At 40.4% G+C, this 63,363-nt stretch overlaps 1 protein-coding gene across 3 annotated transcripts; it reads left to right on the top strand.

The window, feature by feature from the left end:
- The first annotated feature begins 11,864 nt into the window (after positions 1-11,864).
- Positions 11,865-56,233, top strand: ASPG (asparaginase). 3 transcript variants are annotated; one of them, XM_021528914.2, is made up of 16 exons: positions 11,865-12,041; positions 16,785-16,914; positions 19,454-19,565; positions 22,623-22,748; positions 24,204-24,287; positions 25,348-25,474; positions 31,626-31,738; positions 33,225-33,410; positions 36,349-36,462; positions 39,452-39,571; positions 40,609-40,704; positions 41,557-41,720; positions 47,967-48,053; positions 53,755-53,854; positions 54,155-54,213; positions 55,812-56,233. In XM_021528914.2, exons 1-15 carry the CDS (start codon positions 11,879-11,881, stop codon positions 54,206-54,208), a joined length of 1,776 nt encoding a protein of 591 aa, XP_021384589.1. In that variant the 5' UTR covers positions 11,865-11,878; the 3' UTR covers positions 54,209-54,213; positions 55,812-56,233. The 3 variants fall into 3 exon arrangements, 2 of the variants coding, with proteins under 2 accessions (XP_021384589.1, XP_021384590.2); XR_002465317.2 differs by lacking the exons at positions 54,155-54,213; positions 55,812-56,233 and adding an exon at positions 42,076-42,169; XM_021528915.2 differs by lacking the exons at positions 53,755-53,854; positions 54,155-54,213; positions 55,812-56,233 and adding an exon at positions 42,076-42,169 and having other exon boundaries at positions 47,967-48,416.
- Positions 56,234-63,363: the final 7,130 nt, after the last annotated feature.

Raw genomic sequence — 63,363 nt, 5'->3', positions numbered from 1 at the left:
ATATGTCACACTAGAGAAAGAAGTATTGTAAAGTAGCAGGGTCTTTGTGGCTGTGAACCTGATCCCATCAGCTTTGTGGCTTTTGGGGGCTACTTCCATAAGAAAAAAGGCCATGACTATGTCAAGATTTGCTTTATCTCCAGATGCTTGCCAACATTGAGCAGAATGAGACTTCAGTTACCATAATTTACTGTATTTCTTCATTGAGCTTAAAGTGGAAATACTTAAATCTATAAATGATCAGATTAATGCTCTTAAATTTCTCCAATAAAGTGGCAAGCTGTAAGTACAGGTGCTTCTAGAATCTGAAACAATGTAAATGGACATTGACTATTATTCATAATTCCCCTGCAGCTGCAATGATACCTGATAGCAGTTTTTAATCAAAAGGAGATTTTTTTTTTTTTTTTGCCATTCCATGTAATTAATTTTGGAATTCACTGCTGTGGGCTCTGGTGGAAATAAAATATTTAAACAAATAGAAAAATTAACTGGAACTCCAGGGACGGCAGATCCTTTAATAACTGTTGAAATTGAGGAACTTGAACTCCCTATCTTACTGAATTCCAGAACATCAGAAAATAAACTGAAAGAATGTCTGTTTTTATCCTTGCCAAAGTATTCCCTTATGAGAGGTATATAGGTGGAAAATATTGTCAATGAATCCTTTAACAGAGAAGTCACCTGTTATTCCTTAACTGATTTCTGGTAGTGCTGCAGAGCACTTGCTCCGTTCTTCCAGGAGAATCTCAGTGTCAGGATGAGCAGCAAAAGGGAAGAGGATATAACACAGTTGGGAATGTCACAATTCCTTCCCCAAAAAGTGTGTGTGTAGGGATTAGGGTGCTTTGAATGAGCCCAGCTGAGTCCTGCTGAGCCTTGGCCACTTGCACCGTGGCAGCTGTGCTCTCTGCAGGGAGTGCAAGTGGGGAAATCAGGGTGAGAGTGCATGTCAGTGTGAAGTGATCCATTTCCAGAGAAAACAGGACTGTCCTTTGGCTGGGTGGAATTTACAGTGATATAAGTGAGTGCATATGGATCCTGTAGAAAATTTGACCTTTCCTAGCAGTGTTGAGCTGTTGTTGAACTACATTGAAAACTTGCACCGTGGATTTTACAGTGCAAAGAGGAAACTGAATTACCAGGAAAAAAAAGGCCAGAGATGGAATTTGAGTAATGAAGGCATGGTGACTTGATAGCCCACAATGATTGAAGTCCCAACAGGTTAAATTCAATGCCAAATTCAACACTTCTACATGGAAGTGTTAGAAAAACAGCCACATGAATTAGGAAAAATTATGGCATAGACTTTGCAGGAGTTACACTGGCCTTGCCAAGTTGTTAGCATGCTTTTCAAGGACCAGCGTTACACAGAGCAAGGGTTTGTCTACTTCATAGAAAGGGATAGAACTGAACGGAAAAATAAAAACCCACCATCAGTGTATAGTTTGATTTGGAGTTTGTTTCTATAGAAGAACCTTGAGAAAAGCAGATGAAACTCCAAAGAGGTAAGTAAATTAAACCTGAGGCAAAGATGCTATGTCTGAGATACACATTCATCTGCCAAAGGAGTGTTGAGGGAAGAGGCAAGCTCTGAGTTGATCTGGTGAATCTGTAGGAAGATAAGTTGCTCTTTTCTTAGTCACTGAGCTACGTGGGTAGGTCTATTTGTCATCCCTGTCTGATGCTCCTATATTTAGCTTTCACTCAAGCTCCAGGAGAGTCTCTAATCTCCCAGATCTATGACTTAAATCCCTTGGGGAAACAGAGGTGGCTGTTCCCTCTGCTGAGAGAGCTGCAGGACAAGGACAGGACCTTCGTAGAGATCCCCCCTTTAAGGGAGGGGAGTCACCCCCTTAACATGGCTGTGAGTGATGGGGAAATCCTGGCAGATGTTTCTTGGCACTGGATGAGTTTGTGGATGTTCCTTGATCCCAGGGCAAGGGGCCAGAGGGCTGAGCTTGGGTGGTCAGTGAGGAGTACTGATGTCACTGCTGGTTTTGCCATCAGACTGGTGAGAGGGTAGTGGGTTGAGGTGAGCTGGCCAGGAACGAGCTGCACGCACCAGGAGCTGTCCTGAGGGGTCATGGCCTTCACTCCTTCACCCCAGCAATTCCCTCCCTCACAGGGAGGCACCTGGGGAAAGAGAGAAGTAGGGTTGCTACTTGGTTCAGAGGAAGGAGGGAGGTGAAGCGTGTGGTTGAAATGCTGGCATTCATTTCCTCCTGTGCTCCAAAAAGTGCAAGGGCTGCTTTTTGCTCTGAAAAACTGCAGTCAAATCATCTTCACTCATGGTGAGATGAGTTCATGACTTTTTCATGTCATGCTTATGAAACTTGTCTTCTCTCTGGGGCCAGTCAGAGGGATGAGCCCCAGGTGCTCCACAAACACACCAGTGTGATGGTTTTCTTTGCCCCTCCTGTGTTTGTTCTTTGTGCCACGTGGAGAACCACGGAGTTTAAAGTATTTCACTTCTCTCTTATTGTTTTCTTCCTAAACACAGATACAACACCCAGGGATACCTTTCTCTGTGTGCTTGAAGAAGGAAAGGTAGAGCACTGTTGGCAGTATTTCAACATTTACAAAGCTCACTCTTCTCTTTTTGGTCTCTTAAAAGCAAAAATCTAGAGTGAATAATCAGGACCAGCACAGAGGATACATATGTATCTGGGGTTTTCTTTGTCTAAAGGACAGGAAAGCCACATTTAGAAGACAGGAAAGTAGGTAAGATTTTATTAAAATTCTTGATTGAACAGTATATTCCACAGCACATATTTCAAGAGATCACAGCACATAGCTGCAGGGAGTTCCTCTCTAGCTGAAGATGCTAGCTCTGTATTGAACTGCTTTCACTTGGTCTTGACAGCAGTTGTGCAAACACCCTCCTCCTACCCTCCTCCTACCCAACTGCCAGGTAAGATGGGATTTGAACAGGCATACTTTACATTTGAGTATTTTACATGTTCTCTGAGGAATAGATATTGCTTGAATTTTATTTATAAAGGAGAAGGAGGTAGGAAATCCACTGGAAAAAACATAAAGTGATTGCTGCTGCTGGCAGTTCCTAAAATGAGAATAGTTTCTGAAGCTAATACATTTGTAGTGATGCTCCATAGGATGTCAGTGCTGCAGGATGAGGAAGGGAAGCACAGTCCCTGGTATCTTTGGAGCTTCCAAAGGGTATGCGAGTGCTTCTGGAAGGAACATTTCACATTTCAAATGGATGCTTTGAGCTGAAGGGCAGGAACAACAGCAGAACAACCCATCTAGATGGAGATGGGTGTACGGTAACAGTGTTGTAAAGCATCAAGAAGAAGAGGACTTTTTTCTTGTATATTTTCTCTGTGCCTATGTGTGAGAAAAGATTCCCTGATGTTATTATCTTTATTTTCATATTAAAATGCAAATTTTTGTCTTAATTTTACTGCAGCCAGTTTTAATTTACTCTTTTTCAATTTATTTGAACTGAGACAGTTCCTCAGGTTCTCTGCAATAACAATATAGTCTCATGTGATTGCTTGACAGCTATAAATCCAGTTACATTTAATTTAGCTTTTGGGCAGGTTCATACAGCTCCTGTATTTATCTCATGCAAGTATTGACCTACAGTCAACTTGAAAACTTGGCTCCATTTTGATAAAAGCTTTCCCACATCAGAATAATTCCAATAACTAGTTTTAATATAATCTGAACTAGTTTTTGTCTGAAGTAAATGAAAAAGTTACCACAATTTTTTTTTTTGAAACATAGGGAGATAATGATTTAGGACCACTCCAAAAACCAGGTAAATATACATAGTTTACAATAAAATATTTTTATTATAGAAATTTTTCTTTACAGTCTCTGTAAACACAAGAAGGATTACCTGTGCAGTCCCATCATATGCATTACTATTTGATGCATGTGATGAGATGTGATAGAAGACTTAGCCAGAATAGCCAAGTATATGAGGTATTGGACATGGTATTCAGTTCTTTTGTTCTTTTTTATTTAGTACTAGAGGTTAAAAAGGTATGTTATATATTTTAACTTTTTCTGGATTAGTAATTTTTGGGATTGGAATAAAAAGGAACCTTTGGGCTGGAGAGGCTTTTGGCACTAGCAGGCATTTACAGAAAAATGACCTTTGACTTGTTTGGTTTTCTCACAGATATTCAAAGAATGTTAGAGGCTGAGGGAAAGTTGTCTAGGAATACACTACAGAGGTGGGTGCCATGTGGTTTTCTGTCATTTAGTGTCAGGAAAAATTGATGCCAGGTAGGAGAGAACTTGAAATTAGCAATTCTTTTATTGTACTTCATAGAAAGGCTCTTAGTCCCTTGGATATAGCAAAGAAGCCACATTTGACAATGCACCCCTTTTGTTTCAGAGAATTTCTGACATACAAACCTTGAAAAATTACTTGCTAAACAAGCGAGGAGATCTTAGGGCAGCAAAGCAACTTTCTGGCTCCCTGCCTACTCCCAGTTCTCAGCAGCTTGATGTGATGACTGTCATATTGTTCTAATAATTCTTATTCTAACTTAAGCTCAGCCAGCACATTGAGCGGTTTAGATTGGTATTTTGACTGAGTTTGAACAGAATTCTGAATTGATGAGCTAAGAAATTCATGAACCAGCATAATGAACACCACATAGGGAAAAATAAAAGGTGTGATTAAGACAGCTATGAATAGAAGAAAAGGAACACTGCCTCCCAGCCTGTTCCTTGAGTGTGATTTCCTCAGAGCAGGGAGGAAGAACATCAGCAAGGTGAGATCACTGTGCCCAAGGGCACAGCAGCCAGGTGTTGATGAGTGAAGCATGAGCTAAGCAGGCTGCAGAACCAAGGAAACAGGCCAGAGGCTACAGCTTTTTTTTTTTTTTTTTTTTTTTTTTTTTTTTTTTTTTTTTTTTTGGAGTGGTGTTGAATAAAAGAAAATCCCAAAAATCATCCAGGTGGGGTCAGCAGAATTGGACCAGTGATGTAGGCCTCAGTGGATGGAAACTCACTCCTGGGGAGAGCAGTGTCTTCTCCAAACCACTTCAATGCAGGTTTGCTAGTGCAGCTTGGCCATCAGACTGCTAGGGAAACTCGTTGAGAAAGATATTTCTGACCTGCTGTTCAAAATCTGTTACAAATTTCACACATCCAGACTTTCCTCTTGGGCCAGAAGTACTGCAGGTGGGCTGTTTTGACCTCATCAGTCTGCAGATTTCTGTCCTCCACCCTCACTTCCTGCTGATAAGCTGGTGTGTGTGTGGGTCACAGCAATCTCGTGTCCTCCATGAGGCTGATCACAGCACGTGCTTTATTAACTCAAACTCCTGGCACTTGTTGCTGTTTTCTACTTGTATGTCAGGATGGGGTTTTTTTAAGTTTTATTTCATTTCCCAAAGCCTTAAAAACCATTCCAAGTTTGTCTTGCCTTCAGTCTCTGTGTGGCCTGAGGCTCATGCTGCACTTCAGTGCTCATGTATACTGCCTGCTTCCAGTGGTACATTCCCTCTTGATGCCAGATCACTTCTCTTTCTTTGCCTAAGGCCGTTCTCAGCCTGCCCTTGCCAGTGCCTATAGCCTGGTGCCAGACTGTGCTCCCGTGCAGGACCAGGATCTGTTGCCAGCTCACACCCCAGAGGTGATGGAGAGGTAACTGCAGAAATTTCTCCTTGCTGAGTCACTTCACTGCTGCTCTTGGCTTGCCCTGCCTGGAGTGGCATGATTTGTGTCATCTCAGTGGCACGTGTTGTGTCATCTCAGTGGCATGTTTTGTGTCATGGGTGGTTTTTCTAGAGCTATGATTCCAAGGCTGAGATGGGATAATTTTTTGTTCAAATGGTCACAAGGCCTTCCCAGTGCCTCCCCAGCAAACACAGCCAGCTTTGAGATTTCCCTGTTCCCAGAATGGTCATCAGGGCTGCACAGAGCCCAACCCTCAGTTTTCTGGCAGGACTAAAAAATGGCAAGGATTAACAATCTGAAGCCTGAAGAAAAGCAGGGGTGGCTGGCCTCTCTTGCACAGTGGTCCATCTCCTAATTCTGCTACCACTTAATGTCTTGTTAGGATTTGTCTCAGCATTTGCACTGGTGTTTTAGCAACTGAGTGTTTCTATGAGACCTGACACCTGTGTCAGAAATATGATTTCAGTGGATTCACCACCTTTTAACACAGAAATACCTCCATGCCATTGCCATCTCAGTGGGCCCTTGGCTGTACGGAAAAGTTTTGGTCCCATCCACTCCTCAAAGAAAGAGGAGTTAAACTTGTGCAGCCCAGTGTAAAAGTTTAACAGCATCTGCTTCCCATCTTTGTGTCTCTTGTCACTGTAATCCATGACTTAGGGGGCTGCAGGCTGAGAACTTATGGCACAGCATGAACTCTGACCTGGGTATTCTCTGTCAGCAGATCAAACCAGAAGAACTAAAAAAACTCCTAAAATGAAACAAAAACCTAAGTACTTTTTTTAGCTCATGGTGAACAATTGTGAATGCTGGATGTGCACCTTGCCTCTCAGGAAACTCTGGTTGTTACTATATTATTATTAACCACTAATTACTAAACTAATTTCTTTGTGACTAGATGTCTGTCTTCTAGATAACTGAATTCTGTAAAAAGATTAATCTTTCCTCTGAGGTATATTAATTGATATGTAACTACCAAAAAAAGAAGAAATTACAAATGAAGTAATTTAGTTGAGTATATAAAGTAGAATGTTGCTTGGGTATTTTTCCAGTCCAAAGACCTAATATCTTGATTAACACTATTAACACTGCTCTTTTCTCACCACTGAGCCAGTTGTGTAGTCAGAGAAGGCTGTCAGGTTGATCAAGTGTGATAAATCTGTGGTGACTACTGACTGCCTGTTTGACCTTCATATGTGTGCAAATAGCTTCCAGATGTATTTGCTCCACCACTTCCTGAGGTGGGACTGAGGTGAGGCTGACCAGCCTCTCGTTTTCCATCTCCTCTTCTTCCCATTCTTGAAATTGGAAGTGACGTTTGCTTTCTTCCTCTCCTCAAGAGCCTTCCTCTTCATTGCCATGACCTTTCAAAGGTTATCAAGTGTCCTTGAATTCCATCAACCAGTTCCCTCAGCTCTTGAGAGTGCAACCCATCAGGTTCCAGGGACTTATCAGGATCTGGTTTATTTAAATATTCCCTAACCTGATCCTTCTCCAGTGACAGGAAGTCTTCCTTGCCCTGCATCTTATGATGGCCTCAAGTGCCTGGGATTCCTAAAGGCAAATACAACCAGTGAAGTCTAAGACAAAGGTGGCATTGTCAGCTTTCCCATGTCTTTTGTCACCAAGTGTCCTACCTTGGGCCCACCTTTTCCCTAGTCACCCTTTGGCTGCTTAGTTACCTTAGAAACCTTTCTTGTTGAACCTTCATATCCCTCTGTAAATTCAATTTCAGGTGGGCCTTGCCTTTCGTAACAGCATACCTGCATATTCTGACAGTATCTCTAAACTCCTCATGGGGTACCTGTCCCTTCTTCCACTTCTTGAACAAATTTCATGCTTAATTCTTACCTGGAGTTACTTGTTCATCCATGCAGGCCTGCTTCTACCTCTGCTTGATCTCTTCCTTGTTGGAAGGGACAGTTCTTGAGATGAGAGATGGTGATCCTCAAAAATATATGGAGGATTCTTAAGACCTTCATTATTTTTGATGGATGATCTAGCTAGGCAGTCAGCTCAGCTGTTATGAAACAACATAAATAAAGGTTCATCAGAGCTTCCAGAATGATTGCAAGGAAAACTAGGTGTTGGACTTGATTTTGAGACAGCAGTTAGCTGTGAGAGATCACAAAACTGGTCACACACAACAGTTTTCCTTTCTCAAGATCAAACCAACTCCACAAATCTTGGTTTTAGAGAAGAGGGTCTCACTTCTGGTTATCAAGCTGCAGCTTTGCTGTAGTTTCTCCAAGACAATTCTGTGGACTTAGGCCATCATTTGTGTGACTCTTTAACAGCCCCTTATCTCACACAGTTCTTACTCTGGGCATGGCAGTGTTCAGCAGCAGGAGGTGGTCACTGTAAATAAGCCTGGGACACCTGACCACAGGTCAAGCAAGGCAGAGGCTGTTGGGACTGCACTCACTGTGACCCATCAAATCACCATCCCTTCATTACTCAAATTCCATCTCTGGCCTTTCTTTTCCTGGTAATTCAGTTCTCTCTTTGCACTGTAAACAAAAGCTCTTGTAAAATCTGCAGGCAAGCTTTTGGAATAGATGCCAACAGGAACACAACACTGCTAGGAAAGGTCAAAGCAGGATCCATATGCACTCACCTGTACCTCTGTAAATTCCACCCAGCCAAAGGACAGTCCTGTTTGCTCTGGAAATGGATCACTTCACACTGACATGCACTCTCACCCTGATTTCCCCACTTGCACTCCCTGCAGAGAGCACGGCTGCCACGGTGCAAGTGGCCACAGGCTCAGCAGGACTCAGCTGGGCTCATTCAAAGCACCCTAATCCCTACACACACACTTTTTGGGGAAGGAATTGTGACATTCCCAACTGTGTTATATCCTTTTCCCTTTTGCTGCTCATCCTGACACTGAGATTCTCCTGGAAGAACAGAACGAGTGCTCTGCAGCACTACCAAAAATCAGTTAGGGAACCAGGGGTGACATTCCCCTCATCTTTTGTAACCTCTGTGCACTCTGGGGGTATCAGCTGGCGCATTTCACAGACGCAGGGTGTAGGTCACTGGCACTTTGAAAAGAAGACAGAGGCTGAAGCTTGGAAGGAGTCTGGACACTCAGGCACTGCCTGCCTTGGAATAGCCTCCCTCTCCTGAGACCCTCAGCAGTTTCATTTCTGTTCCCCAGCTCCTCTTTCAGCCTCATCCAGAATGCTTTATGGGTGGCCCTTAACGATGAAGGCCCTAAGCAGAGCCTTGAAGCTTTGCTACATGGTCAGTCTCTGCCCAATCCTGACCTTCCTCTGCCCTTCACCTTTCAAGCACCAGCTCAGGAACCAAGTGATACTTTCTTTGTTTTTAATAATTTTCTCTGTCTTCAACATTCCTCTGTATTCAAACATTATATTCTGCCACCATCTACTCATGGCACAACCAAAACCATTCCAGCTCCCAAATCCCCTCCAGATAGATGATACTCCCTCCCATCTTGATTGATGTATGTGCCTGATTTATCTTGCTTAAAGCAGAATTATTCTACCTGCAGCAGGCAGAGGATAAAAGGGAATGTGTTTTTTTCTGGCTTGCTCCTTTCCTTTCTTGCTGCTGTTTTCACTGGTCTAGAAAATGACACTGAATTTCTTAAAGGAGGCCTGAGCTCATTCAGCAGATATGGAGAGTCCATTGCCTTCATGAACACCAGTTAAATACATCAGAAAGGTCATGTTGACAGATTGTAGGGCTGGTATCCAGCTGTTGGAAACCTGAACAAACTGGCTGTGAGGGCAGAAACTCTTTCCAACAAATGCCATCAATGTTCCTTCTCATGGGATGCTGTGAGTTGCAGAACATTAAATACCACCACCTTCCTCTGCTAAATGCCACTTTGCTATTCTGGTTCCAAACTCCCTGCTTTAAAATTGCAGCAAGTCCAGAACTCATGTCCATTAAGTCATCCAAGACCATCATTCTTGAATGGAAACCAAGTATGGATGCGAGGAAATAACTTATTTGGATGTTGCTTTATCAGTTACATCTTCAGAGGTACTTTTGTTGCTTTCAAGCTTACGTTCTGAGATGCACAGCCTGGGTCTGTTGTTGAGCTATTAGAAATGCTGCAATCAGTTCCTCCCTGGAAATAAATTCTAAGCTTGAGTTCTCTGCCCTCAGGTAATCTGCTGCCTGTTGCATCATTCCAGGGAAATGCACGTGTTGCAGCTCTCTGTCTCCATCGTGTTTCTTTTTCTATTGTGAATATCTCTTATTCAGGTGTTATTCCTATGAATTCTGTTACTGGTTTCTCTGGCAGTGGTACCACTTGGTCTTTTGTCCTTCACCCTTCTGTATGTGCAATGAATAATTTCTGGACATCATTGTGTAATATACTTGGGATCGCTTCTCTAATCCAAGGATGCCATTCAGAATTCTGTATTCCAACATACAAAGTAATTAAAAGGTGTATGAAGTTAATAGCTTACAGTTTTGATTTTTTAAAATGAAAAATATTTTTAGTGAAAAAAAAACAAAAGAAATCATCAGTGTGTTATGTTAAAGAAAAAGGAAAATAACTTTTTCTTTTCTCTAGAAATGTTTTCAAAAGCTGATTATTCTATGAATGAAGGTCTTGAATTTCTGACCAAATCTAGTAATCCTATTCAAATGGAACTTCAGTTTTGTTCTTTCTGGAAGGAGTCCTTCAGAACCTAAAATGACCTTCTGTAGAGTTTAAAACTCTTCATCACATTATTTTCATGTGATCTTGATTACTTTTTACTCTGAATAGTGAGGGGAAAAGAGTACAATGAAGAAGATGCTTTGAGATCTGTGCTAGAAATGAATTAAGTAGAATGTGTTTCTTTGATACATAACAGGAATTAGATGCAACTTTTTCATTCTTTCGAAAGAAGTGTTTTCCTGCAACAAATCCACAATGTTCGTTTGTTTAGTGAGAAAATTTTGTTGTGGATGTGTCAATACACACAGTGTAGTCCAGCAGCTGGAGTTGCTACACGGTTTGTTTCTGCCTTCAGACACTGCTGAGTTTTGTTCAATAGCCTACAGTATAGATTAAAAAAATGCACAGCAGCAGCTGTACAGAAGGGGTTTGGGGGTCTTCTGGACAAGTCATATATGAGGCAGCAAAGGGTCCTTGCAGCAATGAAAGTGGAGACTGGGCTGCACTAGCAGAACAATTACAGCCAGCAGACAACAGGAGAATGGTTACTGCCCTCTGCTCGGCACTTGTGGGACCATATCTGGAATTCTGTGCCACGTTTTTGGCCACTCAGACTAAGAGAGATTGACAATTTGGGGAGAGAACATAAAATTTATTTCTGTTGGAGTCACAGAAACTCGAAGTAAAAGAAATTGCTTGGACTATCCCACAATCCCAATTTTTTACCTTGAAAATGAGTTACATTTCATTTAGAAGGTGCAGTGCAGGGTACAAATTACGTTCACATGACCAGGAGCCAAAACAACTCCACCACTACAGGAAGTATGTTCTTCCTTTGACGTACCGAGTAACTCAGGCACTTCAGTGACATGTTTAGCCTCAAGGTATTTGTGCAGCAGCTGCTTCTCAGCAGTTACTGTCCCCACTAACTGGCTCATTGGGTTTTAGCTAGTTGCTTTGCTGATTTTTCTTTACAGTTAGCCAATAATAACAAATCTTACGACAACAGACCTAAAGATTCACCAGATTTCCTTGAAAACAACTTCATCCTCCTCACAGCTGATCTCCTACCCGACCCTCAAAAGAATCCATCGGGATGGGAGCTGAGGGTGCAGATGAGAAGGCTGGAATGGAGGGGCGGGGGTGCCACGCTGTGTTGGGAGACGCGGATGGGCAGGAGCCGCCTCTGAAGCCGGGTAAGAGGGGCAGCTCCCGCTTCTTCCCCACGACGGAACAGGGGGATGAGGCAGGTGCTCTCGCCGGGCTGACCCTGCGCCCTGTGTGCCCTCTCTCCTCCCCGAGGGAGGGAGGCCGGAACGCGCCGCTCTCGGCTTCTCCTTCAAGCATGAAGGGCTCTGCGGTCCGCCCGCCGCGCAAAGTGCAGGGGGCGGTGCCGGGCTCCCCTCACGGCCGCCGCCCCCCGCGGCCGCTGCCCGCGCTCGGGCGGGAGGGCACGGCGGCTCTCCCCGCCCCCGGGGCAGCGGGAAGGGGCGGCCCCGCCGCCGCCCTCCCGCCCCTTCAGCTCCCGCCGTGCGGGCGGCCGGGAGGTAGCGGATCGGGCGGCGCGGGATGGAGGTGGCGGCGGGACAGCCGCGCTCCCTGCTCAGAGCCCTGGCCGGGCCCCGGCCCCAGGAGCGCCCCGGCTGCCCCCCGGCCCCCTCCGCCAAGGCCGAGGCGCGGGTGCTGGTCATCAACACGGGCGGCACCATCGGCATGGTGCAGGACGCCAAGGGTGAGGGCCGGCGGCGGGGGTGGCTGCGGGGAGCGGGGCTGCGGCCGCGGGGACCCGGCGCGGTTTGCGGTGCGGCATCGCTGCCGTGAGCGGCTCCCCTCTGATCCCCGGCTGGTTCACGCGGTGGCTCAGCTTTGGGCATCCTTGCGAGCGTCACCGCGAGCAGCGGCGGCTTTTGGCAGAGCGCGGCGTGTTTCCCGCAGCGTGAGCCCTCGCTGCCCTGCCTCGCGCACTGAAAATGAAACCGACTCCATCGCACCAGTCGTGCCGGCTGTTTTTAGCCATAAATGAGCCGCTGTCACCGGCCACCCTGAGAGCGTGTGCCTGGCATTCCTGCAGGGAAGAGCGTGGGCCGCGGGAGCTGGCGGCCGTGGCCAGGATTTTCCAGTGGTGACCTGGCAGGCGCAGCGGATGCGAGTGCGGCGGCTGCCAGGTGTCGGGGTGAGCGAGATCCGCTTCAGTGTCAGTCCTGGGACAGGTTTCTGCTGCTCTCCCACCAGCTCTTGGCTTCTTCCGTGAAATCACTGAAGAGTTCTGCCTTGCCGTACCTTACCGAGGGAGGGGGAGACTTGATAGATGTGCCAAACTAGATACTAACTAGTTATGCCAGACTGTCTCTGGAAAATGTTTACATCCAAAACTGAACACTGAGATGTGTCACTATAATGCCTGCATTTTATCTGAAGGCTTCTTAGGTACCTTCAGGTATATGCTGTGTGATTTTAGGTGCCCCTGAGTCTCAGCAGATAGGTGCCCAGACTCGCCTGACACCTCCACAGTCCAGCAGCTGGTTGGAGTGGCACCTAAGCACCCCTTGGTCATAACTCAGTAGACACAGATCCCAAGGATCCAAGAAACATCAACCTATTAGTGTGTCTGGGGAAAAAATGGATTTCAGTCATGTGTGACTTGCTGTAGGGCTGTGTGCTTGCCAGCGTTGGATTCAAGGAAAACAAGGTAACATAAGTGGGAGTGAGAGGGAAACAGTCCAGTTTTAATGAATGCCTGCGTCATTTCTTTCCGTATTTACTTGGAAGTCAGTGGAGTACCCAAGGCGTCCACAGCTTGTGTCTGTCTAGATTCAAAAGCATGGGTACTTGTGATGCCTACTACAGAGTTTTGTGCCCCTGCCTGAAATACTGTCTCAGGATTAAAACACTTGGGGCTTCACCTTAGAGATTCCTAGACGTGATTTTTTTTTTTTTTTCAAATACATGTCCTTTCTTCTCAGGAGATGGTGATTGGCTAATCCTTATTGTAGTAAGGATGCTATAAGGTGCTCTTTCTTTTTTATGGCTGTCATCTCTGTTTTTAATCTGTCAAAGTTGTAAAAAAAAAAAGTCCATATTTCAGAGCCGTGTGCTGACTTGCCTTTCTCAGTTTGCATTGTTTATACTAAAACAGTTTCCTACTTTTATTGCCTCAGCTTTCTAAATGCCTCTTTTAAGCAAATAAATTATAATCACGTGTCTTGTTCTTCATAACCTCTTTTCATCTTGTATGTTATTTTTTTCCTTTTGCTTAACAAGTGTCAATCATTACAGCATGTGCAAACAATCTAACAGTTATGGTCCAATGATGCTGACTTGCTGCATCCTGTTGGGGGGGTTTTGACCTGCTTTTCATACCCACATCTAGCTGCAGAGCAGCCAGAGTACCTCTTTCAGAATATTTGGCAGTCTTTAGTGTTCAGACAGAAGCTAGTGAAAGGGCATGGGAAAGGCAGCATGCTTCAAGGGAAGATTCAATAGATGCTCATTTCTTTTATTTATCAGTGGATGCAAAGTGCCTGTTTACAACCCTTCCTAGAACTATAAGTGTTTTACTTCAAGCATGGTGAAGAGAAGTGGCTCATGTGGCAACTCCAGCACATCTTGGAAATTCTTTTTGGAATTTCTGCACACCTACGTTACCTGTGCAGGAGTCATTTTTAGAGGATTAATAGTCTGTTTCAGTTTATGTGAGTTGGATGACAACCAGACTCAGGTGCAGACTCTCTCAGTATTCATGTTTTTGCTGTCAAGCCACTTCAGTGCATTTTTAAAGTTTCTTACTCCTACTTATTTCCTCCTACATTAGTTTATTTTGGCTTATCAGTAGCTCATTTCAGAAAGAGAACCTTACTGCACTCCAGAGTGAGGTTGCTGTGATAGTGATCTTTCCATCAAGTTTGTGCTAGTGCCTTCAGGAAGATATTTTCCTTGGGCACATGAGCTAGGTCTCTTTCCTAACTTTTACCTGTAATAGGGAAAAAAAACCCAACAAATCCACGTAGAACTAAGCTAAATACCCTTAGAAAAATTACCTATCTTGCAATAGTCTACTTAGGTAGCTTAGTTATTTAAGTGTATTCTTTAGACATACTAGATTGCCAAAGGACTGGCTGCTGTAATCCAAACCTTTTTCTGTTTGAAATCTGTGTACCTCACTTCTGAAAGTTCCAAGTAACATAGCTGCTGCAATTAATATTTTTGCTCCCTGTTCTCTGCAGCAGCACAGGTTGTAGGATATCTTGTTTGGCAGGTAGCTATAACTGTGTTACCTATAGCACCAGAGAGAAAAGCAGAGTCCTGGACTGTAGGTGAGACAAAACCATGATTGTACTCCTTGACCACAGGTGCCTGTTTGCCATGCTGCCTTTGTCCACCTGCTCTGTGATGCCAGGGCTGGCCAGCTGACAAGGGACAGGACAGAGGCTGATGAGAGCTATTTGGACAAGTCACACAGCCTGCCTGTTCTCTGCAGGGGTGAAGTTGCTTCAAATACTTTGTCAACAAGCTTTGCTCATAAAAGCTATTTTCCATGTGTAGTAAAGTAAAAAGGTTCCCATTGCACTTGAGTTCCCCCTGTTTGCTTCTTGAAGCTGTAAGGCAGAAATCACTGCTAGACGTGGATGCATTTGTGGGGCTTTCTAGGTTGTAAGTGGGTCATCTTGAGTACATCTGCAGAAGGCCTTAAAAAAGGTGTGCATTCAGTGGAAGCAATTATGGAAAAATCCTGACAGATTTGTGATTAAGAGATGAGGTACTGCTGTTTGTAGAGAAGGGATTAAAGAACATTAACGTACATCAGCTCTCCAGTTCCAGTGGCAAAGACAAAAAATAAACAGTCTAATCCATTGTCAATATTCAGAACAAGATGAACACTGTACAAACAGAAGAATAATCAGAGAACACCCAGGAAACACTTGAAATTGGGCTGCATTTCCGTGCCAAAATGATTCAATGCCCAAGCACAGCAGAAGTGGCCATTTGTGACTAAACTAGGAACATCCTTAATAGGAAAAGCAGGGATTATAGCTGAATGAATGAAACATCCAAGGCTTGAAAGAGTTTTAAGTATATTTTGTAAAACAAAGTATTCTGGCAGTAATCCAAAGAAATCCACTCAAATGCTGTTGCTGTCCTGTGAGGAAGTTGGCTATGAAGAGGCCTCCTTCTTAATTTAAGGCAAGCCAGGAGGAAGATCGGGGAGTTCTTAAGGATTTTTCCATCAGCTTGGAAAATAAATGGAAAAAGCTAGAAATACTATTGAAAATATTCTCTGGGTTTTGAGTATTTGAAATAAACCTTGCTGTTTGAAGGGGAATCAAAAACAATTAGAGCTGCTAACTTGGATGAGATTCATGTTTAAATAAACAGAACTATGAAAAAGGAGAGAATTTCCTGGATTCAAATTAGAAATAATGGGAACTAACAGAAGTAGATTAATGAGGTTTAATGGTTTGGTTGCCATATAAACAGGTGATATGAAACACTGAGATTAAACTGAACTTGACAGTAAGATCTTGAAGTCCAGAAGGAAGTAGTTCTGTTGGAAGTTCCTTGTAAGAAAACTGTCTCAAGAAGTCAGACTTCAGAAAACCAGGTTGGCTTCTGATTCTGGATGCCAGGACTGTCGCTGTCATTCCTGAAACAGGGTATTGGGAAATGAGTTGCAGATTAGGTTCACAGTTCTGTGATGCTGAAGACTGTAACATCAGAACATTAGGTGCCTTTCTGGCTAACAGAGAACAACATGCAGATTCCCCTTTGAAATACCTGGTTGCAACCAGGACACCTGCAGGTCCACCAAACTCTAAACATGTTCTTAGGGTAGTTTAGACAGCAGCTGCTTTAGGGTCCCTGCCACAGACAGACCCCATCATGGGCAGGGAGAGGGAGAGTAGAGTTTGAGATGCATCCATGCTTTCAGCTTTTTCTATTCAGAGGTTTAGGCACCTTTTTACCTTTTGTCAGTTCAGATGTTCAGTCCTAAACCTGCTAGTGGAAAGTACTCAGTATATCACAACTTGATAGTACAGAACAATGCTGGGTGCTTTTTAATTATTTACTTATTACTACTATTAATAAGTAGTAATAGTAGTAATAGCTATGGCAAATGTAAAAGAGAATGGTAGCTTTCTGCTACAGTTGCAAATTTGGCTTCCTGTCCCTGCTTCTGATAAGTACTTGCAGATAAAGCAACAATGCAAAATAGGTAAAAGCACAAATGTTTGATGTGGAGGAGATTTGAACCATTATTTCTCTTAAATAAAGGATTTATCTATTTCAAGTCAAGAAAATAATAACTACATGAGTATTTATTATGTTAATTTTGCATGGTTTTAAACTGGCAATAGACTGTTTAGTTTGGAAGGATGGGCAAAGTGCTGTGTAGCTTGTCTTCTTCCCTCCTTACCCTGCTACTTGCTTCCTTCCATCCCTGCTCCTTTATTTACTTCCTTTATTCATTGTTTTTAAGGGCTTGCTCCTGAGGCAAATAAATTAGTAAACAGTTTGAAAACGATGCCAATGCTGCACGATGAGGCGTATGCACGGGAAACAAAATTGACCAACTCCCATGAATTCCCAGAGAACACATTGGTGCTCCCGTAAGTACAGAAGAGTTAGGAAGTATCTTGTTCTTTTTCAGGTAATTACATCTCTAGACATTTGACATGAAGAATCTATAATGAGATTAGCAAAAATGCTTATATTGGTTTAAAAGAAAAAAGTCCACCATGTTTGATGTGATAGAAAATATGTGTTTGGATATATTTGCAATGAAGTTCCTTAGAACTGCCTGAGAAATAACTTTTAAATTAGGGAACAAGTAACCATTCTGGGCAGTCTATTCCTGGATTTTTTTTTGTATATTAATTTGCTGCTGTGCAAACATACAAGTATTCTACATAAACTACTAAAACTATATAGAGCTCCATATGAATTATCTTCAGCATATGTCTGAAGAAGTAGCATGTAATTAATGCATCTGTGAATAGGCTTCATGTTTTAATTCTGCAGGCATTCGGCTTTTAAAAGCCTGAAAAGCTGATTGTTTTTCCTAAATTTATGCAACATTATGATAATAAGCAATGGGCTTATAATTAATCTGCATTGCTTCTTAACTGGGCAATGATTAATAAGCTTATAGGTTTTATTTAGAAGGCAGTATAATAATTTGAAATATTCCCTAGCTGTGATGAATGACTACCCCTGTAAATATGCTAACTTTGCACAAAGGATGATTTTACACAGTTGTTCAAAAATAAGTGGGACCATAGCTGGTTTTCTATAAGATTACAAATGGATATTCAGTAATCTTTAAGGAGAAAACCAGGATATTCAAAGAAAGTAAAAGGTTTATGAATTTTTTTCTACTTTGTATTGAGGTCTATAAAACTTTTAAAAGTAACCACTTAAAAGGCAGATAGCAGGAAAAAGAGTAAAGGGAAAAACTAATGGGCCACCTGGTGCAGTAGTATTTATATGAATATACAGTTTGTGTTAAATATGACATACTAAGAAAAATGGAGCTCTATTATGACACAGTGCTTGAATAACTTTTAATTACTTAAGGGATTAGAAACATAACAAAACTACACTAATACATCCTTATGTGTCCTAAATATACTTTTCCTGGCACATTTTTCCCTGAAAACCAGAAAAGCTTGAAACAATTAAAAACCTGAGGTTTAAAAACTAATCTTGTTTTTCTGGCACTGCTGGGTGCTGTTTCTGGAGGTTAATTGTGGCAATTTGCCATCTTGTCTTTTGTGCTAGCCAAGTGATATTTTAACTAGGTGGTTGAGAAATCCTGTGAGTTCCTGAAGGGAGAAAAATTTGTGAACTTTGTATATTGGTGTGTAACGTCAATATAAGAGGAATGACATGATCTCTTTTTAGAGAGAGGCATCAGAAGTTGAAGACAAGGCTGGTTTCTGGTGTCAGGATGTCATGTTTTATTTAAACAGCACATTCTCAGGAGAGCTTTCTTGTCACAGATTTTCAAAGTGACTTCCAGAGTTACTCTTAGCGTGTGTAAATGTGATATCCAGCAAGGCAGTTTTTCATGTGAAGTCTGACTTCTTAGTACAGGATGTCAGTTTAAACAAGTTGTTTAAATGCTCTCTCTGCTGTATGCAGCAGTCTTTGAGGCTTCATAGGGGGAATGAGTCTGCAGATTTTATTGGAAGTCTCAGGTGACTCGAAAAAGGGAAATACTGCACCCAACTTCAAAAAGGATAGGAAAGAAGATCATGGGACCCACTGACCTATCAGCCTTCCCTCTGTGCCTGGGAAAGTCACTAAACAGATCTTTCTAGAAGCTCTGCTAAGACACTTGGAGGACAGGAAGGTAATTTCAGCTAGCACAGCTTTACTGGGACTTCTGTGAAGCTTTGGACGTGATCCCCTACATCATCCTTCTCTCTAAATTGGAGAGAGGAGATGGATTTGATGGGTGAACCGTTCCGTGCATGAGGAATTGATTGGATGGTTACAGCCAGAAGGTGGTGGTCAGTGGCTCAGAGTCATGATGTACATCAGTGACAAGTGATATTTCTCAGGGGTCTATACTGGGACCAGTGTTATTTAATATCTCCATTAATGACATGGATGGAGGGACCGAGGGCAGCCTCAGCAAATGTGTAGATGGCACCAAGATGCCTGGTGCTGTTGACACACCTGAAGGGTGGGATGCCATCCAGAGGAACCTGGGCAAGCTCAAGAGCTGGGCCCATGTGAATCTCATGAGGTTTAACATTACCACGTGCTGGTGCTGCACCTGGGTCAGGGCAACCCTGGCATCCATCCAGGCTGGGGATGAACAGATGGCAAGCAGCCCTGCCCAGAAGGACTTGGGGGTGCTGGTGGATGAGAGGCTGGACATGACCCAGCAATGTGTACTCACAGCCCAGAAAACACCCATGTCTGCCTCTTAAGTTGTATTTATTATTAAATTAAATTTAGGTATTTATGCTTTAAACCACATCAAGCCATGAACTTCTAAACTTGGAATATAATTTCCAGATTTAAGACATTTTTCACCTATATTTGGGAGTGTGAAAACTACTGATTTAAAGAAAAAATCAGAAGTGATGAGTTAATATTAACACTAAGATGTTTTTTTCCAATTCTTTTTCTTCATAGTCTCTCCAAGCAAAACAAGAGAATATTTTACACAATCCTTGAGCTCTCACCACTGCTTGATTCTTCCAACATGACACCAGATGACTGGGCCAAAATTGCAAAGAAACTTGAGGTACAGTGATGTGGGATAAGAATTTATTTTTCACTTAAACAAAATCAGCAATATATGTAGTATACTTAGGAAGATAAAATGATTCAGTAGCATTATACGTATCTGTTTGTTTCTTTAAATGTAAAGTATCTTAATTAATGACTCACAAAATAAGAAGTACTGTGCTTGCAAAGTTTGCAGAATTTTTATTTCGTTTGAAAATGTTGTAAACTACTTCAAGTTACATTGTTCTTCCAAGCATGAGCCATGCCATAATACCCTACAATAAAATAAACAGAAAAATTGCAGCTGTGATTGAATAAGGTCTGTAATATGTAGGTTGATATGTCCTAAAACTGACTTGAATTCACTGTCCAAAAATGTTGAATAAAATCCTTAGGTGTGGGTAACTTAGCTGAAGGTTGCTTGGTTACATATCATTTGAACTTAATAGCTGGCTATTGACATAGAAAATAATTTAATGTTTTTATGCATTTCTTACTCTTGACATACATGGACTGGACTAGCTTTGGCTTTGCAACCAGTAGAAGAAATTGCTACCATGGTTAGGTTTCCCACAGTGGAAAATGTTTAAAACCCTAGATATTTCTGCATATATAAATAAACTTATTACATCCTTCTCTAGAATAAAAATATCAGCATTTCTATGCTCCTGTCCCTTGTCTGAACTCAGCTGTGTGTTTTTAAAAAAATGCAAAACTGCAAAACACTTCAAATGCTTCACATCAGGAATTCATACATACCTGACAGAAATAAATGTGGGGCTAGGAAGATACTGCTCTTCCACTCTGATAGTGGGCTTTATAGTGTAAATTCCCTTCTTCCACCATGCTGTAGCAATGCGTGCAAACAGTTCAATAATGCAGGGAATGATGCTGAAGGTTCAGCATCCTGAAACCATTAAACTTGGGAGGTTGCTTGTCCCATCAAATGTGTCTTGCCCAGGCAAAGAAGACATAGAGCTGGTGTGTACGTGAAACGTCTGTAGGGTGAAGCAGGCGTGTAGCTGGGAAAAGCCCAAGAGGGCCAAGAGAAGGCAGCAATCCCATGCTGAACAGGAGAGAATTTACCTTTTTTCTGTTATTGGCATATTAGCTTTTATTACAAAAAAAAGTGGGTTTTTTTTCTTGTACATAGATTCTCTGTATGCCCAGTTTGTGTAATTCTAATGAAGATTGCTGAGAAGGCAAGAAAAAAAGGAACCCTTTTCAACTCTTCAGGTTGTGTACAGACACTGCCACTTTGTGTTCATCTTGGACACTTGCCTGCCACAGCTCTAACATGATGATTTTCCAGACTAAAACATTCCAAGATATTTCTATGGGATATCTCCTTAATTGGCAACCTGATCTTTTCCCTTATGAATCTTAAACCAAACGATGTTCTTTTGCATCTAATAATGTTCATAAGACTGAAAGTACTTGTGAGTGTGCTGGTTCAGAGAGGACATTTCCACTGGTTTAGAGTGGCTTTTTCCTGGTCATTCTTGAAACCTTACCTTGTTGTTGCCTTGGTGAATGGCTGCAGCATGGTTTTTGCATCACATTGTAGTTTGGCCTGCAGAAAGACTGATATTTCTCCCCCTCTCAGCCCCTAAATTATCAGGCTAGCCCAGAGAGCTGAGGCTTTGAGGGGAGGAATATCAGGAGAATGGGCAAAGATTTCCAAAAGAGGCTCTTACCCTGCTGTATGTTGTCCAGCTCTCTTTGTTCTGTGATGTCCAAGGGGAGAGCGGGGCAAAAGAGGAATAACAGGAAATGTCAGGGGTTTATCCAGGCTTTGGACAGGGAGGGCTTCTTGGCTCTCTGCCAGCCCTGTCAGGGCAGGAAGGAGGGGTCCAGGGTTATCTGATCAGAGTCACAGGGTCCCAGGGAATGGGAAAAAGGCATGTCCTGAGCGCAGTGTAACAAAAGACCTTGCAACACTGGCACTTGTTGTCTTGGCTCAGTTGTTAGAGATAAGCAGAAACCCCCCAAAACTTCCTGTACCTGCAACAGGTAGACAGACATGAGTATCAGTGGAGAAATAGCAAAAGGACAAATAGGAACCTACAAATTAGTTTGGAGATGACCTTATTATCAGGAGATGCCAAGTGTGTGTGTCTAGTGTAATATGAGGAGTATAATTAAAAAGAAATCTTATTTCAACCTCTTTTTTCCTCCTCATGCTGGCACTTCATAGCTTTGCTTAGAGTTCTGTGTAATCCTTTCCATGTTACCAAGTTACATTGGAGACATCAGTGTCTCTCCCTGAAGTGTTTGCTATGTCCATCATTCTTAAAGTAGCTAAACCAATTCCTTTTTCTACCAAAAGCGAGCAGATAACTATTCTCACAGGATGAGCAGTGTGATTCATGGCTTTGCATTAAAAAAAAAAAAAAACCAAAAACCTCTTGAGTGGAATTGTATGTAGATTAAAATTTTTATAAAATTAATTTTGATACTGCATATGCCTGATAGTGTGAGGGCCTTCTCAAAAACCAGCAGGTGAGCATCTATTAATGAACAAGAAGCCTCTCCCCCAGGTTCTGCTATGGAAAGGATGCCTTTCCATCAGAAGAGGGCACTCTGACACTGGTAGTTTGCCTGTCTGCCATGGATTAAACGGATTGTTTTTTCCTCTATATTATGATAGCCCTGGTTTGCCTAATCTGTTCCTGTAAATGGTGTAATCCCTAAAGTAAAAGCGGCAACAAGACATCAGACTATACGACTAATTTGCATATGTTAACATTCCTGTTTAAAGCCATTGCTAAGCTTTTCTTAATTAGGAGTCTTCTGGTTTAAAAACACTGCATTAATATGTATACACAGAAGAATCTCTTTGACTGTTCCATAATCAGAATTACTGGCTCTAGTGCTCAGTGTCTGATTAACCCTTAATTGTATTTAAGCTGGAAATGGGGTAAGTTTAGGAGGAGTTGTGTGTGCAGTACCCTATTAGGCATTGTGCTATTGCCTGAATCAATGAAAGTAATTCCCTGTGTACCTCACCTGCTGGTGCCAGGGCATTTCTTTAATAGTGTGAAAACTGTTAAAGTTTTCTCTCCACCTCCAGGAGCACTACGAGAAGTACGATGGTTTTGTGATCCTGCACGGTACTGATACTATGGCGTACACAGCTTCAGCCCTGTCCTTCATGTGTGAGAACCTGGGCAAAACTATTGTTCTGACAGGATCTCAGGTAATCAAATTAATTTGAAGTTGAAGCAGGAATCCTCATTTTTGGTTTTTATATGCAGAACTTGGCTATATCCTGATTATCACTGTACAGCTTAGCAGTGCAGGCTAGGCCCCTGGCCAGGGTGAATGGTCACAGTGCTGACAGAAATGAGGGAGAAATTAAGGGCTGACCAACTGAGGATCTGCCCCATAATTTTATCATTAATGACTTCACAACTCTGTACCAAATCAGACCAGGAGTTCATTATAGTTGGGGCCAGATGCTTCGGAGAAAGACGTAAGAGCCTGTCATTGGCCATTGTGTATTAATCGGTTTATATGAGAAGCATTTTTCCAGCCTCAGGTGGCCACTGGTTGTCAGCTGTCTTTTTTTCCTTAAAAGCCCTGAAGCTTAGTATTTTTTACTTCATCAGTTGTTATCTCAACTTACATTACTCATTGTTGCATTCTTTATGATTTAAAAAAAAATCATTAGATGCATTTTTGATCATTTCTGTTCCACAAAATGTCTAATGTTGTCTGTTTCCTTTTGTCTAAAGATTACATTTATTAATTTTCATTCTCTTCGCTGGAGATCAGCCCTTTGCATATTGTCTGAGGGGGAGGGGTTGTCTTACTAGAATAGCTTGCTTTGAGTACAAAATACTACTCTAATCACAAAGGAAAGATGAAACATCACATTGTAAAATTCCTCTCCCCAATCTCATAACTTCCCTTTCACATGTGGTCTATTTGAAGTCAAAATACAAAAGTGTAGGAAGGAGTAGGCTGCCACTTGCTGTCTTGACATGGAGCAGCCTAGTCGTGATACATCAGTCAAGGTTTTGCTTTCTTCTTGGTTTTATTGCTTGGAGATCTATCTGGCATATGATCCAGCAAGGGAGTATGTGATTTTCTTTTTTAATAATTGCTGAAAGAAGCACTCTCTTTTAATAAAGAGGCAACCTGAAAAGGCATGGAAATCATCACTCAGCAGACTAAATTTCTGTTTTTAATCTTGCCCTTTTCTGTTAGCAATAACCTGCTGGCTCACTTCTACTATGCTATGAGGAAAGATGGTGCAAGAGAGCTGTTGTGAAGCCCGTAGTGACATTTCTGTATGTTCTGGGGGTGTTGCTCTTTCTCTCTATCATCACTTCTCCTCAGTCACTTTTAACTGTGCCTACTTGCTAGTTTTTATATTTTTCTTGAACCAGTGTTAATATTCTTAATCACATTAGAAAAATCTCTATTAGTTTTTAAGCACTTAAATTACAAAATTCTGTTAAGCATAGAGAGAAGTCTTGCCATCTGCTGCAGTCTAAAATAGTTTGGGTGAAGAAGGAAAACTTTTTTGGTCATAAATCATTGTTGCATAAATTATTCATGTATTTGTATTGCATAAGTTGGACTCATTTTTTCTGCTGTGTAGGCTTTATATAAGGGCCAGGGTGTAATTCCAGTCTTTGCTCTCCAGGTGCCCATTTATGAGCTGCAGAATGATGGCCGAGACAACCTTCTGGGGGCACTGCTGATGGCTGGGCAGTTCGTGATTCCTGAGGTCTGTTTGCCTGGGAAGACCATCTAAGAAGCTGCATTTCTCCCTCTAGCCAGGACACAAATACTCACTAAATATCTGGTAGGCAGTAAGGAATTGTACTTAATCAGGAAGATGAATGGATTCCAACTGAGGTAACAGTGCTTGCATGACCAAGCACATGCTGGTCTCACATTGGTCATAGTCCATTTGCCCATACACAATCTAGAAAGACTCTCAAGTTGAAATGTATGCTGCAGCAGACATGAAGCTAGAGGTTCTCTTGCAAATATGTGGGTTTTGAAACACTTGTAAGTCTGTTTTTAACTGAATGTTACCTTGAACTTCTCCAGTCTCTATAGAACTGGTAGGAGTGTCTTCTAGTTCTGTTCCTGAAGACAGAAATCTTAAGAGTGATACGCCTAATGAGCATGGAGGTACCTCCATAGTCTCAGTACCATGCTGTTTGTGCTGTGCAGCTCAAAACTCAGAGAGAAAATGGGTCAGGTTACACCTTATTTTACTTCTGCCATGTTCCCAAAGCCAGTTCTTGTAACGCAACAGCAACAGCTGACTGGCCAAGATCTTAGTAACTGATAACAGCTTTGAGATATCTCTTTTCCTTCAAATTGACAAACTTTAACAGACTTGAGAAGGAACATAATTATTTATGTGTGGTAACTCTTGGAAGTTATCCTCATTTTTCACCAGGCCTTTTGTTATGTTTTGGACTCTGAATTTATACATAACTGATTAATTTATTTAAAAATTGATATCCTCCATCTGTTTCTTTCCTCCATCTCTGAAGTGGACTCAGACAAATTTGCTGTCTCCTAGAGTAAGGCTCATGAGAGGATTATGAAACTAGTTAGATTTTAACTTGTTGTGTTCTTAAATTCTTAAACCAATGTGTGACAGAAGTGCCAACACTTTTTGGAAGGGTTAGACTTGTAAACATCTACTAGGCTCTGGGTTTCTTTAAAGATTTAGAGAACACTTTATAAAGGATGGACTACAGTATTTATCTACTGCATCTTTTAATTACTGGCTTATTCATAGACCTGTTTCTTTACTTGTCTTGCAGGTGTGCCTATATTTTTATAATAAACTGTACAGGGGAAATAGGGTGACTAAGGTGGATGCTGGGAGTTTCAATGCCTTTTCCTCACCTAACCTGCCTCCACTTGCAAATGCTGAGGTTGATATTACAAGTAAGCAACATCATCTCTTAAGCCGTGTAATTTATGCTGCATGCAACAGAACTGTAGCTGAAAAGAACCTGTGCTTATATAGTTGAAACATCGTTTTTAAAGTCAAATATCTTTCAAAGTCCTGTAGCTTGATTCACTTCATCTGCTCTGAATCTGTTTAAATATTAGCAAGGCTGAGACTTTGTGACTCAACTTCATTTATCTGTAGAATATAGTTGTGAGCTAGGCTGACTTTGACTAAAGATCCAGACTAACCGGAGGGAAGGTTGCCCCTGTGTCAGAAAAAAGCTTGCTCCAAAGATAAAATGAGGGAGTTTGGACTGAAAGAACAAAGAGTTTCATCTCATTAATGACCATGCTGGGCTCTGAAATCAGGGGAAAATGTCATTGCAGAGTGCTTACAGCTTCAACAGATTCTCTGTTGTGTGTCATTGTGTAAGATGTTTTACTGGATATTTAGGACCTGCCTGAACTGTAAACACACTCACAGCAGCAGACCTAAAAAGTGGGTTTTTTCCCCCAGACTTACTCAGACTCCCTGTAATTTTTATGTTTCTGTTTCTTAAAAAGGGGAAAAACTACCTGAAGGTTTCAGTACCTATTTGCAAAATCTTTAAATGTTCTTGAATAATTGACACCCTTTCTTTGAAGAAGAGAGACACATTGGGAATCTAGCCAAATGAAGAGCTGCCAGAAAACATACTAAAGTACATTTTTAAAAAACATGTGAGCTGCTTTTGTATAGAATAGGTATGAAAAAGGAGTAGACTTGGTGACAGTCTCCATTATTAGAAAAAAAATGGGAACAGTTTCTCAATTCTTCAGCCAAGTGCCATTAGTGGCAGTAGGAGACCTAGTCCTGTGCCATGCAACATGCCGTTCTGAATGGATTCTGCTTCTAGAAAAAGGAACTCTGCAATCTGGAAAAATAAACTTCTCCCTTCCACCTAATCCCTGGGAGTTGATTAACAAAGTTTCAGGATCAAAGTTTGTAGCAGCCAGGTACAAACTGAGGAAGCCTGTGAAATACTGTAGTTGTCTGTAAGACATCTCTCAGGTAGAGAGTCTGCCACTGTTGTGCTGTGTCAAATAGGATGTCTCTGAAATTGGCAGAAATGCTGTCAGTTGATTGTTGCAGTAAATTGGGGAGAATCTTCTTTCTTGAGTTTTTATGAACTGCATCAAACAGGGTATGAATAAATTCCACTTACCAACCAGTCAATAATGAAATCAAGCTGCAAATTGCATGCTATTCCTCTCTTGGATTTGAATGAATTGTTTTGTGATTCCTTGTCTAGTGTAGAAAAATGAGAACATTATTAAGCACTTCCCTTGGCCCATATTGGGACCCATTATCTTTTCAGTCAATGCCTCATTGGGATCAGTGGGGATTTCTGATTTAAAGACTGATGGTGTGATAGGCTCTATTTTTATTTGATTCAGTTGATTACCCAGTTAGGGTAGCATCATTTATCCAAGATGACGGTGTCACTATTGAAGGATTGTTTCATTTTGAAAGAACATAGTTTATAGTAAGGGCAATCTGCTGGTTCTGCTTTATTTTGTCCAAAGTAATTGTTTGAAACATATCTGTCTCCCTTGAGTTTGCTTGTACAGTCCATGTATGAAGCTTTCATGGAGGCAAGGAACCACTTAGACTTTTGAAAACAAACCAAACAAATCTAACATCTTTCAACTTTTTTTTTTTCCCAAATGACTTTATATAATATGTCTTAATCCTCCTGTAGACAGGGCAGGATCTGGCTGATTCAGCATTATAGAGAGCAGCTCGAGGATGCCAGGAGGAGGAGGCCATGTGCAGAAACTCTTCCTCAGGCTCCCAGGTTCTAACAAAGCTGGAAATGAAAATTCCAGGAAGCAGAAGGGGAGAGGTGGCAGGATGGAGGAAGTGGGGAGCATGGTGGGATCATGGGTTGGTGCACAGGAATAAGACATGCTGTTCACGGCTCAGCAAAGCATATAAAGCAACAGTCTACTTCAGGGCTAGAGAGCAGGGGGAGAAGCTTAGTCCTCTTCCCTCCCTTACCCTTCCAGTTCTCTGCTTCATTTATGATATCAATTTTTTATCCTGTTCCCTGTTTAGATGAGGCTCCCAGTGGATTTATAATCTCATAACTGTGTTCTCAGCCAGATCCTTAGCTGTGTTAGCAATGCCTAGGAGTTGTGTTACCCAGTTCTAGATGAGCAAGTGTATCAATTTCCTTAGGCCTTTCAATTTAGCACTAGAAAATCCTGTAAGAAATGAAAAATTCTAACCCACTCCTGAGTAAGAGACCCAGTGCTGATGGGAAATAATTTTGCAGCAGAATCAGAAATCTCTGTATGAAGTGGACAGTATAGAAATAATTAGAAATACTTCTAAAATCTCAAATCTTATCAAATAAAATACATTACCTGATTTCTCTCATATTTTGAAAACAGGAGAGAACAAGGAAGAATATTTCTCTTGAGATCTTTAAAGATTCTCAGCATATTTTGCAATTGATTGCTTTATTTATTATTTACAAAATTTATATTTATTTTTGATTGTTCTAATGAAGAACACATGAAACTTGCTTTGTTACTGTGGCTGGAATTATTTCATCACACGTGCATGTAACTTCTGGAGTGGTGCACATGTATGGGACCATGAGAGACAACCTGTGCAGGGGACAGAGCCTGTGTGATTCTGTGGGCAGATGTGGCACAGCAGCAGACAGTTAGAAGGCTGTTTTGGGCTCATCTACCCACAAATCTCATTAGAGAGAAGCTATTAGTCACTGGCCAAGTGTGCATCTTTGTTGGTTATTTATATAGAAAGCCCAGGTCATTTATGTATGAAGGCATATACCAGCTCTCTTCACTGTAGTGCTTTCGGTCCCTCATCCCTGCTCCCTTCTAAGCAGGCATCTTGGTTGTTGCAATGACACCAGTCAGTTTAAATATTAATTCCCAAAGAGGTATGTTGTCTGTTTTATAACAAACTGCCAAGAAAGGGAGTCTGTGCTTGTTTGCCTCCTGCAGGAGTTTGCAGCCATAGGTTGGCCTGTGCTCCCCACCCCTCAGCTGCTGCTGCCATGAATTGCAGTGAGCTCTGGGGTAGTTTATATAGTGGTAGGGCTCACCTGTAGCCCTGCAGAGAAAGATGAGAAGAGAGAACTGCTGTTTGTCTGCATCTCTGCAGTCAAGAAAAGCCGTATTTCTTGTTTGATTTCATAACTTGGAATTCAGTCACCACTCCTAAGGGAGGTGTCACTCTGAGTTGCTGCTCTCTTGTTATAAGTTGAAACCTGCACTGTGTTAACACCAGGGGGATTTTTTGCTTTCTCATCTGTGTAGAGTTATTTTAAGTCAGGTTGGGGTTTTTTTGCACTAACCCAATCACCATATATTGTGCATGTGTGTGAACAAAGCTGCGTAAAATAAGGATGTAAATTTTTGGCAGTAATTTGGCAGTATGATACAACCATCATAAAAGTCACCCCAGGATAAGAGGCTATAGTGTTTGGTATGGAGAGGGAGATTGGAAATATCAGACAATTGTTTATGTGATGGTTTGGTTTGGAAAAGTGAACAGAAGGCCTTAATATCTTGAATGCAGTCTCCTTGAATAGAGCAATCTGTCCCAAGCCATTATGAGTATAGTATGTGAATAGCCATTACTTCTTTATTTTATGTACACTGTTTTAGAAATGTTCTTTCTGCTGTGCCACATCAGTAGTAAGCTTGTGATTGCTCCTCACTTTTGCATCCCCATTTACATGATGCATTGTGCTGTATCAGTTAAACTCTTTACAAGCACAGGCCACCCAAGTCAGAGCAGGTTACTGTTTTCTGTGCTGTGCCAAAACTGAGTATCCCTAATTAATCACTCTTATCCATAAGATAAAAAAGAGTTGTGAACACCAAGAGATGCAGCTTTTTGCACTACACTTGCTTGTATATGAGTTTCTTACTTAAGAACTGTTAATTATTCTTATGTTCTTCGACTAAACAAAAAAAGAAGTTTGCTGTGTGATACGACACAGCAAGACAGGTGGTTTATTCAGTACAATGAGGATGCTTGAACTTACCTATGTGACATAAATACTGTTCCTTTTTGGATGTAAACTTTTTGGGGATGTAAACTTTGAGATAGAGGATGCAAAGGATGTGTTCTAATTTCTTTTTTACCCTGCGTGGTGTCCTGCCTCACAGCAGTTCTGAGTAAATCTGAGATGAAGTCGGTCTTCTATGTATATTTGTTTGTCTTTGGCTCTTGCATCACATTTGCCTCTTGTTCTGCCTTTTAGACTTGTTTGGCAAATGGAAAACTGACATCTGTGGAGTCTGCAGCACCAAACACATTATGTAGACTGACGAGGTTCATGACCAAGCGAATGTTAACTCAAGGGCAGGGCAATCTTTATCTTCTTTTTAATATAATTTGGAATTACATCACTATACTATGTCTGCATGCATTAAATTTATCTTGAAGATGTTATTTGGTAGAGTGTACTCCAAGAGTACAGGTATAGGCTTGGTGTAGGTCTGACTTCTGAACCTGTCCTCTGATCTCTTTCCTTGGTCTTCTGTTTTTGGCAGTGTGTTAATGCTCCATGCCAAGGCAGGTTTTCTCAGTTCATTCTTCAAGTTGGTTACAGGCATCAGGGATGCTCACAGTTGCCAAACATAGTAGAATGCATTTGTGAAGTTTTGGCAGGAACTCCTACCTTATGGAGGATAAAAGAAAAGCAAGCTGTGTTAAAATTTTATTGCCATCCCTTCTTATAGAGAAGGCTGCTTTTAAAGAGTTAACCTATTTTTAGAAGGCTTAGAGGAATGGATTTATTGCTAAACAGTGCTGCTACTTAAAGCACAGTGCTTACATTGAATGTGGTTAGCCAGGCCCATGAACCTCATGCAGAAAAATGCACAGGCTCTGCACTTCCCTGGGTTCCTCTTGAAGCTCTCTAAATGGCTCTGGAAAGCTCTTGGAGGCCTTTGAGAGCTACTCGGATAACTACTAAGTCCAGCCAGGTGGTTTCAGAATCATGGTGGCAGCTTATCAGAAAGCTGTAGAAATGGTCTATATTTCTATCCTCCCACTCCTAGGGCAGTAGGACTCCATGTGCTGAAGTGTGACTGGATGGATAAAAAAATGCCAATCCAGCTGCTTGTGACCTGGTTAATGGCCGTTTTTAGAAAGCAGAGACTCCAGCTGCTGTCAGGGAAGAAAAGTTCATAGACTCTTATAGGAGAATGCTATTTTTTGTCCTGACTGGATGGATTGTGTAGTTTTTAGTATCTCTGGTAGTGTGGCAATAGAGCAGGCTTAAATGGGGTCTTTTACATTTATTCTTGATTTTTTTTTTTTTTTTTTGCAAGTGGCTGTCTGCTGATTGCAAGAAATTGCAACAGTAATTGGTGTGAGTAACTCTGTATGGCTGAGAGCAAGTCAGTATTATGCACACAGATCTTTTATCTGTCTTGCTGCTTGGGAGTTTCTCCAAAGTCTCAAAAGCTTAACTCATGAAGGGAGAGCAGGCAGCTTGACAGCATGATCTATCTTCATGGAGGCACAATGCTCTGAGCTGTTGGATGCTGTTAAACCTCTTCCACTGCCTTGTAGGAGCCATCGGCGTTACCAATGCTGCACTCCTACACTGAAGTAGTAAAATTTTGAAATCAATAATGCATGACTTGGCTTCTAATAATGCAACACAAACAAACTATTAGTTAAACAGCTGGCTTCTGGCTCTAAATGTATAATCAGAGTTAATTGAATCCTTGCTATTTTATTTAATCATTAATAACTACCTAATAAACTCTGGAGGTGATTAGCAGCAACAGTAACTGCATTTGTCATCTCTTACATCTGAGAAGATCAAGGTCTGTTTTCCAAACATGAATCCAGGCTTGTATCAGGCCAACTACGTAACAGCGAAGTTCAGGTCAGTGTATGACAAGTAAATATCTCACCTATGCCAGACCAGCTGCTAATTCTTCTGTCTTAAATGGGCCTTCATTTCCTCTTTAAAAAATGCATTGTCTTTCATGAATTCCCTACCTAAGAACAAATTTTAAAAACAGAGTTGGAAGAATCAAGTACTGTTAGTGTACTTAATAGCATGTTTTAATATTAAATTAAAAAGGCCACTTCTCTTAACAGTAAACTGGGAAACGGTCTGGAGAGCCAATACCAAAAAGAAATTCCGAGTTCACACCAATATGAATAGGAATGTTGGACTTCTGCGGATCTTCCCAGGAATCACTGCTGCTGCTGTAAGTGTCCCTACTTCACTTTGGAAGTGGGTGAAGTGATGCTCAAATACTTGTAGAAAAGCTGCATTGTTTGGAGCAGTGGATGGGGTTTGGAGGGAAGGGAAAGAATCTTCTTCTGATAAGCATTTTTTAAAAATATCAGGGCATTCAAAGACTATTTCAATATGCCATAAATGATAACAGCTTTTCAAATATCTTTTGTATAAACTGCCTGAGCTCTGGAACTTAAAAATAATTTCTTATCAGGACTCATAAATAGGTCAAGTGTGGTTTTCTAGGCAGGTGCAAGCTACAATGACTAGGAAAATATTATCCTGGTGCATATTGAAGCCTATTAATAGATATCTTGTCAAAGAATAGACAATCTGGTGGGTGGACTGTGATTATTTCTACAACTCTTTTTTTTTTCCAAGGTTCATTTTGTCTCACACTGGTGGTTCACATGACCCTCAGCATTCATACAGAGCTGAAAATGAAAAGTGGGATTTTGCTGCTTAAAATGAGAAGTGCATTTTTTTTGCCTTTAGAAATTATTTTGCAGACTGTGATTTTAGGTAAATTAATCTTTTAAGTTTTGGCTAATATTAGTTCAATTAAATTGACAGGTCTTTTGTGGCTCTTGCCTGCTTAAATTGAATCCAGTTATTTAAGCAGCACTCCCCAATTATATCACTATTCTTTTTAGGTGAATATGAACAGATGGAAAGACAGAGGGGTGGTATATTTGCAATAAAACACCAACTGCATAGTTAGCCTCATGGGGGTTTACAGTGTATTGCATTTAGCATATGTGATCAGCAAGGAAACATCTAGGTTGTTGAAAATACATCTTTCTAGGAAGAGAACTTTGCTAGGCATTCCTTTACAGCATTCTCTTACAGTGAGGCAAATATCTACTTCAGTATCAACTGGCCCAGAATATATGTGTCTCTGAGTTAAATCAGTTTGGTTTGGGGTTAAAAAACTTCATGCTTTATTAGAATGTTCTTTCCTGAAAGGTGAAACACTCTATCTCTTAGGCAGACATTGGTTAACTAAACTCTTTGCTAAAGCCAAAAAAAATATGGGCCAGGGTGTGGAGTTCTAATCTCAGTTATTAATTCAACATTTATTTCATAAGTGTAACTGTACCTTTTTGTTGCACCAACCAGTGGTGCAACAGCACAGTCTGTTAATGGCACCTGAACAATAGCATCCTTTTTCTCATCAGCTAATCACTGTACAAAACAGTTTATTTTAAAATCTATCCCTCTAGAAATTTTAATGGAAGTCAGAGAGAAAAAGTCTCATTTTTTAAAAGCTTATTCTACAGTCTCAGTTGTTGCAAAAGAGAAGCACAGAAGGGTGTAAGAAGACTGTAAGGCATGAGATCCTGTAGGACTATAGCAGGAATAGACCACTTTAAAAAATGCTGTGCCATACTTGAAAATTGTAAGGATGACCTAACATACCTTTTGTCTCTGTTCCCTGTCTTGTTTTTAACCAGGTAAAAGCGTTCCTTCAACCTCCAATTGAGGGCATAGTACTTGAAACTTATGGAAGTGGCAATGCCCCAGACAAGAGAGAGGATTTGCTGGAAGAACTGAGAAAAGCAGCTGAGCGCAAAGTGGTGATTCTGAACTGCACCCAGTGCTTACGTGGGGCTGTTAAAACAGTCTATGCAACAGGGCAGGTGAGGGCTGAGCAACCACTTCATTCCCCTCTGCTGTGTAAAACAAACATCCCACTGATACTTGCTTTAAACTTCCAGTATTAACAGCATATAAAACCAGGTTTATTAACTGCAAAGTTGTTGCTCATAAAATAACTACATCTGAAAAATCTTAAGCTGGAAGCATTTAAACATATATCTACACAAAAATACCCTGTTACTCCTGGTCTGAATGGTCAAAACAGGCAGCTCAAATCCCAGATTAGTGATTATTCACTCCTGTCATGTGCAGCACTCCAGGATACTTTGCATTAGATCCGTAGTATCTCTCTCAGAGGGATTCCAGTGAGCTAAAAGCTAGTTTAGGGGTCAGAAGATCAAATAAAATAGTATTTGATAGGATAACAGTTGCTTAGCTACAATGTAGGAGCATGAAGAAAGCCTGTAGATTCAAGCAGTATTCCAAATCCCAGTTCTTTATTTGACTGGAAGTACAACTGAATTCAGGGTGAGATTGGAGAACAGTATCTAAGGAATTGTCTGTATTGAAGAATGAAAATCAGTTTGGTTTAACCCATGAGGGTTGGCTTAAAGCAGGTTTTGTTATTATTCAGGGCATTTTGTAGTGTGTTTCTACCACAAGTTGTGTACCAAAACACGACATCACTGGGACCAATAAGAATACAAAGCTGTATAAGAATATGTGCTGCATGTATTAGTGTGGGGGAAGCTGGTTTAACTGGCCTTTAGAAAAGGAGAAGATATTAAATAGCCAAGAAGCACTACTAGAAAGTGACTCATCCTTCTGCCGTGGACACCTGGTTTTTTTGGGAGCAGCCACCCATCTGGCAGAGCCAGCTTCTCCTTTGACTGCATGGCAAACCTAAATACCCTGTCTGGTGCTGAAACCTACCTCTTTTAGCTTTGGTTTTGACACAGCTTTATATAATATTTGCACAAGGACTGTTTTGAGGAGAAAGAAATGCATATTGTAAGATTTTCTTCATACTTCCTTAGTATCCAAACTTGGTATTTTCTGATGTGGGCAATTATTTGGATGTTGGTAAAATTTTTGCATAAGTTTATGGAGATGTTTTGAGAATTAGTGACTTTTGCAAAGATGCCATGCTTTGTAGCAAATACTCTAGAAATATCCAGATTATATAGAACAGCTCACTCAGAAGGGAAAAAGCAGTTAAATCAATAAAAGACACCAAATTTATATTTGAAAAACAACATGAAAATGAACCCTAGGTTTTATGTGATCTTCTGCTTGAAATGAACTGTGAAGATTTATGGAAAGAAGAAGGAAACCCCTTTCCTATGCTTTGGTTAAAAGATTATCCAAGTAGACACCTATAATGGCTTTTTGCACACTGATCCAGACTCTGGATATGCTGAATTGAAAGATTCTGCTCAGGTCTTACTGAACCACTTTAGGGCTGTGCAGAAATGTGTTCCATTCTGGCTTCCATTTTTCATATGGAGTTTGTACTATGTTGCTTCAGCATCAGCTGTTGGAGGCTGCCCTATTTTCTTGGCATCTTTTGAGGAGAACACTGAGCAAGGCAAGTCCTACAAAGTTACTTCATACGTGTTCTTTCACTGCCTTCTCCTTTTCATAAGGAAATGCTCAGTGGAGGAAGTGTAATGAGTGAATGCTGTAAAGTTGCTGTAATGTTAATTTTACTTTGATTTTTCTTTAAATTAAACATTTCAAAGGTCTTTGCACATGCTGGGCCAGTTTTTACTCATTTGAGCTAGTCAGGTAGGTCAGCTGAGTCCCTGGCTTCTCTTGAACTGTTTGTTTTAATTAACTGAATGTCTGGCCTCTGATCCATCTACACAGTAGAAACTTATAACTGAGGGGACTTTAGGTATAGGAAGGAAGCTGGGAAATCCCTTCCTCCTCCTCTTTCACACACCCACTGAAAAAGCCCTAACTGTTCTTTGGTTAGCTCTACAGTACAGAAAGTATTTCTCACCTTCTCTATATATGGTTTCCCATGGGACTCTAAAAAATGTTACTCTGGGTTTCCCAGACGTGGTTAATGAGCTGATTAAGGCTCTGTATCTTGCTGAAAATATTACAAGTTTTGAAGCTGATGCGTGTATAGAAGGTATTTAAAAGTAAAATGCAGTGCAAAGAATCTAGTTCAAGATGCTTTACTGTGAGGCATCACATTATGGCAAAGAAGGCAGTCTGTGATTTGCCCAGGTACAGTTTAATGGCATGAGATCTGAAATCTCTTTTGTCTTTGCTGTCTTGTACACTTAAAAGGCTTGCTGATGATAGCAAAGATCCTTCTTCTTTTTGCTTTTGTTCAGACATTTTATTTTTTTAACTACCAGAAAGATAAGTTAAAAAGGTCATCTTTTTCAGTTGTTCCTGTCAGAACTGTGTAAATTACATATTTTAGTTGTATCTTCTAAATCATACACTGCTAGTGCAGCCTGCAAGAATCTGAAAGCACTCCCGCTGTGAGCACGCTGTAGTGCTGGAATTCATCCAAAGTAATGCCCCATAAAAGAATGGTAAATATGTCTGTGTGAGAACAGCCTACTTGGCAGTGTTCAAAATGCCACTGGGTTAAAACAGAGTAACTGCAGCTTTTCAATAAAGGGAATCTGACAACTCTGCAGATAGCTGATATGGACCTGTAACCTTTCCCTTTTAACATAGTAAGCGACCGTGGCAAGCATTTGGTGGAATTCTTCAGTGTTATTGCAGGAAAATGAATTTAAAGTAAAAGTCATCTTTATTCAGATTGCTCTAGTATTTGCTTGGTATTTGATAATTAAAGTACAAAAATTACAGTGGCAGTAGGAGGAGCAAGAGAGTGGAGGCTTGGCTGCACGCTGCATTCTGTGTAGCTACTCATCTTCCAAACACCTTTTCTGTATGTACAGGTATTTCTGAAAGCTGTGCTAATTAGAATCATTGTTCCCTTTTATTCAGACTCTTGCTGATGCTGGAGTAATTCCTGGAGGTGATATGACACCAGAGGCAGCCCTAACTAAACTGTCATACACACTCAGCAAGGGAAACCTTAGCTGGGAGGAGAAGAGGCAGGTAAATATTTCAGTGTGATCTTGAAAGCTTAAGTTTCATATCTACTATGCTAACTTCTGCTTAGCTTCATGCCTTGAGCTTCTCTCTTGCATTTAAAAGCAGTTGGTTCCAGAACCATAATATGAACAACTCGTGTTTTTGTGTTTTTTTCTTATGGAAAACACTATTAAGCAAACAAATGTATGAAGATAGGGAGAAAAAAGAATTCTCTGCATAAGTCAGCTGAAAACCATGACTGAGCCATAAAAATGCCATCTGTAAATGGTAGCAGTCTAGCTTGGACACTTCTGTACTGAAAACTCCATGTGGAAATTCTTACGGGAGACAGAACCCCAACCCAACTGAAGTCATCAAAGATCTTGTCATTGATCTTAGTGTGGTAAAGATTTAATCCCAGACTCATTCACATAAAGCTGATTCTGAAAATAAATATTGCCTACAGCCTCTTCCTTTACAGCATTACTCATAGACGTATTAGATTTTATTTCTCTGAGATACACTTTGTAATACATAAAAAGTAGAGGATTATTCTAGAACCAGTTGTAACTCTTTTTAAAATCAGAGTCCCTTTAACAATGTTCTTACTGTTCATTGGTTGCTTAATTAAGGCTTTTTTTTCCTGCAGGTTACATAGCTGTTTATCATGTTCCTTTTATACAAGGAGCCTATAGCTGAATTAGATAAGGGAACAGTAATCTGAAGGAATGCATAAATATCTGTGCTTGTATGTAGTGAAATCTTAATCCTGACACTTTGGGAGATGACATCATAATGAGTCACTCTCCAGACTTAACACTGTAGGCACATGTCTATCTCATGATGGTGCTTTGTTTTTATTAAAACCATAATAAACCTGATCATTATTTCATGCTCCACATCTTCCAAGCAGTAGCAGCTCGTGAGACAAACATATTTGGATACCTGTGATGCTAAGTGTAGTGTCTGAAAGTACCACTTACTGTACTTAGACACAGTTTCAGCCTCTGAGCTTGCTGTCATTTGCTAAAGCTGAGAAATGGGAGGAGGAGGAACAGTGTGTGTCTTAAGTGAGGATGCTCTGTGCAAGGACATGCCTGGCAGGTGACACAGTGCTGTGAGGAGCAGGGGTTATTGGATGTGTACATTTGCATTCAGAAACTCCAGCTCTTCATTGATACCACTTTGACATACTCACTGACCCTGGAACATACACACACTATCTTGTTTTTTTTTCAATGCAGACTTTAATCTTCTTGCACAGTGGATCATTTGACCTGGGACAGGAGAAACCTTCCCAGTCTTGCCTGGGTGTGTGAGTTAAAATTTTATTTGAGATCCAGTTTTCTGAGGTGAGATAGCTGACTTACTCAGGTGAGGATTTGATGATAAGGTGTTTTAGGTACCAGGTCACACAATAATTCAGCATTTCATGTGCTGCCCTTTGGATAGTGCTACACAGTTTTTGTGTGGTGGTATGCTGTACCTCCTTTATATGGTATGAAAAACAAAATAACTTTTGCAATTTCTTTGAGTTATGCAGGGTTGGTTTCCTCATTTGACTCATTGTACAGACCCACAAACAATTGTGCTGGCACAACTAAGAAAACAGTATGCTGCATTGCCTGGGCAGGAATGAGTTATAGAGACCAGGAGAAGAAGAAATTCTGGAAATATGTTGTCTGTGGCAATATCTTCAGCTAAACATGTCACCAAACAATAGTCTCCCAAGAGACAGAAGCTCTCCTGAAGCTGGCGTTGTTATTTTGGGATTCTTTTACAACATGAAGAGCAAGGAATGTGCCCCCAGACACATACAAATGTCTGAAGAGCTGGTAGGACTGAATAAGGCACACAGGGTTTTGCACTGGGTGCATTGAGCACAGGTGCCAATTGCTAAGGTTACCTGTGTAAAGCAATGATCTCAACCTGTCAAATTCTAAAAGTGAGCCAAAGCAGTTGGTAGCCTTTGAGTTACATGTATATGGGACTCTCCCAGCAGACAGCTATGGTGTTGTTAGCTCTTGGAAGGTTTTTTTTTTAATAAAGGGCATGCCTAGACATAAGTAAACCTGGGGCATTCCTCCTGCCAACATGACATCTGTTTCTTGCAAACTTTCACAATCCTGCTTTTTAAAATTCTAATTGAAATAACTCTGTGCTTTATAGCTGCATCAGCAACCTTTCCTGAAAGAGTGCCAGTGTGTAAAATTGTCAGAATTGAGGAAACTAGTTGCTTTTTCTTGATGACTGGCTTCTCTCTGTGTTCTCCGAGTTTCCTGGAGTCTGTCATTAGAGCATTTTCATTTCTTTATTGCCCTATTCAAGTACTTTGTGCACATGAATTGGCTGACCTTTTTACATTTTGATTTGGTTTTTATTTCCCAGTTATATTGGATGCACCCATCCTGAAAACTGTTACATGCCTGTTTGGGTACTGAATGACTGCTACTACTGTAGATTTTCTGCATTCAATGCTGGATCTATGTCCAAAATTTTGAAAATCTGGGGCTAATAGAGCTGTTTGAAAACTCATGGAAATACATGACTGTATACAGGCAGCACTAGGCTTTGTTTTGAGGTTTATGTACACAGTCTGTGTAGGAGTCCTGAGGTTTGTGAATGCTGGCAAGAGGCAACAGCATTTCGGAATATTCTGGTCTTAAGCCTCATTCTGCTCATTACTCATTATCTTTGTGTTTTTAAGTAGGCTGCAGCTTACCCCACTAGGGAACTTTTGTCTGCATATTCTAAAATTTGGGGTGTTTTGTTATGTGCTTATTTTGGTTTTTGCTTTGGAAGAAACTTCTGTTTGCCTGTCTCTCTCCCTCCTTTGTCCCATGCAGACGTGCAGTCTGCATGGGACAGTAACTATTTCTTTAATCTTTTGTCTGCATTCAATTAGTTTCCATAATTCCTCCAAACAATTTTCTAACTTGATTCTAAGGTTTTTTATTAGACTACCACAATTTTTTTCCTCTGCTAACAAAGGGTTTGATTACTTGCTTTTCAGATGCTGAGTGAGAATCTAAGAGGAGAAATGACTGTTGTACCCACAGGAGCCAAGATATCTTTGAGAGATAGCAAGTTTATTCAAGTGATTGCCAAATCTCTAAGTATCAGCAGCAAGGAGGTATATACTTAAATATTTAAAATTAATACCATGTTAAACTGTAAACTGAGTTAAATGAGCCTAGATTAAAGATGAACAGCAAAGCTGAAAGAAAATTGGAATATGGAGTTAGGAAGAAAGAACACAATGACAATTCTATAAATAAAATGTTTTAAATTAAAAACATATTAACGTTTTTTCCCCCTCCTTTGTAGCCCCATCTTGGGATTATTTTCTTGGCTATCTGGTTACAATAACAACCCTCAGATAGAGGCTGTAATTCAGGGTATCAATGATATGAATAATTGCTTTATATTTTTGTGGTCAAATATATAGACAGTTTGGAGCAATCCAAATAATAATGGGTAAAACAGCTTAATTGTACATGCAGTAATAGAAGAATGATACTAAGGAAGCATTACACAAGTATAATTTAGTCCTTCACAATTAGAAAATGTAATATAGATATAAATTAGATAATGTAGTACTGGTTGTACAAATACTCCCTTTTTTCTTGACTTGGGTTCAGGGAAGATGGGATTTTTATTAACTAGTGAACACTGAATGTATTCTTTAGTTCTTCTTTAGTAAGAATGAGAAATGGGAGAATATTCAGGGGGCCTAGGAGGCTTGTCAGTGTAGGTTTGAAAGGACAGGTTCCACAAATATCTGAGGAATAACATTAATAAAATTGATCCAGTCTTGAGGATATGGTCTTTTTCAACTCCCACCAGCTTGGTTTCTCCTACTGTACTGATGTGTAGCTATGTCAGTACAGAGATGGCACTTAGTGTGTGCACCTTAAATGGTTTATAAAACATCAGATACTTGCAGTGTTTCCAGAGAGGAATATAAATCTTACAGATGTGAGACTGACAGAATGTAAAATAAACACGAGACTTCTTTCCTTTCAAGAACTAAACGCTACCAGTTGTAAATGTACAAATTACTAATTTGGAAACTTTACATGAAAGCAAGGGCAGTGTTTTTATGACTTGGGTGTCAATCGCATTAGAGGTGAGGTTTATATTAAATGTTTAATTTTATTTGTTTCTCAGGAGTTAGAAGCCGTACGAGATGCATTAATTCCACCTTTGGCTTGTGCTGCAGCTAAACTGGGTGACATAGATGCACTAAGAGCCATAGCAGAAATGGTAATGTAGAATGAACAGTATGTACAAAACATTAATTTTTAAATAGAACTGTAATTGATGATAGGAAGCCATACTCATAGAAAGTGACAATGTAAGTTTTAGAGTCAAGGCGCTATGACAGTTACAAATTGTTTCTAGACTTCTTGATCTTTGCCTTTCAGAACTGGTATGTTCTTGTCCCTCTCTGGTTTTCAGCTGCTTACATTTTCTTTTGAACAGGTAGATTAAAACACAAGTTCTTATCTGCTAACTTTGGAACATTTTAAAATTATTTGTGCTGCTTTCTTTTAGCTTAACTTTCTTTATGCATATTCATAGCATCCGTCTTTTGGATGTAAATCTCTCAGGAATAAAAAAAAAAAAACTTGAAAATTATATTCAAGCAAAACACAGTGCAGTGCTAATTCAGGATTTCTGTCTCTCCCCAGAGCTCTGACTTGGGTTATACCCAAAGAAGAAACAGGCATTTCCCTGTCATCTCTTTTCTTTTTTCCCCCCTCTTTGCCTTGATTTACCCTACTATTGAGATTTTGGTAATGGGCCTCAAGAAACAGTAAATATATCTTGAAAGTAGGAATTAACTAAGACAAGAACAGTTTGCAGTCTATGGGCACAAACCTGCTGTATGGTGTGCTGTAATAAAGAATATATTTCAGTGGGAAACATGCAGGAGGTGGAATAAATATCTGTATTGGCGCTAAAACAATGCTGCGAAATAAACTTTATTTTTGACAGGCTTAACAATTTGGTGGCAGAATTAAAATGCGATGTATACATCCTCCTGTGACGTTTGGCACAGCTTGATGTGCAGCCATTATCTTTTTGGCATGTGAAGGGTATGTCCTTTTGCAGGGTGGAAACCTGAGCTGTGGCGACTACGACGGCCGAACTCCTCTCCACATCGCAGCCTCTGAAGGGCACCTGCCCTTAGTCGAGTATTTGTTGATGTCTGGTGCGACTGTTTATGCCAGAGACAGATATGGATCTACCCCACTGATGAACGCCATCAAGTTCAGGTAACAATTTATGTACTGCTCTGTATAAGGTTTATAAACTTGCTGTCATTTTAGAGTTCAACTCCATCCATCCGGTGTTCTGGTCTTGACCGGTCTCAGCAGTCATGTGTAAATGACAGCAGTTAAAATAACACATATCAGCTTATTTCAAAGGATGTGACGAGCCTAAATGAAATGATTTTTTAAAATAATGTGGAATGAAATCAAACAACTTGATATGCATGCAGAATTTTAGCATAAGGTAATTATTGCTGTCCTCCTGCCAAGACTTTGTCCATAATTTCAGGGCTCTACTCTTTATTCTGAATCTTCCTTATAAAGCAGAGCCAAACTGATCACTCCTTTTGATTGTCAGAAGTGAGAGTGCAGGACCATGGGCTGTCTGTTCTCTTTCTGCCCTTCCCTTTCTCATCAAGACCAGAATGTTTCAGTTGGCACAAAATACACCGGTAGGTTGACATGTTTTAATCTTCTTCTTCCACCAGTGCTTTCCTGAGTCTCTTGCTGGATGACTGGTTTTTTGATTTTTTCCTTCCACCCACTCATAATTATACGGGATGGTTGCATGGCTGTGTCTGCTTTGTGGATTTCCTCTTCCTGCTGTTATGAATGTCAGCAGTTCTTGAATGGTAGTCATGGACTTGCACTTCTCTGGTCTCTTCCATGTTGTATAGTCCTAAGGAATGGCCATATCACAGAATATAAAAGTTACCAGTAATCAGAATTTAATTTTCTAAGATTTAGTTTGTATAGCCTGGGGATTCATAGAGCCATTGGTCTTCCAGCATGTTAGAAGCTGCACACCATAATCTCTCCTTGTCTTTGATCCACTTTCAGCTCCTTATCTGATATTCAGTCTGTATCATGGCAGGAGAAAAGCCATTTTTTTCTGTAGAAGAGCTCAGATGGATTGATTTTTCGTGGTATTTCTGGGTGAATGTCCCCAAATATCCCTACAGCTTTCTAATGCTGACAGGTTCGCCTGGTCTGTCAAGCTGGAATTAGCTCCCTGGGAGGTCTGACAGTCCTGGATTACCATGGGCTGCAGGAATAACTTGAAGACTTCTTCTGTTTCAAAGAACAGCTGTAGAAACCTCGCCAGGCTCTCTGGCTGTGAGAGCTGGAGTGCGGCGTGGCCGCGCTGTGCTATTGCCATTCCTCCTGCATGGTCCCGAACGGCTTTGTGGCTGCTGCTTTACCTCATGAATATATAAGCTCTGCAGCCTTAAAGCAAAAACAAGCCCAACAGCAAATCAAACAAATAACCTTTAAGTTAAATAGAGGTGGCTCTTGTCCAATGTGAGAAAATGCTAAAGCATTAGATACTATTAGATGTTCCTGCAAATCAGGCACCTACTTTTTTTTACCACACCCATCTACCGCCTGAGGAATTTCACATGAGCTTGTTGTTTGGATTCCTTAGATTTGCCACTCCTGTATTAGACTCCTACTATGACTCTTAAGCTCTTTAAAACTGCACACCCATTTTGATGCAGGGAATTCTAAAAGGAAGCTGCACCATAACCATTTTCAGTTTCTCTTTTTGTTTCCACTGTTGGAAAGAGAGGAAGAGTTGACTTAGAACTAATCTCATAAATGTGTATTTATGATCTGCTGTGTACTCACACTGCATTTCACACTGGTAAGCATATAAAGGAGAATGCTAAAGAGCAGACAGCTGTATATGTGTGTAATTAGATACCCACTAAAAAGATTTCTGCTACAGAAGTATTTAAATTCTATTTATTAAACACTTGCAAGCTGAAAGTAAAGAGATTATCCTGATAGAAAGTAGCAGAGAGGGAAGGGGTGGGGGGGGAAACTAATGATAATGAGTGTCAGTGCTTTAAACTGTTTAATATTGTAACTTTCTCAATTTTACTGAACATTGCATCAGCTTAATCCCATTTTCTGAGAATTAATATTCGTTTAATTGGCATTTAACTGCAATACAGTATTCACTCATCTTAAAAATAGCTTTCTTACAGCCTTTTATGTAACATTTCTCAGTGGCTCGCCTTTTAACCAGCATGCAAACCTGTATAATGATGACTGATTTCTCTCTTCCATTTATTAATTTGTAAAGATGACCAGGAGTTATGTCTCTTCTTAAAAGCTTCTTAGCATATCACTGTCAGCTGATAGACCAGTGATTTGATTTATGTCAACGACAGTCTCTGACATTTTTTTACTTTAAGTGACTCTTTCTTTTTTTCTTTCTAAATAAGAAATAAACTACTGCATTTCCGCTTTTTCATTTGTAACTGCAATTTGCCTGTAGTCTCACTCACTTTATGCATGAAGCTAAACAGACCACTGTTAATCTAGGCCAGTTGTTTGACATAGCAAAATAATAGCATTCCTTTAATTTTCTTACAGCACCCTCAAGGGATAATTAATTTTCAAAACAATAGAATAATATTTTTTTTAATAACAAAAACTCTCTCAGCAGGAAAATGTCTTGAATAAAAATTTTGTATATTTTAAGTAGTAAAAGTGCTTCCATTTACTTGTAGAGCAGTGGTAAAAGGTTGAAAATGGAGAGTTGCTCATACAGTGCTGTGAGAACATCAGATTAGAGGTAGTAAAATTACCTCCCACGTAAATATGAATTTAAATACTTGATATTTTGAAAGGTTACATTTACATCAGGAAATCTAAGGTGGAGAGAAAATCTGTCTGCCATTGACTCCAAGAAGCACAATGTAGCCTGTCCTTACAGTGTTTGAGCACAAAATTCCCACTGATACCATGCAGAAAACCCAATAAGTGAAACTAAGCTGATCCTGCCATTACCATTCTGGTTGCTAGGGGAGCAAGCCTGAAAAAGAATGAAGCCAGTCAAGTTTGGATATACATTACACCTGCATTTCTTTAACAAGAGTTGGTGGAAGGTGTGGAGCCTAAGGCCCCAATCCTGCAAACTCTTACATGTGTGTTAATTTCACATGTATGATTCATCTCTTTTGAAGTTGTTTCACTTTTAATAAGTGTCTGCCAGGTGAGGGCCTGGGATGACAGGTACTGTACAGAACCTGGATTCCTGTGAATCCAGAGCCCTCGTGAACTGGTAAGGGTGTGGATGTCTTTACCTGGAACTCAAACTTTGCTCATAGTGCTGAATGTTGAAGATGCACCAAATCAGATAATCTGCTACAAATATATTAAAAATACTAGTATACACTTGAATTTTAAAGTCCAGTGTTACCAATAATGGAACCGAGCAGGTAGGAGACACTAGAAACACCTTTTGCCTATTTGTTTTTTCCTTCAGAGAGGGACGAATAATTGATACTACTAAAAAGCTATCTCAAGTAAAATGCAGAATAACATTTCTACAGCCTGTGTCTGACCAAGAGCCATGGTTTGGTGACAGAACATAGTAAGAAAAGGGAGGGTCAGGAACAGCTCATAGGTGACAATGCTAAGCATTTGGCTTTTGCTAAGCATTATCAGGAGGGGCTAAAATGATCATGGAGCTGTACAAGCCAGGGCTGGCTTGGGGAGGTTGCTATCCCACTGCACCTTGAGCTTTGACTGTCCAGCAGCTCTTTTGTTCTTGGTTTTGTGCTGTCACCTTCTAACAGGAATTGCATTTGAACCATTCCCAAGAAGTTCATGGCTCATGACATCACCTGAACTTCAGATCAGCTGAACTGTGACCCTTGTGATGCTTTTGTAAAGCCACAGGAGAGCAGCACTTTAAGAAACAATTTCTAAAGACAAATACCTCTCATGTGCCTAAGACATAACAGTATCAGAAAATTCACAGCCAGACTCTTGAGATATGAGAATGCCCTAGTGGTAGGTACAATGCAGCAGAAGAGGTGCTCTGGGAGGCTGAAGTTTGTTCAGAATGTCGATAGCGTTCGGGTGCACGCAGGAACAAGCTGCAGAGTGCCTTGCCTCCTGCATAGTTTTCATGTTGAGTGGTGGGAATGCCAGAGTTGGTCTGTTTGCTTTCTTGGGCTTCACAGCCACAGTACTAAATCTGACAATTTTAAAATTTGCATTACTATTTGTCCCTACTCTTCCTCTCCCTTGCCCTGTCTTTAACAAGCAGTAGTGCACAGCACTTATTCCCATTTTTCCAAGAAATGTGACTTTGAGTGACTCATCAGGACATTTTACTTCTGTTTAGAAATGCTTTATTGTAAGCATTTATTGTAAACACTATCAGTTACAATGCTGACAAACTTCTTATTTCAAACAACTTTTATCTTTTCCTTGTTTAAATTTTCTATATTAAATGAGTGGGGTAAATGATCCCAAATCTGTCTGTACCAGATATTTACAGTCTCACTCAGAGCAGTAATGGCTGTGTGGTGTGAGTGGGGTGTGAAGGTTCTGAGAGATTCTTCCTACCAGTAATGAGTAAATAGTTACAAAAGGAAGTGAAAATCTGTCGTTTTGCTGGTATCTAGAGATACGCACCTCAGGTGGAGCATGCTTTGCAGCCTTTATCTTTTAATGCTGTCTCATAGCAAAGCTTTTGTTTTAAAAAATGCTCATTTCATTCTGAGATTTCCTGTATAAGGTGGGAAATGAGGAACACTCCAGGGCAGTCCTTGGAGAGTAAACAGACACTCCCCATGTTCTGTTCAGTACTCAATGAGAGCCTGAGTGAACAGACATGTTTCACTTTAATCTATTTCAGGTCAAATTTCATTTCAACTAATTACTGTTTGGATTAAGACTAAAAACTAAAAAAAAATCATACATGTAGAATTCATGCTTTACCACCGATTGAAAAGTAGGAGACCTTGCCATTATTTTCTGGCTCAAGGAGATGCATGTGGATGATGACCCATGTCATAAGGGACCCACCTGAGAAAATACTTTAGATAATTGAACAAACTTGAGGCATGTGCTGTCCCAGCAATGCTTTGCTATGAAACAAAGGAAGATTTTTTTTTTGGCTGTCAACTGGAACAAAGCACAATTTAAAAAAAAAAAATGTCGCCTAAGGTCAATAACCTATGTTTGGAAAAACAAGATGATTCCTATAGAACATGTACAATTCTTTGGTTAGTTTAGAAACTAAAGCTCTTATATGGAACATATAAGCTTACATAGGCTTTATATGTTAAGTAACTTCTGATTGAAGATGGAGTTTCCTAAAAACAGACAGAAGGATTAGATAAGTAGTTTAGTCCATTTTAAAAATTGAAAGGCCCATGGCTACCACCAAGTAATTAAGCAGAAAGTGTATGTGAGCTTTTTTTTTTTTTTTAATTATTACAGATGATTTTTTAGGCACTTGGTTGGAAAAACTCGAGTATTTCCTATTAAATGATAAGTCTTTATTTTGAAGTGCTGTATTATAGCAACTTACTTAAAATAGGAACTATTAAGCTATTCCTGATCTACTGGGTTAGCATGCTCTTTCTGGAGAAAAAAAAAAACAAACTGTGTTTTGATTTGTATACTAGATCAATTGTTTAACACAGGAGCATTCTGTCATCTCCTTTTCAAACCTAATTCTAAACCTTCCACTAGGTTAGTTATGAAAAATGTATTTGCAGGTTTTTTACTTCCCATGTTATTTTCTACCACAACAGTACCTTTAGAGAACAGCCTTTCCACAGAGTTTCTTAAGCATCTGACTAAGGTGTAGGTGTTGGCTGGCAGTGCCATTTGTCCCTTTATCTCAAAGGAAAAAACAAGGAAGACCTCCTAAAGTCTCCAGATAGAAATCAATAATAAAGGTATTGGGAGAAGGAAGTTAGGAAAAGATGTGCTTTTGACAGAGGTTCATAAGAATACTTACTATCATTCTGAAGCCCTAAAAATCTGATTAGCTTCACCGTTAACATAAAGATTCATTGCTTATCTGCAAGACACAATGTTTTATTTAAGACTGATACATATGGGCATTGTATTCTTTAAAATACAGGAATGATGCTATGTAATAAATAATCTCCCTATTTCAGTTACTAATATTTCTCCTGTTAAATAAAACTAGCCCTAAGGTTAAGACCCAAAGAATTCTTGGAAGAGAAGGGTATGCATCCCTTTCCCTTTTAGAGCTGAATGTAACACTTCCTTAGTGTGTGAATGAGTTTTTGAGAGGAAGGGAAGCTCTTTTTTACTGCATCTGTTGCCTTGGAAAAGATTGATTGGTTCTTTGATTGTGGAAAGGAGATTGACTGACTGTTTGTGTATATGACAATGTTGGATTCAGGGGGAAAAAGTAATTTTCAAGATGAAGTCACTTTCTTATTTTTTTCTCTTCCTCTCATAAAGGCACATACCAGTGATTAACTTGTTGCGAGAAACAGGAGCACACCTTTCAAGCCATGATTTGGAGGATGTTGGGACAATACTCTGCAGGTAAATGTGGTATTTGAGGTGGCCCTAAAATGCATGTGGACTGGGATGGTTTTTCAGAAGAGACTCAAAAATTCAGCACTTTCAATAAACAGTTGGGTCCCTGGCAGATGTGGGAGTTCTTTCTGTGACAGAGGAATAATAAGGCAACAAGTGAAGTGATGAAACTAAGAATCAACTCTGTTTCAAAGCACCAATAAATCAAGGGAGTTCCAAAGGACAAAGAATTGTGGGGATAAGTGAGCTGGAAGCAAATAAATACCCCATTTCCCCTCAATGTCTCTTATTGTGGAATGGTGAAAAGACGCTGTTCAAGGTGTGATTTTGTAACCGTTCTCTTTAAAAATAAAGCTGCACAAATCATCATTTTTTTGTCTTAAAGTCCACTTTTCACTTACTTTGGAATGGCTTCTGTTCTAACTAGTATGTAGGATTGTTCTTAAAAATAAATAAATCAAATAGACAAATAGGTTTAACCCCAAAATTTGTGAACTGCTGCTCACCATCACTATAGTTAATTTTAAGAGGATAAAATTCTCTTAGAGCTGGCTTTCCATACAGTTACTTTCAATATATAACAATGTGGATATGTGTTTTAAAAAGAAATAGCTGTTAGATTTCATTTTTTCCAATACTGCTCCTAAATTACAAATTACTCTGAAAATTGTGAGAAGGTTCCATGTATTTCCAAAAAGTACTTGCAGTTCTTACTTCATTTCCTCTTCTCTCTTCTTTTGAAAAACAAACAAAAAAACCCTGAGCACTGGTCTTTATCTCAGGACTTGTCAGAAAATCATGAGACTTGCAGGGACCAGCCAGTGCTGTATAATGTCTACCAAACTAGGTCAAGGTGAAGCTTATGCGTGTTCTGTGTAGAGAGTGGACTCTGTCCTTTGAGTAATTCTGAAATTAAAGAACACTTTCTGGAGTGTTTCCATTGTCATAACATGCTCAGTGGAGACTGGGTAATAAGACTTTTACCATGGAGTCAAAATATGTACTTCCTAGGGCACTGCAAGTGATAGGACAGAACTAAACCCTTGGTTTCTGCAGTTTCCCTCTGCCAAAAAAGGTTTAGGGAATGACATTCCTCTGCAAATAAATTGGCTTCTTGCTTAGTCCTGGTGGCATGTGCAGAACCAGTTTGGCGAGCTGACCTGGCAGTAATATATCCAAAACCAAAAAAAAAAAAAAAACAAAAAAAAAAAAAAAAAAAAAAAAAAAACCAAAAAAACCAACCAAAAAAACCAAGGAGAGGAAAAGGGTTCTTCACACAAAATAACAAAATGGGGTTCTCATGCAGTTTGTTAGAGCTTTTTAGGGATCATTGTGCACCTGGAGCTGTATGCCCTCTACTAGGAGCAGAGCCAGGCAGTGGTCAGGCTACAAGACAGAGCTGAAGTGGCTGCTCATACCCTGCTCCTGCAGAGCTGCAGCTCTTCATTTGCTCTGCTGTTTTAGAGGGCTTGACATACTCATTTCTAACAAAGTGGGCTTTTTCCACAGAGCTTTTTCCTCAGTTAACTATAAGTTACTAAATCTGAGGTGCTGGTGTTTGATATTTCTGCAGTGTCCTCAGATGACCTTACTGATACACTCATTTTTTCCAGCATGCTTTGGCTCACTTCTCTGTCCTCTCTCTTGTTTTAAGCCCCCTCTTTGCAGGCATTGGCATCTTCATGGCACAGCTTAAACATGGCCACATGGTCAAGCTTCTTATAGAACCAGATGGTTATAACATCTCCCTCTGTCTAATTTGAACTATTTTCCTATGTTTCTTCTATTTTGTAATGTGCCTTAAGCTGCAATTTCTACCAGTCTGAATTTGTTACCAAGGCAGTATGTCAAGTTCTTGGGGTTTAGAAGGATAAAGCTGCTTGCTTTCTGATAAGCTCTGTGTTTCTGTACTTAGCTAACTTAACATTTTCCCCCATGCAGTTCTCTCTGAATTAAACTATAAGCATGTTTTCCCTCTGCTACCTACCAGTCCTTAAGCAGACTGTTATGAAAGACCATGAATTGTCTCCTCAGCCTCCTTCTGTTTAGATTCATGATTTTAGAATAGAATAGTTCACTTGAAAGATTATGGAGATAAGATAAAAATAAATGTGTTCCTTTGGCATTGGTGATGTTTGAGAGGAAAAGGAGTACCAGCCAGAGCTAAGGGTTGGACAGTATCAGTGGGAACTCTTGTGTAGGAAGTGGCAATGCACATAGTTATTAAATCTTTCATGGTTTCATTTGCTGGTGTCTTTTTTAAAGTGAGAGGTGTAAGTCTGGTTTTAGAATCACTTTGTTGATGTTTGGTATCTGGTTCATGGCTTTGTTTGGAAATGAGATCTCAGTGTTAGTAATCTGTTAAAAATGTCAGAATATCTTCTCATATTGCAGTAGTATTGTCATCTGTCTGAAAAACCAAACTATGATGAGATAAATTGGAACACTTGGTGAAAGCTTCTAGACTTCTGGAGTTGGTAAACACTTGATGTGTGTTTGTTTTTTAAAGGGAAAAAAAGCTTGTATAGAACTGAGGTTCTTTACATCTGTACTTCACAAAATTAAACATGGGCACAAAGCCAAACCAGCTTTCTCATATTCTTAGATTTCATAAAATGATATGTTATAGTATGATATATACAAAGATGCAGCCTTTCAAAATCACCACCTTTCAGAATAAGATGCCTCTTCAATTTCACATAAAGAGGGGGTAAGGCTGGGGAAGGAAGGGTAAATATCCCTCTGCAGGAATAACTACCAAGCTTCTGCTGCTTGCTGTATTTCAAAGAAGTCTGTCTGAACTGAGAGAGATGTGGAGACACAGGCTAAGAACAGTACTCCCAAATGTGTTCAGGACAGAACAATCCATGTCTTGTGCTGGAATTGGTTTTTTTTCCCTTTGGATCTTCATTTTAAAAAAATAAGAAAAAAATTTCTGTCAGGGTGAAGACACACCTGAAAAAAAGAAAGTCTGTCCTGACTACTTTATATAGATATGGAAAAAGGAGAATTGCTGATAAAGCACAGCTTTGTGTCCCAGGGAAAGATTAAATCCTAATACATGAAGAGGCAGGAAGGAACCTCAAGGTGTCATTTCACTGTACATTTTACTTCCTAAATCTACAAATCCATTGGTGCTTGTCCTTATAAACACTTTGAGACCTGACAAGCTTTGCTCCTGGTCCCTGGCAGTAACAGAGCACCCCTTAAATTGCAGCTTGATGTTGGTGTGATTGTAGGCACAGACAGCACTGTCACTATTCTTGATATCTTAGTTCTGTCATCATCATGGCTACATTAGCCCTGCTGACACTGTGAACTGGATACATAATTTTTCTGAATGCAAGAGTACTGATAGGCAGGATACCTGGGATTATCAGCTGTCAAAGGTATCACAGTTTAGTAAACTGTGGTAGATAGTTATTTATCAACAGAGCAGGTTTTAAACATCATAGTGAGTGTATATTGAAGATATTTTTGTTCCATTGCATTATAGAATAGTGATGGACTTGCTGCTTGGAGGTAGCACTTGTAGCTGGAATTGCTGGCATAAATATCTTTGAGACAAATACAGAGTCGGGGTTCCTATAGTGTAAATTGAGAAGTCCTCTGTATATATTTTAGTATATGAAGTACACTTACTGTGTGTAAAGGAAATCTAAATGTGTATGGCCTGACTATGGAAATCTGGATTTGGAGAAAATGTTTTGTGGTGCTCCTGATGATCATCAATCTAGTAAATAGTAGGTATCTTCTGTTTAGACTGTTATCTAAATTTTCTCACAAGCAACATTACCTTTTCTTCTCTGGTCACAGTCCCCATAGAATAAAGTTCTCACTTGATCAGTAAATGGCTGCTGCAAAATTGAAGATACTTCTGTGTATTTGGATTGCTCTAATGTCACAAAAGGAGACACAGTTTTGCTCTCTGCAGCAAGGGTTAAATTGCTCTTTCTGAATCGGTGCCATTAATAGGCAGTTAATTTTCGAGTAAGTGCAGCTGTCCTTGTTTGTTGCTTACAGAGATATAGCTAAGGTGCCCTGAGTGTGTGGGTTGGTAATATTTCTGAAAGTCTTTGACCAAAGTGGTTTCCACTTCACACATGGCTGAACGATACGATTCTGTTTGGCAAATACAATGTGGTCTCCTGTCCAGTGTTGGTGATGCTCATAATTCTCTAGGCAGGTTTTTTGTTTCTTCCTTTAACCTGTGATCTTACAGTGTTAACAACAAGAGACTAATCTTTGTAAATAAAGATAATTCACGTGTTCCAGAAGTGGCTGCTAAGCAATTTCTTTGCTTTACTAATGCTTGTGCCTTTACTAATGGTCACCTCTTTCCTGCAGTTTCCTTACCAACCTCCCACTGAACTTCCTGTTGTACCTCCTTTGCTTTCCTCTGTTTCCTTATTGCTTCTGAGGGGCCTTCTCTTTTGTGATGGCAGTTTTCATTAATGATTGATTGATCCTTTCCTTCATCATGCCAGACTGAAGCACTGTTAAATCTCTTAGTACCCCACTACCACTTCCCTGTCCCACAAAGGCCTCAGCTGTGGGTCACCTGGGGCTTGCATGGAGGAGCACAGAGACCATTTGCTTTCCCTTTTCGTGCCCAGCCCCTGGGACTGCTGCAATTAGAGGCGTCCACTCCCCTGAAAACATATTTTCAGGTACTTAAGTGATTTTATCAACAGCAGAAGTGATTTCAACCTAGCAGAGAAGTGAATGTTGCAGCCCTGCTTTCATGGTTTCTTCCATGACTGCCCCTTGCATATTGAGCCTTCTCCACTCTTCACCAGGTCTGCCTGGCTTGGCCATCACCCCCAAAAGTTCTGCAAACTCATGGCAAGCTCAGGTCTAAGCCTCAGAGATCCTGGTATCCTGAAAAGACTGGAGGTCATATTCCCAAGCTTCCCAGCAGTTCAGCCTGTCTTCAGGCTTGGTACAGGCTGGCATGATTTTGCATATGCTCTTAGCCCTTTTACCAAAATGAGAGTTAAAAATCAACTTTAAGTATTGTGGATATGACTACCAGTAGATGTGCAAAGAAATCACCTGATGTCCATTCCTCTGAAAACTTTAACTAAGTTATTTGTATAGGATTCATTCTGATCCTTTCTATGGCTTGTTATATGTGGCAGGCAGAGGTCATCTTTGAAAAGCTTTTTACTTTTTTCTGTTTGCTGCCTGTTTAAATCCTACAAATGGTTTTATAAAATTCAAATATAGCTGTATTACTGTCCAAATAGTATCACATAAATATACTCAATGTCATAACTACTGATAGCAAGCACAGTTATGCAAACTCATGAAGGGGGTTTCTCAGTCCTGTGGATTGCTGGCACATCTGCTTGTGCTCTCACTCAGCTGCATCTTGATTTAGCCATTGCCTTCTCCCCAACTCATTTCATGAGATAAATATTGTGTTGTGAAATATGAAACTGCGTGACTTTTTTTTCCCCCTTTGGTCATAGTCACACCCACTATGTGAAACTAGCCTGTTGTAAGTACTTATAGCACAGCACTATTAATTTAAGGAACTGATTCATCAAGCTGTGTTGCTTGCTCAGCTGTTCAAAGCTGTTGTAATAGTGTTCCTTACCTCTCTACCCTGACAACCATGTTGAGCTTGGTTCAGCCTTCACCCACTGAGATCACTGAAATTAACCAAAAGATTTAGAACCTATATTAATTATTCTTTTTCCAGCCTTACAGCTAAAGGTGATGTGGATGGGCTGTATGCCTGGTACCTGGCTGGTGCAGACCTGGAGCAAACAGGTTACGATGGCAGGAATCCCCTACAAGTAGTAAGTGTCCATACAGTTGTGCTCCCTTGGTGTGCTAGCTGAGTAATAACACGTGCTCTTGGATAATATTTGTTTGGGAAAAATATATGTTGGACTATAAACTGGATTAGAATTTGTTACAAACTGAAATCTGGTGCTGTTGTGAAGCAATAAATAGTTGGAGTGAGAATTTTCTCATCTATGTTGAAGGAATTTAAATTGGATTTTAATGATTTTGTGGTAACATAGTCTTAATTCCCACAAGTATTTGCATGTCCTGGTGCATAGGATGACAGGATTTATTCATGTTTCTACTTACAGGCAGAGGCTACAGGACAGAAGGAGGTTCTTGACTTCCTTAAACAAAAGCGATAATAAAGGTAAGATTTTGTTCTCAAGTGTTGGAGTACTGAAACGTATCATCAGCACAAGTATGAAGAGTGATCTTGTATTTAAGCCCTAGTACATCCTGGGACATCTGGGTTCATCTGCTGTCCCTGTCTTGGTTCCTGATTTGACTCTGAGTACTTAAATCCTTCTTTGTAGAGTGGGGCTAATGTTTATTATTCTTTCTGTCTGAACCTGGAAATGCTTTTTTGCGCATTCTACAGTGTAGTTCTGAACTTGGTTGGGAATGTAAAAGCTACTAAAATAAAACCACTGAAAGCAACAATGTGATGTTTCATCAGCCTGTTGCAATAAAAGGCTCCTCTGTCTTGTCTGCTTTGGAGAGGAAATGCCTTTTATCAGGCACATTGGCCAGGCCTGGCTCTCAGGGCGCCCTGCCCCAGCACAGGAGCGTTCCCTTCCCCAGCACAGCTGCACAGCACCACAGGAGGCATTCAGGAGGGGCCACTGTGCCACCTGCAGCATCTCCACCTGCCCTCTCCTTCTGGCTTTCCATGGAGCACCCTAAACCAGACAATCTCCTGGTATGACATTGCCAACCACATGGGGAACGCGTGCCAGATTTGTCACAGAGCGGAGTTAGCTGTACTCCACACGAGGACTGCAGAAAGTTCTGTAACAGAGCTGTGCCCAGGGCTGCTCCTGCTCAGGGCACAGCACAGGGCAGTGCCACAGGCTCCCTCTTCCTCAGGCTGCAGAGGCAGCTGCCTGGTTGTGCCTGGCATGAATCCCTTCTGTGCTGCCACCATCCACGGCACGTTTCCCTGGCCCTGTGTGTGTGTGCCTCATATTCAGAGCATCAGATCTGGCAAGTCCCTCTATAGGGAACTTGTTGGGGCATTTGACCTTCTCCAGTGCTGTGCCGTAACTGGAAGCATTTAAAACACTTGCCTTTCATTTCTCAGAGCTCCTTTCTGATGCAATACATTGTTGATTTAGATTTGTCCAATATATCAGCAAGTCTAATCCAAATTTAAATATTGGGAGGAGATTATCTCCTTTATTTCTTAAAATTAGCACAAAATGTAGTTAAAGGTTTTGCTGCATCAATGATTATCTGACCACTAGTGCATCCCATCTGAGAGATGTTAGTGGGGACTGCAACTGGAATTTTTTATTTTCTCTATACTGGTTTAAATTAATGAAGGACACAGGCAGATTTCTTTGCTTTCAATTAAAGTTTTGTGATTTTCTTTGGTTTTAACTGATATGGAAGGACTAGATACAATCACAATCTTGAGTATTTAAATGGAAGTTTTCCAGCAGTCAGGATGGCAATGCTAAAATACCTTTAGAATATGAGTTATGCTATAAAGAGATTTCCATTTTCATTGAAACAGGTCTGCAAAAATCACTTTTCTTTTGTAAGTGTGGAGTGAATGTGTTAAATCCTCAGCTCCTCCATGGATCACCTCATAATTCCTTTGGACTCAGCCACCAGTAGTGTAGGCGGTCTGAAGGAAGTCTTTGGCACTGCAAGAGAACTGGCCTGGCAGGCTTCAGGGTGATCTCTTCTCAGGAAGGCTTTGGATATTGCCTGGTTCTAAACATCCATTCTCTCTTTCTCCAGGGGCTGTAGAAGATGGTCACTCCTCATCAGGAATACCAGCTTGAAGCATTAATGGTGTTAAGCCATTGTGGGAGGAAGAGAGGAAAGAAACAATAGTAGTGCTACTTGGGGCATACAGGAAAGCGACAGCTTAGAAAGATTCTTTATTTAGGATCACACTGATTGTCTAAAAATCATTCGCTGCCTTTATTTTTTAATCACTTTTCTGGAAATAAATTATTTTAAGTGAGTGAGGCTGGAATGCATGGCTGTTCTTGTTACAAGTTCTGATTTTAAAGACGCCTTTTGAATGTTCTTATGTTAAACCACTGAGGACAGTATTGCAGGCATAGCAAATGGAAATGCTATGGTGAATTCATACCAAGGAAAAACAGTGGATTGTGCATTTCTGGGTTTCAGCTAATAAAGTCTCTGAGGAACAATGTTGATTTCACTTTGTCTGTTTTTTTGCAATGACTTTTATCGTTCCAGCTGCAATTACAGCAATTGTGAGTGTCAGTGCAAACAATTGAATCAGTCATGGGCATCTGCCTGCAGTTGTGTACTAATCTTCACCAATGTGTCACTATAAACCCTCACTTGAAATGAGTAGGAGGCAGATGCCATAAAGCATGTTTGTGGGACTGCCTGAGTGAATTGATTGTTTTGTTTCTAATAGCATCTTTCCCACATCCTGACCGGAATATAATCAAGATTGCTACATGCTGGACACATAATTCTTTGGACTGTAAATGGGATCTCACTATTAACAGACCCCAAGTTTAAAATCCCAACCCTTGCAGACGAAATAAAGAAGGTGATACGTATGTTTACAGCTGTGTCTGCCCTAGAATATGTAAACGTAGGGAGTACTTCAGGCAAATGCATATATTGGAGATGGCAACTTTTAATTTCACCTACAGCTTCTGCAGTAATCTGTGTGGATTTTCTATCTGCTGGATCTGCAGGGAATCTTTGAAGTGCAGATAGTTTTTTTCTTTTTCCTTTTTATACTACTTAACCTTCCCACAGCTATTCTTATCATGGAGAAATGACTACTTGCTGAGCCTGCTAGTATTAAAAGATTCCCAAGGTATACTCCATGTCAGATCACACCAAAACAAGGGAACTGTGCATGCAGTCTGAGAAAATGCTGTATACACTCCAGTTGTAAAAATACTTGATTAATGTAAAGAGTAGTGCACATCTTCACTATGGTCACAAAAATCACAACTAAGCTGTCTCATTATTAAATAATATATACTATATAGCAATGAACATGCTTTAGATTGAATAAAATGAATACAGAATTAAATAAATGAGATCTAACATCAAAAATCAGGCATCAGATTTGTAGCATTTTTTGGTGTCTTATCTGTAAATACATAAGTTTGATGATGTATGTAGCAAAGTACTGTTTGTGAAAATTTTTATGATCAGGAGTAAAATCATGCACAGACTCTTCTTCCTATGCTGTTCAGAACTATTATCTTGCCTCATCAATAGTCTTAGTGTTGATGCACTAAATCAGGAAATCCCTTGGTAAACTTCTCCACAAGTGACTTTTTTGGCATTAGAATATTTTCTATTTTTTAATTATTCTAAGATGCCATCATTTGCTCACAACAGCACCCATTCTTTGTTTCTGTACCAAAATGACTCACTGCAGCACAGACAGAAGCATCAATATTTTCTTCATACTTTTCAATAAAGGCTCCTCTGATCTACAGAAAACTTTCTAAACAATAACGTCTTATATTGCTATAGTACAAAAAATGCCTTTTCTTTTGAACAAAAAATTGTATTCTGGTGTGAACTACTGAAATAATGGGTCTCAACACTAAAACTGAAGGAGAGGGAAGAAAACAGCCAACCATTTTGGTCCTCCATATAAGCCAGGTAAAGACAACAAGTACAACATTTTGAGATGTGATCCAGTAGGAAGACTTTTAGTTAGAAGCTCATAAAGATAAAATGAAATGTTTTGGGTCATGTTTAAATTAAGAATAAAGAAATATTAGCTACTTTCTGACAAACCTTTCCATAAGTATATATCCTATTAATATATAATCTCACCTAAAAGTGTTCCTGCAACTTTCTTGAAAATTTGTGATGTGCCTTATAAATAAACCAGTGTGTTTTAGTGGCAGGCATATGAATGCAAATTTAATGTTTATCTGAGAAAGAACTGTATCTCTTTTATATGTGTCAGAATTTCATTCAGGAACTGTTAACAGTCTACAAGTGTTAAGAGAAACTTGACTTAACCTAAGTGTGTAGGGTGCTGTGGCAAGACTCACCCAACCAAGGCCAGAAACTTCAGCTCTTGACTCAATGTTGGAGATGAACTTCAGTAACACTTTGGAGATCCTGTGTTGTCTTGTTTGTCTACTACACCCTTTGCTTCATGCTGGATTTAATAATCATAATTATACTCTCTGTGATAACTCCCAGTCTTATGATGAATTTATTTGTGTGTAGTAACCTTTAAGTTTTGCATAGTTATTGCTCAAAAGTAAAATCTAAATATTAGTAAGGAATAAAATTGATCCTGTTTGTTTCTACCTATTTGTTTCAGTTACTGTAACCAGCAGAGAGTGTCTCTCATTAGTTGAAGTATGCTAGACATCCCAGAGGCAGCTTAGTTTTTTTAAACATCCTAATTTTTCTTCAGACCATTCCTGAAAAGATCCAGTACACTCTTCTTTTTACCCACCAATCTTCTGCTCAGTAAAGGGTTCCAGATGAAGCAGGCATACAGGGCTTTGGGTACTGCAAACACACTCATTCCATGGCCTGGGCTCACTGTGGGTCCATTTCATAACTCCTCAAGCAGTTTTAGCTCCAGACACCAATGATGTGCTTGTGCCCCTCCATAGCTACATCCAGCTGCAGTTTGGGAGATCTGTCACTGTGAGGATCAGCTGCAGATCTGTGCTTGGTATTTTATACACAGTACATATTGAAATGGTATGGTAGAAGCTGGATAAAGTTACTTTTGGAGTTTGGCTTTTTTTGTTGTTGTTTTTGTGCAGAAAAGCTTGTGATATTATTTACTATCAGTTTTTAATTGGAATATAAAGTGGCATTTTAGTTTCTGCTAGGAAATGGCATTGGCTCCCATTCTTTTCCAGCCCCAGTGTAATAATGCAAGTTGTCAGGCTGTAGTTTTCCTTGCCCTGCAGAATCATCACTACATCAAATGCCACAGCAGGAAACTGCACAAGCTCCCAGCCTGCATCTGTGTGAGTATCAGAAAGGCTCCTGAGGGTCTGGACCATCCTGTTGTAAAAAGTTCCAGCAGGGACTATAGAACAGCATAAAGGCATAATCAATGTGACATTTGTCACTGCTGCACAAATGTTGGACTTATTTCCAGTGTTGAATGTTTTAAGTTGCAGTGATGTTCTGGGAATGAATGCTGGTGCTGGAAGCTCTGCTGCTTCTCCACAGAGGAGACACTATGAATGCCTCCTCTAAGAGTCAAACATTACATCAATTCTACAGCTTTCTTCACTTGAAAGACAACACCCAGCTTCCACTTTGTTTCTTTTTCCTAATGATCCAGCTAATACTGCCAAGGGATAGGGACTACTTGGCCTATGTCAGCACTTCTCTTAACACTGCAGAAAGCAGAGATTTGCTCAACTAACATGTCCAAGTTCCTGTCTGATTTGAGCTACAGCTTTTCTTTCCTGAATGCAACCAACTTTCTTTTCTACTGATGGCTGAAAATATTAAGTTTCTGTTTGGAGATTCTCTTATAAAGCTTTTGTCATTGATGAGCCCTCTTAATTATTTGAAAAATCAGCATGTGCTTGCTCTCCTACTGAATGTTGACATAGTAAACTGTTGACATCTGACAAGGTTGCCTGACCCCCAGACAGACTGGCTGTGTCTGATCAGTACTTTCTGAATTAAATCATGTCCAGCAAAGCTTCAGTATCTGTTCCTTCAACTTAAATAGCTAAATATCTCCAGTTTTGCACATCTTAACTTATAATTACTATACTGTAGCATGTCTCAGTTGCCTCATACAGGGATTTTGCTGTTCAGCTGTGAGTGATAATGAAATCTCTCATCTGGAATGAAACCCCTCCTTGAATCAGAGTTCCTTTATTTGCAGTCTTCTGAATACTGTGATCAACTGGAATTCTTCCAAAAGGATTGTGATCTAGTTGGAAGATTCCTCCATTTTTAAGGCTTGTTCAAGTAGCGAGATGAGTAGGGAGGGAAATGTGTCCCTGGTGCACAGAAGACAAAGTGAGCCCAGTTCCACTTACACTAAGGGACCCAAAGAGTGATCAAATGCAGCCATAGGGGTAATGCCCTTCTCCAGGTACCAATGCTCATCCCTCCATGGGACCTATTGCAGCAGCTAAGAAACAAAATCCTTTTAGTTCCCAGCAACACAATTTGTTAGATCACTGAGATAAACCTGAATTAATTGCACGGTGGGTGAAAACAAGAACTTTATAAAGAACTGCTCAAATGTATGCAGCATATATCAGAAGCACAGCTGATATGTTTGTGTCTTCCAAGTGGACTCTATCAGCAGTATAATCATCTTCTAGACTAGTATGACTATGACTAGACTAGTATGACTAGTCTTTCCATGATTCTTTAACAATGTTTTATGACACAGTGGTGTTTGATTGCATGTTTCTAACAGCGCTTTAATTTTAGTGACTCTTTTAGAAAAGCTACTAATGTAGAACGCTTATAAGATATGTAAAGTCCCATACAAATGAATCTGTGGGACTCAGATGTTGCCATCTTAGATAGTCCATGAGTCAGAATAAAATCTCGTACTACCAGATTTATTAATTTGCAAAGTGTCTATCTGAGAATTACTTTAGAGACTTCATTATACATACATTTGTTTACCTGTGATCAGCTGAATGGGAAGAGGCAGAAGCCTGTGTCTCAAAAGTGTAGCTGAGACAAGAATCCTGAATCATGGCAGCAAAATGGCTAGTGTGAACTACACTAAACAGCACTTCTTAACATGGCTCCAGTTGAGAAGAGTTGATTCAAATCTCAGGGTCAAAAGACTGGGTCCTTGCTGTCCAAACCTGGCACTGACATAGCAGGAGGTTATAACAAGTGGGGCCCACGCTCCTCACAGGCTGGCAGGGCAGAGGCTGTGCCCCTTTCCCCCCCAGCCTGCCCTGCCAGGGCTCTCCTGTTGGGACACGCTCACTGCTGCATATCTTGCTCACTCCCACTGGCGTTTTGAGCTTCACACCAGCACCTCCCTCCCACTCCAGGATGCTGCACATCACAGGGAATCCATGGGAAGGTGCCAAGCAACAACATCCTGCAGCTCTGCTCCGCGGCCTCCTCCGTGCGCAGACCCTGGCAGGCTCGGCACTGCGCGACCTGCTGCGTGGCACGTTGCACAACGAGGCAGGAAAAGGCTGGGATATCATTCCCTGTCTTGCAGCAGCAGTAAATACCACAGCAATAAATAACCGCTCTCCCAAGCCACAGTACTCCTTCACATCTCCTCAGCTTCCACATGGGATCGGATGGTGGCCAGGGGAGATATTGCCTGGCCAAAGCTGCCTGCTAAGTACCCTCAGCAGCACTTCTGAGTACAGATAAGCCTCATCATTACATGTTTATGTGCATAATTAATGTACTTCTCCTCCAGTGCCACTGTTGTAGATCTCATTAGGTTCTTGTGCTTGGTGTTTGACAGTCCCAAATCCTGGTTTTAAGGGCTTAAAAGTGAAATTAGATGAGACTCCACACATTAAAAGGTGCTAAGAAAGAAACAAGAGAATGAAAATTATGTTTGTTTACACCAGCTGATTATTTTTACATGAAATTATTAATTATTAGCATAGAAGGGAAATTACAATCCTGGCAATTCAGTAGAAAGAAAAGAATTTCAGGGTGAGAAAAAAGGAACCTTAATGGCAATTGTTTGCTGAGAGATATAAAGTTATCACAATTACAACAAACAGTTGTCAATTAATCCTGCCATGCAAAAAACTGCTGTGCTGGGGAGATTCTCTGATGTGGATTGTCTGTGCATGAATAATTACACTTGCATCTTCCAGGGCGTGTGGCTTCCTCCCTGGGTATGTTTTGCTGTGGATCTTTGTGACCAGGGCCCAGTAAAATTGGGATTTCAATGCATCCAATTCTTTCTGTGGCACATCTGAATTCCTTATTCCCACTGAAGGGTCAGATTGGGATTACATGATTCCAGCACCCTTGAGGCATCCAGCAAAAATCTTTGTTGAATCCTGTAGAGCTCCAGGGCTTCAGGGCACAGACAATTGCCCTGTTATCTCTCTGTCTGACAAGAGTGTGATGTGAAATAAGTCGGTTTATTTACTTGGACCACTTTGACCAAGATCTCTGCCCACAACTATGTCACCATTCACCAATGTTGTTTGGAAAGTTCTATATTCCAAGGACAGAAAACCGGAAATATGAGATGTTGCTAAAAATTACTATGCTACGTCAGTGCAAAGTCACACTCTGACTCTGTATGTTCAATACCTTGAACCAGCAAAAGCCTAGGAAATCTTGATAGATGGTCAATTAATTAGTAATTACTTCCTTTCTCATGGTTTTATGGAACAGGACACGTAATCCTGCCAACTCTGAAAAAACAGCTGGTTGGTGAACATGAAAAATCAAGTTGCTACAAGGTTTGTGATGGCTATCACAATTAAACATTGCAATCAATTATAACATTATTGAAGCAGACTTAATGCATAGCAGCTAACTTTAACTATGAATTGCTTTTCGGAAATGTTTAGAAAAAGTGAGTGATTTCAAGTGTTAGCTTCCAGGGTTTAGCCTGAAACTTCATGGTAGAGTAAAAGGTGAGTGGCATTTAATAGAAGTCAGCTTTTCTTATGGTCTATAAAGTTAGGCATCTGGGAAGTGAGGCATTCAAAATTGGTCATGTCAGAATTGTGCTCACTGGCTATTTGATTTGTATTTTTATTTCAAATTAAAAAAAAAAGAAAAATAAAGAGGGAGAGAGAGATACAGGAAAATTGATCATAAGGTAACCATGAGACCATGCTTTCCTGAAGTTTGAAATACTACAGGGAGAGCTGACTGCAGAAGAGGACTTGGTGGATTCATGTCTCATGCACACATCTCTGTGTCCAGTTCTGGACTCCACAGTACAAGACAGACAAGGAGCTACTGCAGAGGGTCCAGCAGAGGCCACATCAGAAGACTGGAGCATCTCTTTTATGAGTAGACCAAGGAAGCTGGGCCTGTTGAGTCTAGAGAAAATTCAGAGGAGATCTCATTAATCCATAGCAATGTCTCAAAGCTGGGTGTCAGAGGATGGTGTCAGACTCTCTTTGGTGGTACCCAGCAACAGGAGCAAAGGCCATAAACTAAAACACAAAAAGCTTCACCTCAACATGAGGAAGAACAACTTTATGTTGAGGGTGGCAGAGCACTGGAACAGCTGCCCAGAGAGGTCTCCCTCTCTGGAGACATTCAGAACCCACCTGGATAAGTTCATCTGTCACCTGTTCCAGGTGACTCTGCCTTGGCAGGGGGCTTGGACTGGATGATCTCCAGATGTCCC

Source organism: Lonchura striata, chromosome 6, assembly GCF_046129695.1.
Source record: "Lonchura striata isolate bLonStr1 chromosome 6, bLonStr1.mat, whole genome shotgun sequence".
Classification (NCBI taxonomy): Eukaryota; Metazoa; Chordata; class Aves; order Passeriformes; family Estrildidae; genus Lonchura; species Lonchura striata.
This window is presented reverse-complemented; position numbering and strand designations above follow the sequence as displayed.

Bases quoted from the DNA above. Each gene is read 5' to 3' on its own strand.
- ASPG (XM_021528914.2), top strand. From the start codon at position 11,879: ATGGAGGTGGCGGCGGGACAGCCGCGCTCCCTGCTCAGAGCCCTGGCC. The intron at 31,739-33,224 runs GTAAGTGTCCCT...GTTTTTAACCAG, and splicing joins CAGGAATCACTGCTGCTGCT to GTAAAAGCGTTCCTTCAACC. The intron at 53,855-54,154 runs GTAAGTGTCCAT...TTCTACTTACAG, and splicing joins GCAGGAATCCCCTACAAGTA to GCAGAGGCTACAGGACAGAA.